Below are 72,089 nucleotides of genomic sequence, written 5' to 3' on the forward strand. Positions count from 1 at the left end.
AGCTGAAGATGATATTGAAGGTGAGGGGTCCAGCCACTTTGGTGAGTTATTCAGTTTTCCTGGGTCTCTCCCATGTGTACATGTTATTAAACTTTTGTTTGATTTTCTCCTGTTAATCTGTCTCATGTCAATTTCATTCATAAACCAGCCAGAAGAACCTACAAGGGTAGAGGAAAATTTCTACCACCCCAATAATAGAAAATTTTCAATTAAACATCATGTATTTTCATGAACCAGACCATAGCATACATCTAATAGAAGAAGTATTTAGGGAAGTTATTTTCACACTCTCTGTGGCTCAAATTCCATATATTAGAGGGAGTGAATCAGATGATCTTTTCTTTTACTTCAAAGTTGCTATGATTCTGTTGAGAAATAATAGTGAATTAAGGTTACAATTCTAGTGTCCCCTGAGAAAGAGCTTCAAAGAGAGGAAGATAAAAGTGGTAACATCCAAAAACAAGGAAAGACAAGACTCCATGTGGATAGCATCAGAAACCTCTCCACCTGCTTTGTTTATTATACGAGTTCCCATGGAGATAGGAGGAGTGGTCTTGAAGGAGACTGGTGAAAATAATATAGTCATGACTTAAAAAATAAATTTGTATTTAAGTGTCTCTCCCTGAGTCAGTCTTGTAACCAAACATTGCCCAGTTTCCTGGCATGGTGAACATCATTTTACTCAATAATAAAATAGCTCAAGTCTTTGCTGGTCTCTAACTTCTTTTAAGTAACCTTGGGACATTAAGGCCCAAACTGCCTGGAAAGTGGGTCTTGGTCACTGTAATAATACAGCTGTTTTCACTTAAAATCAACTTTGTGCCTTTTAAATACAATAAATCGTTCATTCTGATTCCCACATGTCAATCCTGGAACCCAGTAGGATGCTACGGAACTCACAAGAGAAAAGAATTTATTTCCTTCTGTTATTTCTAAAGTAAATAATAGCTCTCCCTGAGAAACATGTTGTAGATTCTAAAGAGCCATTGCTGTCCATCGTAACCCCTTATTCATTTCAGATTCCTTTGCTCTGGGTTTCTGGAGTCAGACCCCGGCTTCTCGCTCTCCCTTCACACACACAATAAGGAAGAAGATGCATTAAGGGCAGTGTGACCACTGTCCTGACAGTTTGACTGGGAAGAGGCAGTGATACCTTCCAGAACTTAAAAAAAAATTTTTCTGCAGAAGGGCAGTAATTTCTCCTCCATGTCCCAAACTCAATTGATAGTAAACCATAGGAGATGGATTAGTAGATCAAACACCTGTCTATAGCGTTCAGCCTTTCTAGAACCATGGGAGGTCATCACAGTGTTACCTATTTCTGAGGTAAATAAACCTAGCCCCCAGGAGTTTACAGTGAGGGCTCTTCCAGAGGAGACCACAAAAATCCAATCTTGCCTCCTCTAACTGAAAGGTACCTAACAAATATCCTACCTTAAGCCTTGAAGGAATATAGATTTATTATTGCTTGAATTCTATGGCCAAATCTTTAATCCCTCATCAGATAATTCCAGTTTCACAAATGATGTGGGTCCATTTTGTATACACTCAGAGATTTTGTGGCAGTGGCTCCAACTTCTTCCTGTTAAGGAGGACAGGGTGGTATTTTGTTGAACACTAAAGATGCTGCTTCTTTTCGTGTGTGTGTGTGTGTGCATGTGTGTAGTTGAGTTCATTTATTCATTCCACAGATGTTTGGAGACTTACTGTGTGCCAGGTATGTCTGGTATGTGGAAATGCACTGGTGACCATGTCAGTTACCTGCTAAAGTCCCTGTACTTGTGGAGCTTACAGATGAAGGTAGAAGAGACAAGTAAATATTTCAACAGGCAACTCAATAATCAGTGAGGAAAGGAATGGGAAAAGTTAAGTCCAAGGAGTCCTGAGGACAAAGAGAGGTACAGCTAACTCAGGTTTAGGAAGGTAAGAAAGGCTTTCCAAAGAAGGTGGCCTCTGAGCAAAAAACTGAAGGATGGGAACAGGAGATGATGGCAGAAAAGAGTTTTACAAAGCAAATAGCATATGCAAAGGCCCAGGGGATGGGAAACTACAAGTAGCTCAGTTTGGGTAAGGCAAGGAATGAGAGACTGGGGTATAGTGAGAAATGTGGCTTGAGAAGCAAAATAGGACTCATCACAATAAGCCTTTGGGGAACATTAAGGATATGATTTTGTTTTTAAGAAAAACCTCTTCCCAATCTCCATTAAGAATGAAGAAAATACATCTGGTTCAGTTAATACACATCTTATCCATCCAGTCAGTAAACTAAGGGCATTGTGCTAAGAATCCGTACAATATCTTTTAGAAACAGAAGATACGAGGAGAGGACCAGATAGCAGAGTCTTCACATGCTTTTTCCCAAGGGTGAGATGAACCAAGAGTTGGAATCTACTCACTCAGCGCTGTGGTGTTGGCAGAGTGGACACTGCATGTGCCCCACCCTTGGTTCCTTAGTCATGAGCTCCCACCCTCATCCCACCTCTGCCTCATACAATAAAGGCCATGTGCAAGTGAAATCAACAGGAATAAGGGACCGGGCAGAACGAGGCTCAACTTACTTCATCTCAAGTGAGGCTCTCTCTTTAAGAGTTTGGAAGGAGATTGATGGAGCAGCAGAAAAAGAATGAGATAATAAGTAGGACAGGGCTTCCCTGGTGGCGCACTGGTTGAGAGTCCGCCTGCCGATGCAGGGGACACGGGTTCGTGCCCCGGTGCGGGAAGATCCCACAGGCCGCAGAGCGGCTGGGCCCGTGAGCCATGGCCGCTGAGCCTGCGCATCCGGAGCCTGTGCTCCGCAATGGGAGAGGCCACAGCAATGAGAGGCCCGCATACCAAAAAAAAAAAAAAAAAAAGTAGAATGGAGCTGAGAATGACCTTCTCATGTTCTGCAGACCTGTGGTCTTTTCTAGTGGTCTTGGCCATGCCATAGTTCATAAACCAATGTTTCAGCCTCCACACTGCCTCCTCTGTCCTAATGCTTCATGGAAGGGAACCCCAGAGGAATCAGGTGAGTCAGTGTACAGTAGGTAATCTGATGGTCTCAGTTTTACAGATGAGTAAACCTGGGCTCAGAGAGATGACTTAACTTGTCCAAGTTATGCAGCTAACAAACAAGTTCTGGAGTCAGGATTCCAACCCCAAGATGTTTGACTGCCAAGTACATGCTCTTAACTATTATGTGGTATCATGGAAAAATTTTTTCCACGAAACTCAAAACAAAGTACACGTGATTTGTACCAGTGTCACCTCTTTGAGAGCATGTGTAAGCAAGCTGCAGTTGATTACCCTGGAAGCATAGCTTTTACTATGCTAATCGAGATACTACATAGACCACATCAGATATGCCTCTCTCCTCTACAACCTAGAATAAACTCACTCCCTACAATAGCCTGCCATATGCTCTGTAGCAGCCGGCCCCACTTTCCTCTCCAGCCTCATCCGTGAACCCAGCCACACTAGCCTCCTCCTGGAGCTTTTTAGGGTTTCATACATTCAGGACACTCTACCTGGAGAGAATTTTCTGCTCCCCAGCAGGCTCTCTCCTCTCCCCTCCTCCTTCCAGGGCAATGCAAAAAGATCATCCCTCAGAACAGCTTTGGGTAAAAACCCATTCTAAATGGTTCCTGATCCCCATTCCGCATCCACCATTATTCTTGATCACGTCCCCACTAGCTTCATAATATTCACCATAACTGTATATTGCTTTATTCTTGTATTATTTGTCTAAGTCCCATACCGAAATACAGGCTTCAGAAAGGTAGCATCCACTGCTTTCTATCTATGCCTTGAACAGTGTTTGGAACATATACCGGGCTGAATAAATATTTGCTGAATGGATAAATGAATTTTCAAGTGAAAGGGACTCCTATGATAGTTTTTTCTTAAATCCTCGCATCTTTACATATCTCTTATGTAATTGCAAAATCCAGTATCCAAATTTTCCCAGGCTTCTCTTGTCCCCAGAATAGTAACTTCTCTGTACACAGCACAGACGAATCTCTGCTGGAATCACCTGACCTTACTGACCTCGGGCTCAGGGCTGAGTCAGCAAATGTTGCCTAGATTATGCAACTTTATCGTGGGGCTGCAGGAAGGCAGGAAACCCCCGTGCTCCCACACCTACTTGCCAATAAACACGATAAAGATGGACTCTCCCAGAGCTCTGGGAGATGATGTTCTAAACTCCTGCTATTTGTCTTGGCTACAGGTAACCCCATGAAAGAAACTGATGCTGGTATGGTCTCTGAGGTCGCTACAATAAACATTATCTGTGTGCAATGATGGGAATATTGACAGAAAGGGATGAGTGTTTTGTTGAGAGTGCAATTGAGTCTCTAAGAAATAAACAGTTATTGGCAGAGAGCCTACTGGTTTATTTGAAAAGAATTTTACAAAATTATTTTTAACAAAGAGTCCTACTTTCTTAGGGTGAATGTGACTGAATGTGGTGGAAAATGGTAGAAAACCTTAATATGGGTTTAAGCCAAAACCAAGACAGGTATTCTCAGTCAAGAAGTAGGTTTAACTTAAGCTTGGGGTTCTCTGTCTCTCTAGAGGTAGGTTAGTCTTTTCAAATATAAAGAGTTTCAAGCTGTAGGTCATAGGTGAGAGGGAAACTTGTTGCCACCCCTGGATGCATTGATGGAATTGGGGCATGAAGGCTCAGTACACGAGGAATTCAGTGCAGCCTAAACCACTAGCCCCCAACTCAGGATCTGGAATTCACTTTGCCCCCAAAGTCTGGGACAGGACCTACAGGCATAAAAGCTAAGTCTCTTGAGAATAAGGACTTCTCCTTAGTCATCCCTTGGGCTAGGCACATTTTCTCAGACATGGGAGAGGCCAGAAAAGTGTGCAATGGGGAGGGTGAATAAATGTGTTGTGACGTATAACTTTAAATCCTGGGGATACAGAGACAGAAAATCGGTGCTGTTTTTCTTCCTGTGTAAAGGATTTCCTGGATTTGAAAAAGTACCACCAGAACTATGTGCAAGGCACACTATAGAAGGAAAGATAGGGATATCACAGTCTACAGAGCATTTTTAAAGAGCCACCGGGAGGCTAGGACTGAATAGGTCTCTTGGGTTACCTTTGAGTTGGATGAATGGGGCAGGTGACAGAGGACAAGGGAGGAGAGCTGTCATTCTCTCCCACTGAGAACCAGTTAGAAGGCTTTCATCTGGAGACGACCACTGGAGAGCCTTAAAAGACTCTTTTCAGTTGAAATTTATAAATAGAAGTAATACTACTTTGTATTCAAAGCATGTTTACACATTTCGTTTTCTTTTAAGTTCATAAAGCTATTCCGCATCTGTAAAATGAGATGGGAATTCACACCTTATAGGACAGTGTTGAAGAGAAAGCAGGATAATGTTTGTACAAGACTTGGCATTTTGTGTGGTCTATAGGAAGCATGCAATACACGGCCACTGCTATTATCATGGCTGGTACTATTACTATTGCTCTTCCAGCCTGGGTTTTCTGGGACAGAGATTAGCATGCAAGGCCTTTATTGAGGAGCCCTCTTATAATCAACACCCGTGCAAGGGAGGAAAAGGAAGCAGGATGGGTAGAGGTAGAAGTTGACTGACTAGTCCCCACAAAGGTCTCTCTCAGTCCCACAGAGAGCTCTGGACCACACTGGCTCTTGAGAATTGTCACTCACTGGGGTGAGGAGGCTGGGCCTTTACACCACCACAGTGATGAGTCATTATTGGAGGCTGCCCTAGAAGGAGGCAGGCTTTAGACAAGCCTGAGGTTTTCCTCAGCTGAGGCCATCTCCAGAGAGGGCTCCAAGCTGAGGGCATATTCTAGGAGCACTTCCAGAAGTTGACAGAGTAAATCATTGAGCCCTCAGGGGATATCCGGGTGTGTCACAGAGTTTAGCCCAATGAGTAAATAAGAAGAGTGCTTCAGAGGGCTTCCAACAACTTGTCCAAGGCCACAGTAAGTAAATAGCAGTGCTAGGAATGAAAGCTAAGTCTTCTGACTCTAATCTGTCCTCTTCAGAGGCTCAGGACCCCTTTGGTAACATTTGGCATTTCTCTCCTTTATTGTGTCAGCAATTGCTCTGCCTCCTCTGAGCCTACACAGATCAAGCAACATCTGCTTAATGTAATTCCCATGTCTTTTCCTTAGGATCAGGTAGCTAAGTTTACTCAAAAAAAAAAACAAGGGAAAAAGAATTACGGAAAAGGGAATTTTTTTCCAATTATGTTTACCCTTATAAGTATCATTTTCTCACCCTGCTCCCCCTCATTTGAAACACATGCATGTGCACACACAAAAGAGACCCCCCCCCCAAAGGGTCTGTTTAAGGAAAGATTTTGGCCATAGATCTACCAAATTAGAATCTCCAGAGACGGAACCCTGAATTCTACTTTTTTCTCAAGCACCTCAGATGAGGTTCAAGCACACTAAAGTCTGCAAACTATCACTATGAATCCACCATATCACCGGTCCAAAGTTATGCTCACATTTTTTAGTTTGTGCCTAAAACTGGTTCCAAAAGCAATTCACAGAATCAAAGCATTCTCAGGTTGAAGGGTATCTTGGAGTTTATTACATCTCCATTTTTGAGAAGAAAAAACCAGGGCCTGAGAGGAAGGGTGACTTGCCTAGGGTAAAAGAAGAGGTTAATGAGCAGAGTCGGGCTCCCACTTTTGGGATCAGGCCTTCTTATAACTCTAACAAGCTTCAAAGAGGAGTTTCAATCCAGTTTCCAGCAATGAAAGCAAAAATTAAAAGAAAAAAAGAGTTCCAGGACTATTGTCAACAACATTGTAATGGAAAACATCTCAATCATTCAGACCTGTTATCAAGTCCACCCTCCCCCACTATTTGCTATAACTACTCCCAACTTAAGTATCTTGTGACTAGAGACATGGTCTCTTATTCGAACTTGGTTTACGCAATGGGAAGGGAAGACCCCAAAGCCATCAATGCCAAAAGGAATAGTATTTCCTTCTACAGTTTTATAATTTATTCTTATTCAGAAGTGAGGTTGGGTTTCCAAATCTGTTCTTAGAGAAGGAGTAGGGAGAACGGGAAGGGCATTGCACTACAGAGTATGATTATATTTCAGATTATTTTTTTTATGTCTGAAATCTCTCAAGCTTTGATTAATAGCAATTATATTCACAAAAATGATGATGATGATGACAGAAAATCAACCTATGGTTTCTTCTTTATTAGTCCCCACACTCAGTGACTCAAATAAGCATAAAATGTAAAAGATGTGGCTGCTTCTATTGGCATCTGTGGTTCTCCAGGTCCCCAAATGGCCTGTTGTTAATTTCATTTATAGCAAATTGGGGACATAAATAAACTTGTAATTTGGGTGCCTATGAAAATATGGCAGGCTGGCATGCCAGCACAGCCAAAAATCTGATTTAACTGGTGTTCCTCTCTATCAATTCCATTAAAAGTTGCTAAACTCAGAGCCCAGCTTAGAGTCAGATATAGAGAGGTCCTGAGCCTGTTCAGAGAGGCAATCTGGGATGGTGGGTATCCCCAGCCAAGAAGTCAGGAGGCAAAAAGGCTCCACTACTGGCTTCTACCAACATATCATCTATATTTAGAAAACACTTTCTCTCTCATAGTTCCTCAAACATTGTATCCTTCTGGATGATTTTCGTAACTGAGCCTTGTTACCTGGAGTCATTCATAGCATCTAAGACTAGAGGAATTTCAGAACATCACCTGGACCATAACTCTGTCTCAAGTTTGCCTGACTTCTCATCATCCTGGGGGTGGGGGGGGGGACCCATTTCAATTAAAAAAATAAATAAATAAAAAGACCACAGATACAGTCTCAGCAGCGATGTAACTACAGACATGACCTCAGAATACAGAGATCAAGAGATTGGTCATCTCTGACACTCACTAGTCAATTATTGGTCACAAGTTCTAGTTGCTCCCAGGATCAGTCTAGACTAGAGTCAGCTGAATATTGTGATTCAACATGAAGTGCCTCAATAACAACACTAACCAGAAATGTCTTCTCTCTTGCCACCAAAATATTTCCATTTAGAAATATATTAGAATCAAAATAGAAGCTTCTGGAGAAGTAGGAAATGACTAGCGGGCATCATACTTCAGCTTAGATTTCAGAGTACCAATTGCATCAGTTAGAGTTCTTTGTGTGCCATATATAGGAATTAACCCTGACTAAACTTAAGGGAGGAAGTGGAATTTAACCAGAGGATCTGTGGTAACTCATAGATTTGAAGGAAAAGCCAACTGAAGAACTCTTGCAGAGGGGCTACTCAAAGTTTCCAATCCCCAGGAGAAAGAATCTGAGTGATCAGTGCTGGCCCATTGGCTGTCCACAACCCACTGCCCACACCTACCCTGGTCCAGGGTCAGGGACCATGTTCAGCAGCCTTGGTAGAACTGCAAGGAGCTGTGAACATGGTCATTCCCCAAAGGAAAGAATGCTGGACAGGCAGACACAAAACGCCCCCACCCATGCAAGCATCAGTAAATATGTTTGTTTACTCATGGGAATTCTTCTGACTACAAAAGTCATGCATTTTTAGAATATAAAATTTGCTAGAGAGAGAGATTTCATTTCACGTTGTGGAAGCGAGAATTAAAGAAGATGCAAGCAGCACATCCAGTAGCAAAGTCCCCTAGAAACAAACAGGAAATTTTCAGACTTTTAGGAAAAGGAGAGGAATGTCCATTCTAGCTACTTATAAATGTCTTTAGCTCTCACAATTACTTCATGACTTGCTTAGAAAATGAAATAGGTATTATTAACTGGACTGTTTCTTGCTAGATGATAAATGACATAATCTAATCAGACATTAGACTTACCAAAGCAACAGCATCTCTCATATACCAAGGCAAAAAACCTTGAGAAAAGATACAACGCATATGAAAGAGGTTTTAAAGCTATAAGCCAGGGACTTCTCTGGCAGTCCAGTGGTTAAGACTGCACCTGCCAATGCAGGGGGTGCGGGATCGATCCCTGATTGGGCAGCTAAGATCCCACATGCCTCATGACCAAAAACTAAAACATAAAACAGAAGCAATATTGTAACAAATTCAATAGAGACTTTAAAAATGGTCCACATCAAAAAAATCTTTAAAAAAAAGTTGTAAGCCAGTATTACAACTGTAAGATCATTTTCTTCTCTTCTGTATATTGTTGGGAGTAATGCAAGGAAAGAGTACATAGTAGTTCTCAAAGCAGTAACTGAGAGAATCCACAAACCCTTGGCTATACACACTCTCCTGCTGGTGGGGTACTCACAGACAGTATAGAAGTTAGAGCTCTGAGAGCACTCTTCTGATAACTAATGTGACAAAGAGAGGAGCTATAGCCATCCCACATTTGTATATGAGCATCTAAAAGTATTAGTAGAATAAAACAGAATTGATAGAAAGACTGAAATAAAGACATAAATTACACAACAATTATTTAGTGAGTGCCTACTTTGTTTCAGTAAATAATAGCTCTTTCATTATATTGGGGGGCCTGAGGTTAACTATGAGATATTTTATATGGTCCTTCCCCTAAGGGAAATTTTAATAATACACTTGGAGATCAATCATGAATTCATTAGTCAGGGCAAGACACCAGACATTCACTGGTAGATGAAAAAGCATGGTCCTGGTCCACTATACCGTTTACAGTCTGGTGGGGATGATGATGTCAGACTATAGAAGAAACATTAAATAAAGGTGCTGCCATGACACACTGACATGAAACAGTCCAGTTAGGGGAATGCCACCACAAAACTGTAACTAACACAAAGAGACAAAAATTTGTTTAAGACAGCAGTTCAAGGTTATCTCTGTAACTATGCATCCTGATAGGTTTTCCTGAATACAAGAGAAAGATGCAGACTTACGCAAAGTCCCTGACCAGGAGTCTTGCAAAACTCTAGGTTTTATACACACATACATAAATAACATTTCATTGTTACTGTATGTGTTTATGTGTGTAAAGCACACTTTGCAAATTATGTCACTTAATCTTACTCTCATAGCAACACAGTTAAGTGGGGTGTTGTTTGTTTGTTTGTTTGTTTTACCAGATAGAAAAACAGAGCTGGGAGACATTAAGCAATTTGTCTGGGGTTTTATAGCTACTAAGTGAGGCAGTCAAAAGTTGAACCCAGGTCCGCCCAACACCAGAGTGTGCCCTCTCAACCACTCTACCACGTTGTCATGTGAATTTCATCCATCACTTGTAACATGGTGGAAATCATCAAGAACACCTGCTGTCAGAACTCAGTGACTCCTGAGAAGAAATGCAATGAGCCCCATTTGGATATACCCTATTTGACTGTAGACCTCCGTATCTCTGGACCTTGACTAAAGAGTTTCACGTATACCAGGGGCAGCTGACTTCCTGGGGCATGCTGTCACGGCTGTGAAAAACCAGGGTCCAAAATCCAAGGGACTTCAGCGTCTTCTAGGGAGGGGTAGAGGACTTTCCTGCTGACATGAGTAGAGATCAGCCACAGTGGCCACTGGTCCAAAAAGAGTGAATTTCAGGGTGTGTGTAGAATTCATGGAGAAGAGACTAGCTGAAAAGGTACAGGCCAGAGCTGCTATAGCCATCTCATCACCAGGGGAAAGCTGGTATGAGAACAGAGGCAAGAGAGAAAATGGGCTAAGAGACCAGAAGGAGAAATCGTGTCCTGGTCAATTGTTTACACTCCTGCGACCAAGTAGGCTGAAAGCACATTCTGCCATCACTACCTAGTTATAGGAGCCAATTAAGACCCCTTTAACCTAAAAAACGGTCAAAAATCTTCGTAATTTCTAATCAAAAGAATGCTAACTTTCTCAATGTATAAAAGTGATTCCCAAAGAGGCCGAGGGTCTTGCCCAAGGTCATGAAGACTTTCAGTGGATGAGGGGGTTCATGAACAGAGATCCCCCAATTCCCAGCTCAGAGTAGGAATGCATTCCATGCATCTTACCTGATGGCATCAATAAAAAATGTATTTCTCCCTTTCAAACAGGAGGGGTTTAAATACCTTCTGACCTGGAATCTCCAATGCAGTGGCCCAGACCCTAATTCATGGTGTTCTCATCTGCTCAGGACAAGAGAGCCACTAGGCATAATTTCAAAATGTGCAGATTCACAGTGTCTTTAATTATCTCTCTGTCATGCACGAACAGCCCTTGGAGCAAGAGCTTTACACCCGACTGTCCTCCTCAGCATGGTTTCCATGGCATGGCCACAGATGGCTTCTAAATTTAAACTCGCACTGCCTTTTAATTGGGTGGTTACGTGTTGTTTCCTGCCCACTCTTGCTACAAGTTAGCCTGAGGCTACTAATTACCAGCAGGACCGGTCAGTTGTCATGTCTGCACCAATTCCATCATTTCTGACATCCTCACACAATGACAGACTCACCCTTTTCCCTTTAGCAAATCTGGGTTAGCCAGGGTTTGGCTTCATTCTCACAAAAGCAGGACGCCAGTATTCCTAGCTGTGACTTCAATTATTTTAGTTGAAGTTTTCTGCAGCTAAAATGCGTCTGTTCACTCAACAAATATTTATTTATTCAGGTCTTTGTGCCTGACTCTCTACCAGGCCCTGAGTATACAGAAGAGAGATAAATAGACATGGTTTTTCCCTCAGAGAGCTTATTGTCCAGTAGGAGAGATGGACAATGACCTAGTGAAAAGTCAAATAAGGACAAGTTGTGTTCAGGGCCAAAAAAGAGGAAGAAAAAATGCTCTGAAGGAAAATAGGAGAACCTAATTTAGATGGAAGAGAGAAGGCAAGGAACACCTCTCCAAGGAAATGATAATCAACCTGAGACTTGAAGGAAGAGAAGGTGCCTTTTAGGTAAGGGTGACGAGCAGGGAATTCCAGACAGAAGGAAGAGCAGCAGAGAAGCCCAGAGGCAGGAAGGCTGTTGATGGACTCAAAGAAATGAGAGAAGTCTGGACCATGGCAAGAGGGGGAGAGCAAGCTTAAGATGAAGGGTAGGAAGGGCCTTAAAAGCCATCTTAAGGAAGGTGGATTTTACTCTACCTGTGACAGAAGCCAGTGAAGAGTTTATTCATACATTTATTCTGTCAATCAGTCAGTAGTTGACTGAACATCTACCCTGGGTCAGGTACCATTCTAGGCACCGAGAATACATCAGCACAAAAAAGCCCCATCAAATCCCCATCTTCCTGGAGCTTACATTCTAGATGATGACTCTAACACAGAGAGGTTTTATTTGTTCCACATTTATAAAAAGAGCACTTCGGTTCTCTATGAAGAATGGAAGAAGGGAGGTGAGGCAGCTCCAATGGTTTCTGCAGGAGAGAGAGAGAAGCATGAAAGCTTCCTGTGCTTCACACTGCAGCGCAGGACTCCTGATGTCCCATTAGAAAGGCATCTTGTGCCACTTTTTGGCTAGAGTGGTAATGACTTTGCGTGGCTCCGTTATTTTATCTCCTCAGGGGTCAAAAGCAATATTTTTAAAAGGGCTGGGGAAAGTTGAATTGCAGTCTATGGCCCAGAAATGACCAGATCTGGGCAGCACCTTTGAGACTCATTGAAGCAAGAAGCCATGCACACCTAGGCTGCATGGTGAATACAGCTCTTGGGCTAAAAGAAAAAATATATGGCTGATTCCTCAGTCTACCCCAGTAAGACATTCCTTTCTCCTGATGACCTAATTATCTCTCCATGGTTTTCCTTCTTTTTCCATCCCTTCTCCTTAGGCACACACATACACACAGTCTTTTAAGGCAAAATGAATGCAAATTTGGCCCAACAGAGAATGAATTCAGAACAATGACCACATAACTGGGACAAGCCAATCCAGCTTTCCTGAAGGTATAATCCAGTGACCACCTGTATCTGTATCAGGAGCATTAAAGAGTAAACACATGTCCACATGTCTCTGTATCTAACTCCTTCTCCTGCCCCAGGACCTTCAGAATCTAAATCTCCAGGGAGTGAAGCCCAGGAATCCTCATTTTTTCACATATTATCCAGGGATTTTTTTTTTTTTTGCTTCAATTTTCTCACCATTAGAATTAACTTATTCAACTAAAGGCAAACCAGACAATTTAATTGTCTGTTCTTCTCTCCATGACTAGGGTAATGTTACAGGATCTCTAAAAACCCTTCCTTCACTGAGATATAATGAGATGCAGGATGTCATAGAGGTTAAGAGGTGAGCCAGATCTAGGTTCAAATGCTAGCTACAGTAATAACTACTTACGTAACCAAGACAAGTTATGTAATCTCTTTAAACCTTAATTTTCCTCACCTGGAAAATGGAGATGATATCACATCATATATTTATTGTGAGGATTAAATGAAGCAACAAGGTGAAATCCTCAGGTTAGATCTGGCACATGCTACATCCTTCATATACAGCGATCATGATTGTTCTCTAATTTTCTTCTTCTTTTTCACCTTTGCTATTAGGACCTGGAGAGGGTATGAGAGTAGCAAAAGATGGAAGGAGAATATAGATAACAGATACTTGTTCTTTCTTCTCTAAAAAAGAAATTTTTTTTCACCTTCATCAGCATTCTAGGAACAATTCTTCAGCTGAAGACACACAGAATGGCAGCCTGAATCCCTTATGTAAATATAGAAATAGTTATTCCCACAAGGAATAGAAGCAAAACTCCCACACCCTAGTTCTCCTAGGCTTGCTCAAGGTTGCAAAAGCTGGGCTTGTCAGAAAACACCTCCTTGATCCATCCCTAGAGCTTTTTCTAACCTAAAGTTAATTCGATGGCACTGGGGAAGGGAGAAAAGGGAGAGCTGGCATCTAATGCCAGCACCAAAATTTACTTCTGTTTTTAACTTGAAACATAAAAAGGCAATTTCATCCAGAGAAAAAAATTCCCAAATGGCAGGAAGAAGGGAAACTTGAGGCTTAGAGAAGTTAAATATACTTTTCAGGATTAGTAGTGATGATAAACCAAAAGAGGACTCTCTCACAACTTCTCCCTATTCTAATGGCTGCATTCTTGCATTAACTCATCTTTATCCTCTTTGGATATGATCCTCCTAACTAAATTTTAGTTATTCTGAGTTTGGAAACCAGAGGGGTTCAATAAAATGTGGACTGTCTGGATGAAGGAAGGGAAGAAAAGACATGGAAATGAAGATACACTTCCCAAACAGGCCCTCAATCCATGAAGGCAAAAATGATGTATATAGAAACATTAAAAACGTCAACATGAACATCTGTTAATGAATGACACCATTTCCAGTAGAGAATAATGACACATGATAGTGCTTTTCTTTTGAATTCTTGAGCATACTTAGATCTGGGGAGATTATGTTTCTGGTCGTGGTGGCTGCTGTTTTTGCCCAGGACTTCCATTCCAGTTCCCTTCACACCATCTTGTTCGGGCAAGGGACCCTAAAACTCTGATGGAATATAATCCCAATGATGCCTATCATTATACTGCAATGCCTTGGCCAGTCTTTGGTCCAGGGTTAGATATGTGACCCTAGCCAATATCAGGGCACTTTCCAGGAATCATCTAAAGGGGCTGGCCAAGAAAAATCTCTTTTCCTCTCTATTCATGAGGCTGCCAGGATACAGCCCTGGAGATGCAAAGTGCCATATCCCTCAACACAGAAGATCATGAGGAAATGAAGCTTGGAGAAAGTTTGAGAAGATTTGGAGATGCCTTGGAGAAAATTTGAGAAGCTAAGGGAGAGTGAATCTAAATGCCATCATGTCCTGAGCTCCAGGTTCTGATCTGCAGCTCTTTGTTTTGTTCAGTGAGGTATCATCTTTCTCTTAATCCGAAGGAACTTTGGTCACTACCACTTGGAATCCCATGAATCCTAATAGTTATACTGCGGCCTGAAATTACAAGACCCAGTAGAGCAGGTTATGAGCGAATTAGCCTTCCAAGCTCATGGAAAATGTAGATGTCTCTTCTTTAAAACTTTATTCATTAAAAAACAATACCATTTACAATAGCAGCAAAAGAATGCTAACTACTTATACACTGAAAAGCTACAAAACCTTGCTAAGAGAAATTTAGAAGCTAATGAATGGAGAGATATACAGTGTTTATGAATGGAAACACTCAATATTATTAAGGTATCGATTCTTTTCCATTTGCTACATATAGATTTAACTCAATATCAAACAAAACCTCAGCAGGACTTTTAGGGAAACTAATAAGCTGATTCCATAATTTATATGCAGATGCAAAGGACCTAAAGTAGCCCAAACAACTTGGGTTGAATAATTTTTTTGTTGTAGGGGGGCTATTCTGTGTATGTTGAGCAATATTCCTGACTTCTACCAATTATATACAAGCAGTATCCCACCCCCATTATGACAAGCAACAGTGTTTCCAGACATTGCCAAATGCCTCTGGGGAATAAAATCACCCCAAATTCAAAGCCACTGAGCTATAGTAATCAAGTGATGTATTTGCATAGGGATAGACAAACCAGTGGAACAGAGCAGAGAGTAAAGAAATAGACCCAAGAATATATGGTCTACTGATTTTTGACAAAGGTCCAAAGACAATTCAACTGAATAAAAGTAATTTTTTCAACAAATAGCATTGGAACAATTAGATATCAATAAGCAAAAAGAAGAAATGAGAAGGAAACTCAAGTTATACCTCACACCATATATAAAAATTAATTCAAAATGAATTCATACTCAAATGTAACCTAAAAATTCAACATCTAGGTTCTAGAAAACATCTGGAAGAAAATTTAGGTGAAAGTGTTTGTGACCTTGGTTTAGGCAAAGATTTTTAGTTAAGGCACTAAAGTCAGGACCTAAAAATGAACAAATTGATAACTTTGATGTAATCAAAATCAAAAACCTCTGTTCTTCAAATGCTATGAAAGGATAAGAAATAAAGAGAAAATATTTTGAAATCACATATCTGATAAAGGACTTGCATGTAGAAAATAAAAAGAGCTCTCAAAGGCAATGGTACGAAAAGAGCCCAATTATAATTGGTAACGGATTTGAACAAATATTTTATCAAAGAAGATGTATAGATAGCAATAAGCTCGTGAAAAAAATTCTCAACATCATTAGTTATTAGGGAAATGCAAATTAAAACCCCAATTAAATATCACTATATACCTATTAGAAAGGCTAAACTTAGAAACCGACCATGCCAAGTGTTGGTGAGCACATGGAAGAAAGAGAACTCTTTTTTTTTTTGCAGTATGCAGGCCTCTCACTGCTGTAGCCTCTCCCGTTGCGGAGCACAGGCTCCAGACGCGCTGGGTCAGCGGCCATGGCTCACGGGCTCAGCCGCTCCGCGGCATGTGGGATCCTCCCAGACCGGGGCACGAACCCGTGTCCCCTGCATCGGCAGGCGGACTCTCAACCACTGCGCCACTAGGGAAGCCCAGAATTAGAACTCTTAAACACTGCTGCTGGGAATATAAAATGGTATAGTCATTTTGGAACACAATTGGGCAGTTCCTTAAAAATTTAAACAAACATACTGTATTAGATTGTTATGGTTACCATAACAAAGTACCCCAAATTGGGTGTCTTAAAGAACAGAAATTTATTGTCTCATAATTTTGGATAGAAGTTCAAGATCAAGGCAGTGTTGGTTTCTTCTGAGGGCTGTGAGGGAGAATCTGTCCCATGCCTTTCTCCTAGCTTCTGGTGGTTTGCTGGCAGTCTTTGGCATTCCTTGGCTTGTAGAAGCATCACCCCTACCTTTGCCTTCATCTTTACATGGCATCCTTCCTTTGTGCATATCTCTATGCCCAAATTTTCCCATTTTTATAAGGACAACAGTTATATTAGATGAAGGCCCCCCTAATGACCTCATTTTAACTCGATTACCTGTATAAAGACTCTGTCTCCAAGTAAGGTCACATTCTGAGGTACAGGGGGTTAGAACATCAACATATCTTTTTCAGGGGACATAATTCAACCCATAACTCCTACCATATGATCCAGAAATTCCATTCCTAGGTGCTTATCCAAAATAAATGAAAGCATATATATGTATATTCACAGCAGCTCTATTCATAATACCCTTTAATTTCATAAAACTAGAAACAAACCAAATCTCAATCAACAAATGAATGGCTAAACAAATTGTGGTATACCTATAAAATACAATACTACCCAGCAATAAAATGAATTAACTATGGACTTACACAATTATACAAATGAACCCCAAAATAATTATGCTGAGTGATGTAAGACAAAGGAATACATCTTTTGTGATTTCATTTATATAAACTCAAGAAAATGCATAATAATTATAATGACAGGAAGCAGATCAGTCATTGCCTAGTGATGGGGAAAGGGGTAGGGAGAGATTATAAAGGGAACACGGAAATTTGGGGGGGGGTAGTGATTTGTTCACTAGCTTGATTGTGATGATAGTCTCACAGTTTTATATGTATATACATGTCAAAACTTATTAAATTGTATGCTTTATATATGTACAGATTATTGTATGTCAATTATACCTCAACAAAACTGTTAAAAACAAAACAAAACAGCTTGTGCATAAAGCAGTGCACCTGGTAATATTGAAGAAGGTGTCATGCTAAACTAGTGATGATTGTATAAGACAGTCGGGACATCTTTAAGAAATGGCACTCCATTTAAAGTCTTAGAACACCATCTAAGATGCCATGATAAGAAATGTTACCATCTAAAAGAGGTATGGTGCTTTAGGCTGGAGGAAGACTACTTACAAACACTGACTATCCAACATAACTGAAAGGGAAATGAGAAATGCTGTCGAAAGAGAAAGGGCTATCAGCCCGATTTGTCCTGCCAATGCCAAATCAACTCATTTATTCAACACAGATTTACTAAGCTCAAACAAGGGCATCAAGCTTTGCACGCAGTGATGAATTGGATGTGCTCCTTGTCCAGTCTGGTGGGACAAGGGCAGAGGCTGCACGTTATCAGCTCACCAGAACTCTGTTTGCTTAGGGCTCTGTGAATGTCCTTGCTAAGTGCTAGGGGAGCTGAAGGGGGCGGGGGATGGTCCATCAAGTCTAACCGATTCTCTACAACTCATCAGAGCATAAATCCATCACAAGTATATAAACTTCCAGTCTAGATCAGACTTAGACCCCCCCCCCAGATGAACATTTTGTATCTGGCAGTGATTTGTACCAAGTGTATGGGGAAGAAACACAACTAACTATCTTCCTTGGTGCTAGCATGAAAGTTTGGGGCTATTCCTAGGGTTCTTATATTCTATGTCTGAAATGTTACATTTAGTTAAGTTACTTCAATTCTAGAATACAGTGTGAGAAAGGATATAATCAGAGTCTAAAGAATCAACAGCAGTCTGGATAAGATTAATTTGAACTTGATATATCAATTCAGTGAAATCTATCAGTCCAACCAGTGTTTGACAACTGGCAGGCAAAGCAACCAATTGATTTGCCATCATTTTCTTTCTATAATTGGCTGCTGCTTGACGTAGTACAGTGGAAGAAGATCTGGATATTTACTCAAAATACCTAAGAGGCAGCAAGGAGTAAATGAAAGGCAAGGTCAAACTGTGTGACATTAAGTTAATGAACCTCTCTGAAACTTAAATCCTGCCTTGACAAAAAGGTGGATAGTAAGAATACCTACATTGAAGAGTTGATCTGAGGATTTAATGAACCAGGTGTGTGTGGTCCCTGGTTCATGGTATTTTAATAATAATAAGTAGTAGTAGTAGTATTGATAGTAATAGTAGTAGCAGTATTGTCACTGCTGTAATTTACGTTCTAAATCTGTTACTTGTTTTCTAGGTATGTCTCCATTGATAGGACCTTTCACTTTTTTTGACTTTTCATTCACTTAATCTGTAAGACAGCAGTTATGAGAGCTGCCTTACATAACCCACAAATTAATTCAAGAAGTAGTTCTACTTGATAGGTGTATGCCAGTCACTAAGGCTATAGAGATGAACAAGACATGATTCTTGCCCTCAAGGAGTTTCAGTCTAGTGAGGAAGGTAGACAAGCAAACAGACAGTGGTAAAATAGGATGAAGGCTCCATAATAGGCAATATACAGGCTGAGTGTGGATGTCCACAGAAGGACCAGCAGGGTTCAGGGCAGGCTTCCTGAATGGGAGTTAGCCACAAAAGTGTTTTTGGCAGAGGGAATAGATATCCAAAGGCTGAAAAGGCAAGAAACAGGTGGTGATTTAGCAAATAATAGTTTAGTTTGGTGAGAGGATAGAATCCAAGGAAAAGAGAGATTAAATAAATTCTGGGAAGGTCCATTAGGGCCAGACCAGTAGAGTCTCTTAAACCATATGAAAGAGTTTGGACACTACCTTGAAGTATCCTGAATACAAAGCTGGTATTAGAAACAAATGTTAAAATCTAAGTACTCTTTAATTCTAAAATTCTATTCAAATATTGTCACTATCATCAGGTACACATGGATTCAATGTCAGCTGTTGTGCACAAGGATACTGCTATGAACTTCAGGTTTGTGTGTCCCAAAATTCATGTGTTGAAATCTTAACCTCCAACGTGATGGGTTTTGGAGGAGGGGTCTTTGGGAGGTGATTAAGTCATGAGGATGGTACCCCCATATGGGATTAGTGCCCTTATTAAAGAGACCCCAGAGAGCTCCCTCGCCCCTTCTACCATGTGAGAACACAGACAGAAGACGGCCACCTATAAACCAAGAAGCAAGCTCTCACTAAATACCAAATCTGCCAATGCCTTGATCTTGGACTTCCCAGCCTCCAGAACTGTGAGAAATAAACTTCTGTTGTTTATAAGCCAACAAGTCTATAGTATTCTGTCACAGCAGCCTGAAGAGACTAAGACTGGAGTTCATCTCATTTTCTCCAGCTCTCTAACACACACAAACACACTCACACACACACACACATACCGCAAAGAAAAAAATAATAAACTATCACACGACTGCTTGCAATTTTAAGTGTGAAGTCCTATGCCTGCTCACTACCTGAAAGAAACTCAGGAGGCCAATGAAATGAACTATCATTGCTTTGTGGCAATAGCTGCTGTCCATGGTTCTACTCTTACTAATTTTATGTCATCAGAATGCAAGAGCTCCCAGAGAGGCTGGTCTCCTGTCCCCAGGTTTGCTTTCCCTTGCAGTGAAGCAGTGTTGCCCAGAGAACGGAATGTGAGGAAATGGAACCACTGAAGCTCCTAGATGAAAGTTAATGGTGTCATTTTTTTTCAATGTAAGCCTAACCCTAGAACTTTTGTTGTCAACCATTCATAAATGCTGCTGTCAAATGGGCATGCAGCCTCAAAGCCCTAGTGAGGCACCAACTAATGGTTTATATTGCCACTAATATATTACAAAAGGCTTGAATATTTCATTAAAAGTAAAAATGGAGAATTTGGGGGTGGTGCCAGAGAGGCAAATTGGGAAGAAGTCCATGGCAGAAGAAAGGAGTCTTTGATGCATGCTGGGGTACAATATATGTGTACCACTTTTAATTGTTCTTTGGGTTGAAAACTGCAGTTTCTGCATCTGAGCCCTTTCAGAAGAATTACTCAAAGGAAATCTGTAAAGTTTTCCCCTATGTAATAAAACATGCCTCCACAAAGCTTCACAGAGGAAATTATTATAAGATGGTCAGCCCGTATGTGAGATAACACCTGTGCTTTCTGTTCTGGAGAAAGAGCTGGAGAACTTGCCTAGTTAATCTTGGAAAAGAGACTGATTTTGTCTTCTGAAACCTTTTGTATTGTAAGTTAGTTCTCTAGACTTTGATAATCACAGTTACTTGGCTGATTTATTTGAAAATGCCGATATTCCTGGTGTTCCTAAGGCTATATAATAGTAGAAATTAATGACAATTTTTACAAATTTATTGAAACTAATTTTTAGTTTTTAGACTCATTGGAATAATTATTAGACTAATTTACTGAAATTATACCAGGTACTATAAATAAGACAAGCAAATAACGAATCTGAGACTATAAAAATCAAACTGAAATATGCTACATCATATTCTGGAGCTATACCACACATCCACAGGAACACAAGTCTAAGAAAACTAGATGTAAATACATGAATTCTTATAGAAATGCGCTTCCAGTTAAAAAGGGTAGTCTTAAGGGAATGGCAGGGTAGTGGTAAGGGGTTTTTAGAGAAATGTCCCTGCCAAAAATTCCTACCAAATGCCTTGGCATTATTTCAAATTATTGAGTTTCTGCCTTAGAAACCTTAATGTCTGATTTATAAATCCTTTCTATAGAATCTTTTCAGGGGTATGAAAACATTCACTGGTTTATACAAAGCTACGTTTAAAGACCTATTCAGTGCATCATTTTTCTCACATTGGTCACATACATACAAGCTAAACAGATTGGTAAGAGGAGAGATAAAATGAATAAACTTATTCCAATAAGTTAGGGAAAAGGATCTCCAAGTATTCAGCCAAATGCAATATTGGAATAGCTGCTTCAGAGTGAATCCTGGAGGATGGAATATATAATCAAAGGTGTTATACCAAATTCCAACTGTCAAAGTAAAACTGACTGCACTATACTGACATGATACACATAGTAGTTCAAGTGGTCAAATTAGAGCAACACAACAAGTTTCTATTCATTACCATGCAGATGACAAGTCCTGAACTAAATGTTGTGAAAAATAAAAACTTACAAGACATGGTGTTGTCCTTAAGAAGATTTCTATCTCCCTGGTGAAATAAGATTTAAATACAAAACCTAAGTCAAATGAACATAATCTATCACATAATGAAGGACAAAATTTTCATCAATCATTAATTTATTCTACATTTGTTGAATGCTTATGGGACAAGCAATATACAAGCCACTGAGTATAAACAATGAATCACACTTAATCCCTACCTTCAAGAAACTCACAGTAAGAAGTATTATTTTCCAAATTGTTTTCCATGGACAGTGAAATTTCTCGAACCACTTTGACAATGAAAGACTTTTTTCCAGAGTCTGAGGAGTATTCTTCAGAGCTATGTAGGAAATGTTGGTTTCAATCCAGGAATGGTATAAAAATTTAAGCAAGGAAAAATTTCTAGGTTATACTCTAAGAAATCTTTATGGATTTTAATCAAAACACTGGATGATGGATAGACCTTGGAATGATAGGTAGATTTAAGGCAAGGAGAGCTCATAATATGTGCAAGGTATACGGTAGATGATACTTAAAATGACTGAACCACCTAAAAATGGTAGACAATACTTAAAATGACTGGACCACTCTTCCTTTTCCGGTAAGTGGCCTGAGGTGACCTCTAAAAATGGTTCGCTATTCACTTGACCCAGAAAACCCCACAAAATCATGCAAGTCAAGAGGTTCAAATCTTCACGTTCACTTTAAGAACACTCGCGAAACTGCCCAGGCCTTTAAGGGTATGCATATCCAAAAAGCCACCAAGTATCTGAAGGATGTCATTATAAAGAAGCAATGTGTGCCATTCCGTCGTTACAATGGTGGAGTTGGTAGGTGTGCCCAGGCCAAACAGTGGGGCTGGACACAGGGTCGGTGGCCCAAAAAGAGTGCTGAATTTTTACTGCACATGCTCAAAAATGCAGAGAGTAATGCTGAACTTAAGGGCTTAGATGTAGATTCTCTGGTCACTGAGCATATCCAGGTGAACAAAGCCCCCAAGATGTGGCACAGGACTTACAGAGCTCATGGTCAGATCAACCCATACGTGAGCTCTCCCTGCCACACTGAGATGATCCTTACTGAAAAAGAACAGATTGTTCCTAAACCAGAAGAGGAGGCTGCCCAGAAGAAAAAGATATCCCAGAAGAAACTGAAGAAACAAAGATTTATGGCCTGGGAATAAATGCCTCAAAAAATAAATGCAAATAAAAGTTAAAAAAAAAAAAAAAAGACTGGATCATCACAGGTCCTCAGGCAAAGTGGTGAGAAATAAAATTTGATAGGTGAATTGAGACCAAGAGTGGAGGATCTAAAAACCCGAACTGAAAACTTCATTCTTTATTAAGAAAGTGACATGGAAAAAGCCCTATTTTTAAGAAGCAACGTAGCCATGATAGTTCAGTGTAACCTGCACATAAAGAAAAGTCTGGAATAAACTCAGAAGATAACAGGACCCGAACTCTCCCTGAAGAATGGATCAACATGACTGTAATGACAAAAGTTCAAGAAATGATACTTTACGTAAGAAATCATGCTAAAATTAGATAGAAATAAGGCAAAAGATGTAGAACATTTTAATTTGCTTTTCAACAGCAGAATCAGTTTGGGGCACTGGAAAGGAGACCATCAATCATAAGGGCCAGAAAGCAGTGGACTTTAAACTTTGAGGTCCATTGAAGGCAACATGATATAGCTACAAAACTTCTTGGGCTGTACACTTGTGCTGACTGGGTTCAACCTCATTGCTGTCATTTACTACTGTTTTATTCCTATCTAAAATATTTCTTTCGGCTATATACAATCACTTACATTCAAGAAGGTTCTACAATGCATGAGCTTTAAGAAATTTTATATCTTCACTTTTTACACTTTATATAGTCTTTCAACAAATATTTTCTAAGTATCGATTATACATCAAGGACCGAGCTAGGCACTGGAGGTTCAGCATTGAACAAGACAGACATGACTGCTGTCCCGGTGGAGCTCACATTAACTACACAAAAACTTTTTTTATTAATGCACAGAAAACTAAGAATACATCCCTTGCACCATTTTCATAGAACAGCTCACCATGGCAGATCTAATGTCTTCCATGGTGTGATGCATAGATGTCAGAAACAAGAAGGACGCATTAATTTACTGTAGATAATAACTAGACTTTAAAAGAAAGTATGAAATCATTGATCTATAGTAAAACCAGCAACTGACTTTTCTTGCTATTCAGAGGACGTGATAATCATCACTAGCACTTAGAAACAGAATGCCAGAGTTGGAAAGGTTCAGAAAGATCAAATCATTCTACTTTGCATTTTTACCGATACAGGAACTAAATCCAAAAGAGCATAAATGATTTGTCTAAGGCTCCATAGTTATTCAGAAACAGAGAAGGAGCCAGAAGCAAGATGCCCTTTACATCAGCCCAATGCTCTTTCCAATACACTAGAAAGGACACCATTTGTTAAAACAGTGAGAAAGTTGGAGATTTTAGAGCAGACCTGTGGTATTTATCTGTATCATCCTTCCATTTGGAGAATTACACCTCCCTTTTCATTGTCTTCTAACTCAGCTCACATGATTTGGCTGAGGCTCATCCAGACTCTCCAGTCTTCCAAGTCACAGGGAGGTCACATTACACAGGCCTTGCCAATAAGAATGCTTCATCTTCTTTAGACACACTAATGGGTTCAGGGATGGGTACATGCCCCAAGCTAGGTCAGGTGATGTCCTCCTTAGGATTTGTGCCCAATTATCAGGAAAGGTATTTCCCTTCCTCTAGAACCATAAACTATATGGATTCTGAAAGTCTGGAACTCTTGGAGCAATGTTCTCTGCCACAGGGATAGAGTCTACTAGGAAAAAAAGCAAGTAAAGCAGAACCAAGAGATGAAAGGATCAAGCAAGAAATGTCACGAGTAAGTCACCTGGATCCAGCCTGGCCTGAAACAAGACCTCCCCCAGACTTTTCTGTAAAATGAGCCAATCAATTCCATTTCTTAATCTAGTTTAAATTTTTTCACTTACAACTTTTTAAAAAAGGCCCCCCAAATACATGTACTAAACATCTACTTTCAGAATACACCCAGTACTATGATCTCCAACTTGAAATGTCTTTATAGCACTATCAAAAAAGACCATAAATTTGATGGCCAAACCAAGAGTTTCTAAGATGCCTAACAGGAAGTGTTAAGGATGATTTATTAGTAGTTACTTTTTTCTCATTAATAATTTTTATATTTATTATATGTTGAAAAGATCACAGTTTTGATATATCAGTTTAAACAAAATTCTTTATTAAAATTATTTTATTATTTCATTTTTACTTATTTTAATGTGGCTTCCAAAAAGGTTAAATTACATATGTGGTTTAACTAGATTTACACTGGACACTGGTAATGCATAGGTACATACACTGTGCCACAACTAGGGTGAACTGCCCCTCACCCAAAGGCTCCCAGATTTCTCCCTTCCAGTGTTCTGAGTCTGCAGTCCTCTGTGTAAAATGGACAGGTCCTGTCTCCCCAGTCTGACCCCATTTCTTATTTCTCCGTTTTTTAAAAAATGGGTATACCATAATTCTTTTATCTTCAAGTTTAAATTTTCATCAAAATTAGATTTGGACATAATTTACAGGGTCACACAATTCTTTGAGACTTATTATGAAAAAACAGCATTCTCCTATACTCCTCCCACCTCATCTCTTTCTCAGAAGCAACCATTCTCAATTATTTTAGCTGTTTCTTTTGTCACTCACCTCCATATATCTAAATAACATGCTTCTATTTCCTACTTCTTGAATTTTCAGGTTTAGGTATTTATTATCTATAGAAGATGAGAAATTTTGGAGGAAGGCAGCATGCTATGGTGGGTAAGATCATAGCTTTGGAAACATACAGATTTGGGTTACATGTCAAATACTGGTTCTGCAAACACATGAAAGAATGCTCAACCTCATTAATCATTAGAGAAATGCAAATCAAAACTACAATGAGATATCATCTCACACCGGTCAGATTGGCCATCATCAAAAACTCTGGAAACAATAAATGCTGGAGAGGGTGTGGAGAAAAGGGAACCCTCTTGCACTGCTGGTGGGAATGTAAATTGATACAGCCGCTATGGAGAACAGTATGGAGGTTCCTTAAAAAACTACAAATAGAACTACCATACGACCCAGCAATCCCACTACTGGGCATATACCCTGAGAAAACCATAATTCAGAAAGACTCATGTACCAAAATGTTCATTGCAGCTCTATTTACAATAGCCAGGACATGGAAGCAACCTAAGTGTCCATCAACAGATGAATGGATAAAGAAGATGTGGCACATATATACAATGGAATATTACTCAGCCATAAAAAGAAATGAAACTGAGTCATTTATAATGAGGTGGATGGACCTGGAGTCTGTCATACAGAGTGAAGTAAGTCAGAAGGAGAAAAACAAATACCGTATGCTAACACATATATATGGACTCTAAGGGAAAAAAATGTCATGAAGAGATTAGTGGTAGGATGGGAATAAAACACAGACTTACTCGAGCATGGTCTTGAGGATATGGGGAGGGGGAAGGGTGGGCTGTGATGAAGTGAGAGAGTGGCAGGGACATATATACACTATCAAATGTAAATTAGATAGCTAGTGGGAAGCTGCCGCATAGCACAGGGAGATCACCTCTGTGCTTTGTGACCACCTAGAGGGGTGGGATAGGGAGGGTGGGAGAGAGGGTGATGCAAGAGGGAAGAGATATGGGAACATATGTATATGTATAACTGATTCAGTTTGTTGTAAAGGAAAAACTAACACACTATTGTAAAACAATTATACTCCAATAAAGATGTTAAAAAAAAAAAAATACTGGTTCTGCCAGTTATGGTCTGTGTGACCTTAGGCATGTTGCTCAATCTCTCTGTTTCTCCTCTCTCCTCTCTCCTCCTTATTTAGGCCTCTCCTCTCTCATGAGGCCAAAATAAGATCATGTATATGGAGTACCTTGCACAATGCCCAGCACATGTGTAAGCACTAAATACATAGTAACTATTACTGTTACTACCACTGTTAGTGGTAGTGGTGGTAGGTACTAACTGCAATTACTGTGCTAAACATTCAGGATGCAAAATGGAATAAGGTACAAATCTTGCCCTTCAAGGTGCTAACAACAACCGTTCAGAATAATGATAGGTGTCAAATAAAGGATACCAAGGGAGGGTGACGCAAGAGGGAAGAGATATGGGAACATATGTATATGTATAACTGATTCACTTTGTTGTAAAGGAGAAACTAACACACTATTGTAAAACAGTTATACTCAAATAAAGATGTTAAAAAGTAAATAAATAAAAAATAAAGGATACCAGCCACAAACACTCTGGATTCCAAGGATGAGAGAGAGAACCATGAACTTAAATGCATGGGGAAGATTCTATTGCCTGAAAATTATAGTAAGTAAAATGTATTACTGCTCCTATTTCTGCCAGCAAACATTCATGGTAGCAGATCTAAAAATAGGTAAGAAGTAGAAGAAACCTAAATGATGAGCCAGCCAAATTCCCCATTTTACAGATGGAGAAACTGAAGCCCCTTTAGAGAAGAAACCTTCCCAGATCACACAACTAGCCACTCAAAAAGTGAGGGTGAGAAAGCTGTTTGAAGTTTTTGAAGTTTGAGGCTTCTCTGTGTCAATTCTGAACAGAGTAGCTAACCCATTTCTGCACATAATTTACTACAGAGTAAACTCCATCTCACCTCCTGTCAGTTTTAGGATTGTATCATTTCCTGTGATCTCTGTTGCTGTCATTAGTCAATTCCTTAAACTGACCTGAATTCAACATCTTCACTGTAGTCATTTATTTTAAAAGTTTCAATTGGCAGTGTTGAAAGACGTATCCTTTTTCTCATGACACTATCACTCTTGATCTAAATTGTTCTCCTCATAAGCAGGATCAGAAACAGGAAGTGGAATTATTCTCTTCTTTTGACATTGATCTTGCTTCCTTTGGTGAGGATCTGCTCCAGGCATACAAGTCCAGCCCCCTTGGACCTAATATTCCAATTCCTGCTGCCTAGACAGCTCCATGGACTTGAACCAGAATTCCTACTATTAGATTAGCATCTCTGCCTAGGGGATAGCCATGCTCTCATTTAACCCAACTTTTTTCTGATGTTTTAAAACCCTTTAATTTGAAAATTTTAAATGCTTATGCCACTTATTTCCATAGTTTCCATAGAAGAATAAACATGCAATCTATTACTTTTCTGGCCTCTCAGCCAGTGATACAGTCAAAAACATCAAGGTCTGAATGTTTTTCAAGACATCCCAGGGACTTCCCCGGTAGTCCAGTGGGTAAGACTCTACACTCCCAATGCAGTGGGCCTGAGTTCGATCCTGGTCAGGGAAATAGATCCCACATGCATGCCACACCTAAGAGTTTGCATGCCACAACTAAGGAGCCTGAGTGCCGCAACTAAGAAGTCTATGTGCCTCAGTGAAGATCCCGTGTGCCGCAGCTAAGAGCTGGAGCAGCGTAAATTTAAAAAAAAAAAAAAAAAAAAAAAGATATCCCACATCCCCAAGCCAATCCCACTGCACATTTATAAAAATTTGTTCTCGAAAGTCGCACTATCCAGCCACGGATTTAAATTTATTCTCTGAGACGTCTGAGATTCTCCATTCTCACTGACAAATCACAGGGAATTTTACATTTCCCCACTCTGAGAGCCTCATGGCTCTCTGTTGTTCTCTCACCAGCTGGATTATCATCCACGACCTGGTGGGTTCCAAAGAGACAGAAGGCTGTTTTCAATCCATTTGTTATTTTAATGACAAAGAATCACCCCATAAGCCTTGTTAAAACCTCATTTAGGGCTTCCCTGGTGGCGCAGTGGTTGAGAGTTCGCCTGCCGGTGCAGGGGACACGGGTTCGTGCCCGGTCCGGGAAGATCCCACGTGCCGCGGAGCGGCTGGGCCCGTGAGCCATGGCCGCTGAGCCTGCGCGTCCGGAGCCTGTGCTCCACAACAGGGGAGGCCACAACAGTGAGAGGCCCGCGTACCGGAAAAAAAAAAAAAAAAAAAAAAAAACTCATTTAATCTAGAAAAAATAGAGGCACAAAGATTCTTAAGCAGGAACAAGGTAATATCACCATCCATCAAACCTGAAATAATGGAGTGGAAGGAGGCCTAGAAAGGCTGTCCTGGGAGGCATGTGGTTATCCCAAAATGAGTCAGCAAGAGCTTTTAGCATTAGCTACCACATCGTTTAACCCTCATTTTATCAGGAATGAAAACCTTGCATACTTATTCTCAGACTTTAGTTAGAAAAATCTTGTGTGCAGTCAAAACACCAGGAAAAATAAAGTAATAGAACAATAACTCATGCACGGATCTTGAAGATCATCTGTTGCACTTTAAAAGTGTGTAAACTAAAACCTGGAGTGGAGAAAGGACTGAACCTCTCCCCAAGACTCTTTTTAAATGGCCTTAATGTCATCTGAAATGTGATTTGCCAATACTCATTCTTCTAGTCTTGGCTCTGTCACTTATTAGCTGCATAATACTGGACAATTTGCTGAACCTCTCCAAGCCTCAGCTCCCTCATCTGTAAAGTAGCTATAACAACAGTGCCTACCTTATGATGTTGTTATAAGGATTAATTAATATATGTACATGAAGTGATAATCACATAGTAAATATCTGATAAGTGATAGACATCAATACTATTATTTATGATGTGAAATTTTAGTATGAGGCACCTATGGAGAAATGTTGATCTAAATTCCACCCCTTAATCCTCTGTGTCCCAATCTCTTTCTCACTCTCTCTCTTTCACGGATGTGTTCTATAAGCACAGAATGTAGAGTCAGGAAATCTGGACTTCAGGGTCAGCTTTGCCATACTATATGTTGGGTGACCTTGGGCAAGTCGGTTTACCAATCTAGGCCTTAGTCTCCTCACTTTTAAGATGGGGAAGTGAGATCAGGTGAGATCTATGGTCCTAAACATCTCCACTATTAAATGAATTCTAGAATCTATACCATTGACTGGCTGCCCAGGTCATTTTCCTAGATTTCCAGTCAAAGGGAAAAGCATCTAGCAATACTCAGTCCCACAGATAATCTCTCTCAAGGACTGGGAGAAAGTGGAGCTCTAAGCTCAGCTCCCCATCATAAAATCACAATCCAAGATTTACTCTGAAAACCACCAAACAACTCCCCATGGGTGATAAAGCCTGGACCTGCTGAAAGACCCCACCTGTCTCAAGAAAGTCCCCATCTCCTCTACCAGCCTGTCATGGACGTTTGCAATTTCCATCACTCTTCCCAACACTATGGCAGCTTCTGTCTTACTTTCAGAGAAGCTTAGTTATTGAGGAAGGGGGCAATGTTGCTGAAGAGGCCCACTGCTGTCCAATCAGAACATTTGCACTTTTAAGGGCCTTGTTTTTCAATAAATGAATGTCACCAAAAGAGACAGAGAGAAGTTTAGGAATAGAGTTCAGAGTAGCCATCTCTGTAAGATGGTCTCTGAAGCCCTACTTAATTTTAATTTTTGAAAGTGTATGGAGTGTTTCTTATAAGCTAGGTGTTGTTCTAAGAGCTTCACCTATATTATCTCATTGAATCTTCACCACAATCTTGGGAGGTAGGTACTTTGTTATCACTATGCTATAAACAAGGAAACTGAAGCACAACCCTACCATGATCAAGTCTGTAAATTTCCAACATATATTACCTACCTGTCCACTGAAACTACGATTTATTCTGCTAGTCATATTTATCTTGTGGTTTTGATATAGATTTTTTTTTCCCTTTTTAGGCTTGCTTACTCTGTTATGGGTTTTAATTGAGCCTTCTTCATGTCTGTGTGGCAGATATGTAAAATCATTAAGTGCTATTGAAAACTCTCAACAGGAATGTTGATTTTTTTCCTACAGTTCTTCCCTGAGATGGTTATTACTGACAATTTAGACTTACGTATGTTAAAATAAATTGACCTGGCATGCGCCACTAAATACAATCCGAGTGATCTTTGGTTGCCCAATTTTAAATCCTCAGATGAAATGATACAGTTTTGGGGGTGAGAAACAGGGAAATATCTGTCATTTTAGCCAACAACTTGAAACTGTATGAATACAAAGGTTTTTTTCTTTTTTTTCTTGAAAGCCTTTTAAAAAATAAATTACCCTTTAAATTTAAGTGCTTTGGTTCCTGTATAGGTCAGGTTTTCCATAGGAACAAAACTAATAGGATATATATATATATATATATATACACACACATATATAATTTTATTATATATAAAATATTATACATAATATACATTATATAATAATTATATAATACATATAATTGTATATATTATATATATAATTTTTTTTTCTAGTCTGAGTCCAAAGGCCTGAGAACCAGAAATGCTGATGGTGTAATTTCCAGTTCAAGGGTAAGAGGAGACCAACGTCCCAGCTTATGTAGTCAGGAAGAGAGAGCAAATTCTCCCTTCCTTCCCTTTTTTGTTCTTTTTAGCCCTCAAGGAACTAGACAAGGTCCACCTGTAATGGGGAAGGCAATCTGCTTTACACAGTCTGTTGACTGATAAGCTAATCTCATCCAGAAACACCCTCACAGACACACCAGAAATAATGTTTAATCAACTATCTGGGCATCCTATGACCCAGTCAAGTTGACACAGAAAATTAACCATCACAGTTTCACTGTTCCTCTAAGTTAAATGACACTATAGAAGTCAAATTGTACATTAGGAAGTGGTTAAAAAAAAAACTGGAATTTTTTTCTTTTATATAATTCAGGAAAGATGGACTACCTTTCAGATCACAGAAAGTTCCATACATTTGTCTTTCTTCTAGTCATCAGTAAAACTCCTTAATGCCAGAAATCACATTATGCAAACTTGTGTTCCCCTCAAAACGTAAACGGTTCTTAGAACATAGGAGGCACAGTAAAATGAATGCAGGGAAATATGCAGTCATTGAATACGTGAAAGGAATTATGAGATTGGCTCATTTACACTGACATGTAACTCATAAGCCAAAGCACTTTTGAGTAGAGGACCCACTATGTGCAAGATTGGTATTTAATGGCTAAATGATCAACTGGAATGAGTATCACCTTCCCAAAGTTATTCACATGGATCTTCAGTTCTGACCAAATTTATAGAAACTGTGGCCAACGTCTTAATTTTTCCCTTGCTAAATTACTATGGAGATGAATTTTAGCAACTTAATCCACCCTGCTTAAACTAATTATTCATTAAAGCGTAACTTTCTCCCATAGGGAAACTTCTAAAGCCACCAGATATAAGCATGAACACCTCTGGTTTGTTTTAATTCTTTTTCTTAAGTGAGAAGCTGAGCACATTTTGCCAAGGATTAAATCTCCTCAGGTCTCACAAATTTGGTATTTTCAAACTAAATTCATGGTCTCACACTGCAATTCTTTTGCAGCTGGAGGAAAACCACTTCACGCTGCTATGGGACAAGTATTTAAATGACACAGAAAGATGGCAAAGGGCTTAGGTAAGTCCATACCTCCTAACATTTCTGCTAAATTCAATATTAATATCCTAAAAAGCCGTGGATTACATTTCTCCTTATATTGCCTAATAGGCTTTCAAATGAGCAAGAACTTATTTTTTTTTTAAGTTAAAACACTCAAAAGGATGTTAAGACAAGCCAGACTGGGAGGAAATATATGCAAAAGACATTTCTGATAAAAGGTTATTAACCAAGGTACACAAAGAACTCTTAAAACTCAACAATAATGAAATGAACAACTGATTTTTAAATGGGTCAAAGATCTGAACAGACACCTCATGAAAGAAGATATACAGATGGTAAACAGGCATATAAAAAGATGGAGAGCATCACATATCATTAAAGAATTGAAAATTAAATATGAGATACCACTATACATCTATTAGAATGGCCAAAATCCAAAACACTGACAACACCAAATGCTGGCTAGGATGTGGAGCAATAAGAACTCTCATTGCTGGTAGGAACACAGAATGGTACAGCCATTTTGAAAGACAGTTCAACAGTTTCTGGCAAAACTAAACACACTCTTACCATATGGTCCAGCAATTATGTTTCTTGGTATTTACCAAAAGGAGTTGAAAACATGTCTATACAAAAACCTGCACATGATGTTTACAGAAGCTTTATTTAGAATTGCTAAAACTTGGAAGCAACCAACCTGTTCTTCAGTAGGTGTCTGGATAAATAAGCTGTGGTACATCCAGACAATGGAATATTCAGTGCTAAAAAGAAATGAGCTACCAAGCCACAAAAAGACATGGAGGAATGTTAATGCACATTACAAAGTGAAAGAAGACAATCTGAAAAGGCTACATACTGTATGATCACAACTACATGACATTCTGAAAAGGCAAATCTATGGAAATAGTCAAAAGATCAAGCATTGACAGGAGTTAGGGAGGAAGAAGGGATGAATACATAGGTGGGGGACATCTTAGGCACACCCAAAGAGCCAATCCAACAGGAAGGATCTTGTGAATGGTGGCAAGAGAAATAGTGTCTTCATACGTCTGAGACTCAACATATGCATCCAATCTAAAAAAGCAATCCTTTTCTTCAAAGCTCAGAAACAAGGTTTGGACTGCATTTCCCATTAAATTTCTGAAAAGCCACATCAACCATGTTAGAATGCAGACACTCTGTCTTTTTTTTTTTTTTAACAGTGTGAAAGATTTCCGCATGATTTGATGAGCGTTTTTTGATTTGCTTTGAGAGTTCAGCTAATGCTATTAGAATCCTTATAGGCAGATGATATTGGGGTAAGGGCAGTTTCTTGGAACCATGCTGTTCCATTATCGTCTGGTCACCAATCTAGATTAAATGGCAAAGACAGAATTAGAACAAACTTTGAATATACCTGGAGTCCACCCCAGGCTTATCTTTTCAGACTCTTATGTGAGAGCATGCACAAGAATACCATTTATACAAATTCAATTTCTATCAGCTCAGAGTAGGTACCTAAAAATCAAGTGTATCTAGAGCATAAGCTTTGAAGGAGCATTTGATGCCCTTTTACCCTTCAGAAAAAAATAAGTCTGATGTACTTGGACAAAATCAAACTCAGGGGATTCTTTATTTTCTATACAAAACAGTGGTTCTCAATTAGGGGCATTTTCTCACTCATCCCTAGGGGACATTTAACAATGGCTACAGACATCTTTAGTTGTCACAACTGAGGGAAGAGACTGCAACTGGCATCTAGTGGACAGAGACCAGAGAAATGGCTAAACGTTCCATAATACACAAGATAGTCCCCCACGACAAAGAATTACCTGATCCAAAATGTCAATAATGCCAAGGTTCAGAATATTATTATTATTCCAAGGTAACATTTTTGTAATTTTTCCTTCCACTGTACAAGTCAACTTCTTAGAAGCATTGCCCATAGTCTTTATCTTTGCCTCTTCACCTCGCAGGAACACCACATCCAACCCCAGTCTGGACCCAGCTCCCTTCATTCCAACAAAACAGTTGTCCCTGTAGTCATCCATGAGCTCCTACCACCAAATCCGGTGTACACTTCTCATCCTGCTTGACCTCTTTATGAAAGATTCTCTCCTCTTGCTTCCAGAACCCTAAATTCTCCTGGTTCTCCTCTTCTCTTTCTTCCCTGTCTCATTAGTAAGTTTCTCTTCTTCATATCACCATTATGTAATAGAGTTCCATGATTCAGTGCTAGGCCCTCTCTCTCTTTAATTTTTCTCAAGGTAACTGGATTAGTTTCCTATCGCTGCTGTAATTACCCCAAACTTGGTGGCTTAAAACAGCACAGTTTTATCATCTTACAGTTCTGGAGATCAGGATTCCAAAATGGGTCTCACTGTACTAAAATCCAAGTCTAATCAGGGCTATGTTCCCTTCTGAAGACTCTAGGGGAAAATCTATCTCTGGTCTTTTCCAGCTTCTAGGGCTGCCCCTATTCCTTGACTAGAGGCTCCTTCCATTATAAGCTGATTCACTTTGTTATACAGCAGAAACTAACGCACCATTATAAAGCAATTATACTCCAATAAAGATGTTAAAATAAATAAATAAATAAAATGCCATAAATAAATAAATAAATAAAGTAGTTTGGCAAACTGGTAGATATAACAAATGATAATTTAAAAAATAAAATGTTATTAATAAACCACAAAACAAAAGAAAAAAAAGCCATCAATGACAGGACAAGGCTTTCTCACGTCACATCCCTCTGAAACCGACTCTTCCACTGCTGCCTTCCCCATTTAAGGACCCTTGTGATTATACTGGGTCCACCTAGATAATCCAGGATAATCTCTATTGCACAGTCAGCTGAATAACAACCTTAATTCCATATGCTATCTTAATTTCCCTTTGCCATGTAAGATAACATATTCACAGGCTCTGGAAATTATGACATGGACATCTTGGAGAGGCCGTTATTCTGTCTACCACAGTAATTTACTTTCAATTACCACCCATTTGTGCACAGATGACTCCCAATTTCATATTTTGTATCTATAACCCAGACTTCTCTTCTCAAAGCTAGATCCAAATATTCAAGTGTTCAAGAGAAAACTCCAGACCCAAAACAAACTCATAACCTTCCTCCCTGAATATGGTCCTTTGCCAGTGTTCTCAGGTTCAGTGAATGGCATCATCAGCCATTCAGTTACTACAAACTTGGGTGTTGGTCATCCTTAACGTTTCCTTTTTCTTTACCTCCATTTTCAATCTAGTACCAAGTCCTTTTACTTTCTAATTATCACATGAATTCACCTACATCTTACCATCTCCATCCCTCTCCCCAACTACTGTCATTCAAGAGACCTTTAGCTCATCAGAACTCTTGGAAGACCATCCTAACTAGTCTACCCTTACTAGTTAGCTAGCTTTGACCCCTTCCAATCCCCATTCCTCATATGGCAGAATTATCTTGAATCACTGAAATCTTGAATATGGCACAGAAGGCTCTTCCAAGCCTAGCCCTGTATCTCTCTCCAGCTTCACAGGGAAACAGAACACACTGCTTTTCTCCCAGAATGAGATGTACCCACCTCTCGCACCTCACAGGACCTTGGCACACACTGCTCTCTTCCAAGAATATTTCTTCCATTTCTCTCTTGCTGTATCTGACTCAAAACTTAACTATCACACCTCCTCAGGGCAGCCTTCCCTGACATCCCTTGCTCAGTCCTTAAAGCACCAAGCCTCTCTCTTTTGTAACACTCAGCATAATTGCAGTTTGGGGGACTTCCCTGGTGATCCAGTGGTTAAGACTTTGCCTTCCAATGAAGCAGGTGCGGGTTCGATCCCTGATCAAGGAGCTAAGATCCCACATGCCTCGCAGCCAAAACAAAACAAAAAACCCCCACAAAACAGAAGCAGTATGGTAACAAATTCAATAAAGACTTTAAAATTGGTCCACATCAAATAAAATCTTTAAAAACTAACAATGATTAAAAAAATAGCCGCAGTTTTAAATTTCTCTGTGAGATTATTTAATTAATAGTTCTCTTCCCCATTTGATTGTCTGTCCAATGAAAGCAGGACAGTATCTGTGCTCATCACTGAATCCCTAGTGCCTAGCTCAGGATTAGGCACAATGTCAGCACTCAATAACTATTTGTTAAATGGGTAAATAAATGACAATTGTATGCGGAATTTTTTTTAAATGACGCAAATGAACTTACTTACAAAACAGAAACAGACTCACAGACTTAGAAAAAAAACTTATGGTTACCAAAGGGGAAAGGTGCATGGGAGAGATAGATAGGGAGTTTGGGATTGTCATGTATACACTACATGTTTAAAATATATAAACAACAAGGACCTACTGTACAGCACAGGGAATTCTGCTCAATATTCTTTTTTTAACATCTTTATTGGAGTACAATAGCTTTACAATGTTGTGTCAGATTCTGCTGTATAACAAGGTGAATCAGCTATACGTATACATAGATCCCCATATCCCCTCCCTCTTGCCTCTCCAACACACCCTCCTTATCCCACCCTTCTAGGTGGTAGCAAAGCACCAAGCTGATCTCCCTGTGCTATGCAGCTGCTTCCCACTAGCTACCTATTTTACATTTGGAACTGTATGTATGAAAATGCTACTCTAGCACTTCATCCCAGATTACCCTTCCCCCTCCCCATGTCCTCAAGTCCATTCTCTACGTCTGTGTCTTTATTCCACTCCTGCCCCTAGGTTCATCAGAACCAGTTTATTTTTAGATTCCATATATATGTGTTAGCATACAGTATTTGTTTTTCGTTTTCTGACTTACTTCACTCTGTATGACAGATTCTAGGTCCATCTACCTCACTACAAATAACTCAATTTTGTTTCTTTTTATGGCTGAGTAATATTCCATTGTATATATGTGCCACATCTTCTTTATCCATTCACCTGTCGATGGACACTTAGATTGCTTCCATGTCCTGGCTATTGTAAAGAGAGCTGCAGTGAACATTGTGGTACATGACTCTTTTTGAATTATGGTTTTCTCAGGGTATATGCCCAGTAGTGGGATTGCTGGATCGTATGGTAGCTCTAGTTTTAGTTATTGAGGAACCTCCATACTGTTCTCCATAGGGGCTGTATCAATTTACACTCCCACCAACAGTGCAAGAAGTTCCCTTTTCTCCATACCCTCTCCAGAATTTATTGTTTGTAGATTTTTTGATGATGGCCATTCTGACTGGTGTGAGGTGATATCTCATTGTAGTTTTGATTTGCATTTCTCTAATGATTAGTGATGTTGAGCATTCTTTCATGTGTTTGTTGGCAATCTGTATATCTTCTTTGGAGAAATGTCTATTTAGGCCTTCTGCCCATTTTTGGATTGGGTTGTTTGTTTTTTTGATATTGAGCTGCATGATCTGCTTGTATATTTTGGAGATTACTCCTTTGTCAGTTGCTTCATTTGCAACTATTTTCTCCCATTCTGAGTTGTCTTTTCGTCTTGTTTATGGTTTCCTTTGCTGTGCAAAAGCTTTTATGTTTCATTAGGTCCCATTTGTTTATTTTTGTTTTGATTTCCATTTCTCTATGAGGCGGGTCAAAAAGGATCTTGCTGTGATTTATGTCATAGAGCATCTGCCTATGCTTTCCTCTAAGGGTTTTGTAGTGTCTGGCCTTACATTTAGGTCTTTAATCCATTTTGAGTGTATTTTTGTGTTTGGTGATAGGGAGTGTTCTAATTTCATTCTTTTCCATGTAGCTGTCCAGTTTTCCCAACACGACTTATTGAAGAGGCTGTGTTTTCTCCACTGTATATTCTTGCCTCCTTTATCAAAGATAAGGTGACCATATGTGTGTGGGTTTATCTCTGGGCATTCTATCCTGTTCCATTGATCTATATTTCTGTTTTTGTGCCAGTAAAATACCATCTTGATTACTGTAACTTTGTAGTATAGTCTGAAGTCAGGGAGCTTGATTCCTCCAGCTCTGTTTTTCTTTCTCAAGGTTGCTTTGGCTATTCGGCATCTTTGTGTTTCCATACAAATTGTGCAATTATTTGTTCTAGTTCTCTGAAAAATACCATTGGTAGTTTGATAGGGATTGCATTGATCTGTAGATGGCTTTGGGTAGTATAGTCATTTTCAGAATGTTGATTCTTCCAATCCAAGAACATGGTATATCTCTCCATCTGTTTGTATCATCTTTAATTTCTTTCATCAGTGTCATAGTTTTCTGCATACAGGTCTTTTGTCTCCTTAGGTAGGTTTATTCCTAGGTATATTTTTGTTGTTGTTGCAATGGTAAATGGAACTGTTTCCTTAATTTCTCTTTCAGATTTTTCATCATTAGTGTACAGAAATGCAAGAGATTTCTGTGCATTAATTTTGTATCCTTCTACTTTACCAAATTCCTTGATTAGCTCTACCATGTTTCTGGTAGCAACTTTAGGATTCTCTATGTATAGTATCATGTCATCTGCAAACAGTGACTGTTTTACTTCTTCTTTTCTGATTTGGATTCATTTTATTTCTTTTCCTTCTGATTGCTGTGGCTAAACTTCCAAAACTATGTTGAATAATAGTGGTGAGAATGGGCAAACTTGTCTTGTTCCTGATTTAGTGGAAATGGTTTCAGTTTTTCACCACTGAGAATGATATATTGCCTTTATTATGTTGAGGTAGGTTCCCTCTATGCCCACTTTCTGGAGAGTTTTTATCATAAATGGGTGTTGAATTTTGTCAAAAGCTTTTCCTGCATATGTTGAGATTACCACATGGTTTTTATCCATCGATTTGTTAATATGGTGTATCACATTGATTGATTTGTGTATATTGAAGAATCCTTGCATTCCTAGGATAAACCCCACTTGATCATGGTGTATGATCCTTTTAATGTGCTGTTGGATTCTGTTTGCTAGTATTTTGTTGAGGATTTTTGCATCTATGATCATCAGAGATATTGGCCTGTAGTTTTCTTTCTTTGTGACATCTTTGTCTGGTTTTGGTATCAGGGTGATGGTGGCCTCATAGAATGAGTTTGGGAGTGTTCCACCCAGCAGGCTCCCCGGTGCCGAAGTGGACAGGGAAAGTACTGGCCGCATTCCCTTCCATTCCTTCACGCCCCACCCCCACCATCTCCCCCAGAGTCTCCCCTGTGGTGCTGGACCCCTAGCCATGGTTGAGTCCCACTGGGTGCAGGAACTGCTCCTCTCCCCCAGCCACCCCTCAGGGGTGCAGGTCCTGTCTCACCTCCACTTCTCCTCCCCCTTCACTATGCCCACACCGCACGTCCTTCACGGTCGCTGGGGGTTCCTCCCCTCTCCTTATGTATCCATGGTCCCCCACCGGTGGCTGATAGGTGCCCTAGCTGTGAGGAGACACGAATTCCATGTCCTCCTAGTATGCCATCTTGATTCCACCCTCCCATTATTCTGTAATAACCTAAATGGGAAAAGAATTTGAAGAAGAATAGATATAGGTATATATACACCTGAATCACTCTGCTGTACACCTGAAACTAACACAACATTGCTAATCAACTAAAGTCCAATATAACATAAAAATTTAAATAAATAAATAAATGACAATCAATGAGTAAGATGTCTATTACTATACATAGTCATACCAATGATTTGCTAGTCATCTTGCTGTTCGTTCACTCAATAATGTTTTACTGAATGTACTTTTTTTCAAATACCAGTAAGCTATCCTATTTTATTTTATTTTATTTGCTAGTTAGAATCACCAATTGTATGAACCCAAGTTTAACAACTGTACTGTAAGATCAAGAGGAAAGAAAATGCTCTTTTTGCATCCCTTGATTTCTCCTCTTAGGTATCATTGTCTTCCCCTGAGATACATTTGGACCACTCTACAGCAAAGTGGCTTGACCCTCTGTCCTCAGTATCACTGGCAACAATTCTCAAAGCTGCTAGTGGCAGTTGTGGACACTCATTGGAAATGACAGCAGCCTTCAACATGGTATTGACTTGCATGAAGTTTCTCTAATGCTTAAGGAGTTTGGTCATGTGTCAGAGCTGCTCACATTAAATGATCTATTAGGTGCCATGATCTCCAGAAAGTTCATCTGTCACACAGTAGGCCAGAAGTGTCACCTCTGTTTAATGTGATATGAAGCCAAACTCCCAAACTAACTAGAGAGAAATTGGCATATGTCACTGCTGACGATCAGAAAACTGAGGCTCTCAGTTCATACCCACGATTGTGCAAATGAAAGTTCCCCACTTCAACCAGTACATAAGCTAAATGTTTAATAGCTTAAGAGTCTATGACTTAATGGCCATTGAATTTTAATAGTTACAGTATTATTAGCTTAAAATAATATTATAATGAATATAAAGTAATGCCTATAATGAGTATAGTTATGACTAACATGAGTGAAAGCCTTTTTTTTTGCGGGGGTGGCTACAAAATGAAACTTTTGTGAGTAGTAAGTGAAAATATTAAACTGAATTTACCAAACAAGAAAGATTTTTAACTGTGAAAGAAGTCCAAGATTCATTTTCAGGTATTTGTAATATTTGTGAGGATCTGGGGTGATTCCTAAGTTGATCAAAGACATCATGCATGGCAAGATCTAGCTGAAAAGAAAAATGACAGTATCAATAAAATGGAAATCAAGTTTAGTGAAGTGTCCCTGAAGATATGGTATATAGACTCTTCAGAAGCACCCCCAAGTGGTTATCACTAGGTTAACAAGGACTGGCAATTGTAAGAATTAATTATAAGGGAAAAAAATACAATTTAAATATTTGTGCTAAAAAGTATGTACTTGCATTATATCTGACATATTTTTGATATCACAAAAGGTATCAATTGGGTTCACTCAGCCTTTGTCTCAAGATACATAAAAGTAAAAGAGGAAGTGTGCACTTTAGGCTGACATTTCATCATTCATTTGTATACTCTGTATATGTTTCCCATTTTGTATGTTTTCCTTTATTAGAGTCCAGGTAATTTTACCAATAGTCTAGAAGACTGTTAAGATGATTCCTACAGCTGAGATATAAGTTGCATCTCTTAGAGAACTCACAAGTGTGTAAAATTTTTAAATAGACTAGGGTCATGCAGAGACTTAAATCTCCTTGCCCTTTAGACAAGTGCTTGGAAAGATAAAGCAGGTGAGTTATTTCTCCAAAACACAGTTTTGGAGTTGCAGCAAGGGCATGCTGAGACTGCAGTCTGCACACTGTTCTGTGTCTTTCCAACATGTGATGACACCTCCCACAGTACTAAATTCTTTCAGATATGATTAGTCTTTACAGTCTTCCTCAAGCAGCATGACTGCCTCCTTACCCTTCAAAGAGACATTAAGAGGCCCTAAGAGTGCAAACCATAAAAAAGAATTGATAAATTGATAATGCTATCATTTGGAAGTTTGTCACCAAAAAAAGATACTATAAACTAAGATAATGTACAAATGAGAAACCATTAGCATTGGACATAACTGAAAAAGGACTAGTCTCCTGAATATATAAAGAGTTCCTTGAACTCAAAGGGAAAATGATAACAGAAAAATAAATGGACAAAGTATGAAGAAGCAATTCATTGACCAAGAAACCCAAATGAAAAATAGATGAATAAAAAGATGCTCAGCCACACTGGAAATTAGGAAGATGTAAATTAAAACAACAATGAGATAGCATTAAATTGACAGAAAAAAAAGTCTGACACTACTAAGTACAAGTAATGTTGCAGAGCTATGGGACCTGTCACATACTGCTGCTAAGAGTTTAAATTGGTACAATGACTTTGGACAACTACTGACAATATCTAGTAAAGTTTTTAAAAGCTCATACCCTATAAGTCAGCAACTTTCCCCTAAATCTGTGTTTCTCAACAAGGAGAGGAGTAGTTCACCTATCCAGGGGGTATTTGGCAATGTCTGGACACATTTTTAGTTGTCACATCTGGGGTTGCAAAGGCAAGGGAGGAGGGAGGGGATACTACTGCAATCTAGTCCATAGAGGCTAGAGATACTGTTTAACTTCCTACAAAGCACAGATTATCCCTATGCCCAAAGAATTACCTGGTTCAAAATTTCCGCAGGGCTGAGGTTGGGAATGATGGCCCTCAAAAGACTTGTCTACCTGGAATCTGTGAATATGACTTTATTTGGGAAAAGGGTCTTTGCATGTGAAGTTAAGGAAGTCAAAATGAGATATTGGATTATCTAGATGGATCCAAAATCCAATGACAAGTGTCCTTATAAGAAGACAAGGCACAGGTCTCTTGGGCCCTATGTGGGGAGTGGGAGGTAATCCGTGGTAATCCACGGCCGGGTGATATCTGGGGACCCCAGGCCTGGATGGAAAGTTCCAGCCGCGCTCTCTGCGCCTCGTCACTATGCCTCACAAAATTGAGGAAATCAAGGACTTTCTGCTCACAGGCAGGCGAAAGGACGCCAAGTCGGTCAAGATAAAGAAAAATAAGGATAATATGAAGTTTGAAGTTTGATGCAGCAGATACGTTTACACCTTGGTCATCACAGACAAAGAGAAGGCAGAGAAGCTGAAGAAATCCCTGCCCCCAGGTTTGGCAGTGAAGGAGCTGAAATGAATCACGCATACTGACTTGAACTGTATTAAAATTTTAAAAATTCTCAAAAAAAGAAAAAAAAGAAGAGGAGGCACAGACAGAAGAGGAGAAATACAGAGGAGATAGCCACGTGAAGACAGAGGCAGAGATTGGAGTAAGCATCCCCAGGCCAAGTGCCAACAGTCAACAATGGAACAGGCGAGAAACGAAATCTCCCCTAGAACTTCTGGAGGAAGTGACTGACACCTTGATATGGGGCTTCTGCCCTGCAAAAATGTAAGAGGAAAACATCTGTTATTTTAAGCCACCCAGTTTTTACTAATTTGCTGTGGTAGCCTGGAGACTAGATATGCACTCAAGGGAAACACTTGCATACATTTGGGAGAAGAAAGGTACAAGGTTGTAATTGAAGTTCATTATAGCAAAAAAAAAAAAAAAAAAAATTGAAACAAGCTAAATTTTTATCAAGAGGAAAATTGAAAAATGTGTTGAAGTATATTCCCTTAATGTTCTACAGCAGTTAAAAAAAAAGAACAAATTGGAACCGCATGTATCAGAATGTGTTAATTTCACAATATAATACTGAGAGAATAAAAGCCAGTTTAGAAGGATATATAAGGTATGATACCATTTATATAAAGTTTTTAAATCTACAAAGCAATATTCTATAATATTTATGGCTATCTAAATCTGTGGCAAAAGTATAATAATATGGGTGATAAACACTGGTCCCCCAGTAGTTAGTACTCCTGCTATGGATATGGAGGAAAAAGAGAGAGAAGGGGTGTACAGGAAGCTCCTCTTTGCATCTGAAATATTTAACATCTTTACTTAAAAGAAATAGTCTGATGAAGATCTGGCAGGATATTAAGATCTGATAAAGCTGGGTTTTGCCATCTTATACTAGTGTCCATTCTTCTCTATTTTAAATCATTTATGAGAAAATTAACTAGTCAAGGTTTATAAGACATGGAAATGTATGGCATGTAAAATAAATCAGAATGATGTTTACAGGTGTCAGCATAGTAACGAAGAGACAGTGAAGTGATGAGGAAACAGGATACAGGTGGGGCGTTGGATTCAACACAGAGATGGAGCCCTAATGAGCTGGGCAATCAGAGCACAGATGCATCCCTTTTTAAAGCTTTCTTCAGGAAGTCGCCTCTTTTCTTCCCCACCTGTCTCTCTTCTAGTTCTTTCTTTGTTTGATTTCAGTTGAGAACATCCTCCCTACTTTTTCCTTGGTTCAAAATTACATCTAGGATAGTGGTAAATGAGAGGGGGAAATGAGGATGGAGAGACTTCGGTCTTTGTTATTTTGATCATCAAGAGCCAACCAGGAGATTTGCATCAGTGAGTTATACTGTCCTAACCATACATTTCAGATTTGGAGGAACTGCAGCTGTGATGTCTTCCAAGGGACTTCTGAGCACAACAGCAGAACTGTCTTATTAGTGCTTCTGGGTCCTGGCTCTGGGGTTCCTCGAGGAAGGCAGGGCCAGCTGAGCAACACAGATGAATTTTGTGAGCCTAGTTGAGCTTGTGAATATGTGCAAAGTCCAACTCCAGTTTGTGATTATGAACTTAGTCGAAGTACACCAAATCAAGAGTTAGGGAAGGTATCTGAGAGGAAAAAACTAATAATAAAACACAATGCTGCTGGCATGTGGGGACCACTAGTAGTTTGGAGATGTTCTGGGAAGAAGAAAATATCCTGATTGTTTAACAGTCTGAAATGCCTAGGCTCCTTCCTTTCATGTTGTCCCTCATGACAAAGACTGGATTTTGATAACAATGACTGGCTTGAAATAATTAGGAAGAAAGCACTATATTCTTTGGACCAAAAAAAAAAAATTTATAAACTGAACCTCTTCACTCATGAATTTTTATATTAGATGAGGCACTTCCAAATGTAAGATGGAAATACACTGCTATTCTAAGAAATAAAAAACAAAACACCCTGTATTTCCAATTTTGCAGCTCATTATCTTTCATTGTCCACTACATATATATAATCTGCTCCAAAACTTCAAATTAGGAACTTATTTATAGCATTATTCTTGCTAACCTTGATATTAACCCCAAAGCTTCTGAACAAGCGCTACTTTTGGGCTTTGCACATAATCTGTCCTTTCCCCAAGATGTACTCACTAGGATACAAATATTTATTTATGCAATTATCTGTTTACTGTGTTCCCATCTCGCTAGACTGCAAGCTCTATGAGGGGAGAGAGAGTGACTGTCTCGTTCAGCACTTCATGTCAGTGACTATCATAGAGTTTGCCCCATAGTAAGTGCTTATAATGGACTGCATTATGTTCCCCCAAATTCATATGTTGAAACTAACTTCCAATGTGACCGTATTTGGTGATAGGGCATTTAAGGAGGTAATTAAGGTTAAATGAAGTCCTGATCTGATAGGTCTGGTGTCCTTGTAAGAAGAGGAATAGATATCAGAGCTCACCCTCTGTGTGTTCACAGAATAGAGGCCATGTGAGGACACAGCAAGAAGCCAGGTGCCTATAACTCAGCTCACCAGAAACCAACCCTGATGGCACCTCGATCTTGGGCTTCTAGCCTCCAAAACTGTGAGTAAATAAATTTCTGTTGTTTAAGACACCCAGCCTGTGGTATTCTGACCTAATATATTGTTCAATAAATTCTTATGAAATAAATGGTGCTGTGTTGATGATGATGATTATAAGAAAGTACAGGCTGATAGAACATAAATTCTAAGTATGTAAAGCTATAAGCCATTAAACCAATTTTAAATAATTCAGATTTAGTGCTTCCCAAATACACAAAAATAATTCTATCCACAGATCAAATATGTTTAAATTACACTTCACAAGAATAGATGTAGAAAACCATATTTCATTCTTGACTGGGTTTTTTTTAAGTAAGTGGAAGTATTCATTTCAATTTTTAAAACTTAACTTGACCTTCTTAATCCATTTTGGTAATTTCCATGATTATTAAATAAGAATTCAAAATGCTCATACAATCCTACAAATGTTAAGTAACTCTATGTCCAAAGTACCTTGATTGACTGAGGCCTTTTTTCACTTGAACGTGGAATTGAAGAGGGATTAATTAATGTTTCTTTAGGACATGAGAAATTTATTTTTGTCCAAATATACATGTTTTTCCTACCCCACCTTCATCAATATTGTTTCTCTTATCTTCTCCCCAGTGCCCAAATCATTTGCTTCATTGAACTATCACAATTAGAAATTACAGATTTATTTGTATAATTCTTAATCTGATTCTCAGCAAACAGTAAGCTCCATGAGGAAAGAAATTATGTCCAATTTTACCTTAGCACAGTATTCTCTGTACCAAGCACCATGACCACCATATAGTTAGCCCTTAATAAATATTTGTTGAATAAATTAATGCATTTTAGAGGAATAATTAAATTTTTACCCTTTTCACTGAACTCCAAGGCAAGGTAACTCTTGCCTTCATTTTAACATCTAAAACCAACCCAATTAAATCAGCTACTTTCAAAGGACCATTTGGAATTATATGCACACCTCAGAGTTCCGCACTACAACCACAGGCAACACAGAAATATTTTCTCTTGCCAGAGCTGAATGAATCCATCAAAGGAAATAAATGTTGCCAATGACTTCTAAACACTCTTCTGGGTGATTGGCAAAAGAGAGCATAAAACTGGCCTTGCCAAGTGGACAGACCAGTCATTCTCTCTGAATCAGCACTCATCATGATTGACTTAGCACCCAGGAACTGTCCTCCAAAAGTCCAGAAAACAAATACGCTTGCTAGATGAATGTGAATGTGAATGCGTTTGCTTTTGCAATTTGCTCTGACTCACAGTGACTGATGTGTGATACTATGGGTCATAAAGAGGAAGCACAAAAATCTAATCATTGGTACCTATAATGAGCTTTCCTTAGCTAAACCCCCTGAAATTGTATCTGAGCAAAGATCTTTCCAACATGCTCTGGTGACCTAGGTCATTATCCAATCATTTATATTTTTGGAAAGGCCTTTGAGCAATAAGCTGAGAGTGTCTCATAGTCTTTAAAATCAAGTCTGTCAGAGAACACATTGCAGAAAAGCAAAAGTTCATGACATAAATCTTAATGTTGGTTTAAAGTTTAATAACTCTTTCTACATTCTCATCTTCTAGTCATTTACTGTGTGTATATAAGGAAGTGCATTATACTCAGGGGGCCTACTAATCAGTGGGGAAGAAATTGGGGAGGTGCATTAAGCCTTTTAGGCCATTAGGATATCATTTAGTTCATTGGAGAAGGTCATTTACTTACAGCAAGGAGCCAAGGTCCTTCCCAAAGATGAGCCATTTAACCCCAGCTCACCCACATGATCCTGCCCAATGTGCATTTTCCTAGTTTAAATTCCTCTGTAGGTTTTCTGTGATTTGTCCTATTTTATTTCCCACTTTATAGTCACGTTGTCCAATTTAAACTTAATTAAAACTTGCAATTAGAAAAAAAAAGGATAGTTCTAGATACCTCCCAAGAAACACTTCATTAATGGGAACTACTTAATAAGCAAAATATCTCACTGTGCAGACTAGAGCCAAAGCTAGGGCTTCAAAGATCTGACATGTTTTTTCCAAAGTCTGGGTCGCGATGGCCAGGGATGACTAAATGCCTCAAGGCTAGGGAGTTTGGAGCCTAACTAAGATCAGCATCTTTGGCTTGAGGTATTGAGTTCAATTGATGACTGTGATTGACTCAGGAGTGAAGCATGATCTAAATGAAAGCAAACAAAGCCAGACCAATGAAGTGACTTTTTCTGGAACTATTGGGGAAGATGCTCTATCTTCTCTGCACTTTTCAAGCTGATAAACTGTAATTCTGGAACTTCTAGAAGCATGGTATGCCAACAAAGAGGTAAGTAGAGCCTAAAAGTCTAAGTGACAAATTATTGGAAATGTAGTTTAAACACTTGATCCAGCTGTGCTTGAAGCAGTACTTACTACTGCATTTTCCAAGTACACAGACATCCCTTCCCCAAGAAAGCCCCTCTCCACATTTTTTCCCTTAGACCTCAGACCTACTGAATCAGAATCTCCATTTCAACAAGATCTCTAGGTGATTTGTATGCCCATTAAAGTATTAGAAGCACTAGCTTTAGCCCTCTTGAGTTGCACTTTTTTTACTTACAGCTGAAATATTCTTAATAAATATTGGTAGGTTCTATTATTATTTGTTTTTACAAAATAGGATACTAAGAAAAGTTCAGTTGTTCAGGATCATGCATGTAGTAAGTGGCAGAACTGGGCTCAAAACTCTGCCTGCCTGTCTCCAAAGCACATGTCCTTACCACATGGGCCAAACCACAAGGACTCTGCTAGACCCTGATTGACTCTGTTTTCAAGTGAATCCACATTGTGATAGGTGAGGTCAGCAGGTTGGAGATTCAAGGAAGAGTTGCAGTTCGAGTCCAGAGGTGGTCTGCTCACAGAAATCCTTCTTGCTTGGAGAAGATCAGTCTTTTAAAATTATTATTATTAGTTTTTATTGGAGTATAGTTGCTTTACAATGTTGTGTTAGTTTCTGATGTACAGCCAAGTGAATCAGCTGTACATATACATATATCCCCTCTTTTTTGGATTTCCTTCCCATTTAGGTCACCACAGAGCATTGAGTAGAGTTCCCTGTGTTATACAGTAGGTTCTCATTAGTTATGTATATATGTCAATCCCAATTTCCCAATTCATCCCAGCACCCCCTCCCCTGAGAAGGTCAGTCTTTGCTCTATTAAGGCCTTCAACTGATTGGATAAAGCCCACCCACATTATGAAGAGTAATTTGTTTTACTCAAAGCCCACCGATTTAAATGTTAAACTCATCCAAAGAAACCCAACCAAACAACAACAAAAACGACCACCTTCCCAGAAACATCCAGAACACTGTTTGACCAAATATCTGGACACTGGCCCAGCCAAGTTGACACATAAAATTAATTATCACCATTTTATGGATTGATGGAGGCAATACCTTTGCCTCCTTGTGTGGAACCTGGCAGATTCAACCATCTAAGAAAAGTGCAACAATAATTACTAATCTCTAGGATGAACGTAACTCTCTTGCCCTGGCACAAGGTCATTCTCCAAGGAGTTTTATATGCCACTATGGTTAGGCCTGGAAACTCAGCAGATGGCCACAGCTGCTCCCGCTTAGGGGCTTGCCAGGCAGTGGCAGAAGGTTCTTGTCAGTACAGGTAAAGGCTAAAAAGGTCACTGGTCATCAGAAACGTGAACGGCAGCCTAAGAGGACATGGCTGCCCAGGTGGGATTTCTGTCCTGGTTTTCTGTCCTAAAGGAATGTAGCCAACCAACCTAAGAAGAAAAGGAATGTCATATAAAGCTGGACTTTCAGAGAATACTTTATCAGAGACTCCTATCTCTTCCTGATTTGCCTTCTTTTTTAAATTGCATTGCTTGTTTTGTGGTTTGGATGTCACATATTTCATAGAAATATTTGGGTTTCTCTGGCTTAGACTTTAGCTTGTTACCTTGGTTTAATGCAAGTGAATATGTCTCCATGCTTTTAGGAAAAAGATCCACCATATTCTTATTTATACTCTCACCTTTAAGCTTTTTCTGTTTTTCTTTCTACAATATTTTTTTCTGTATTTGCCCTAATAGTGTTTCTATTTCCCAATTAGACACACCTTGGGATACCCATAGGTTACCCTATCCATAAGATATAATTCCCTGTGTAGAAGGCACCCCTGAACTACTGGGATGATGGTTGCTCCTGACTTATCACATCCACCTGCTGTTATATCAGCAGTCATGCGGTTTTAGACCCACTGTCTCTGACATAGAACAGAGCTCAGACAGCAACATGCCAGAGGGCACAGTGTTATATATAATTGTGTCTTCTAGGCCTTGGATACCATTTAGTCATATCCAATAGGAGCTGCAGGTGTGACGTCCATAAAGAACCAGAGGGAGCTGCTAAGCCCCCTGAAGGACACTCTGAGGGCACAGTATACAGGCCATGGTCAATTTCAAGTGACACCAAGTGGACAGTAAGTCCACTTAGTTACAAGTTGGCCTAAGTCCTTTCTTCCACATATTCAAGGGGAAATCCACTTGTGAAGAAGGATCAAGTAGAAACTCTCTAGATCAGGAGCTATCCTAGGGGAAAAAAGGGGGGGAGGGATAGGGGGTACTTCACTACAAGGTCAATGTCAGGATCCATGTTAGGCTCCCTGGACTTGGAATATTAGCACCACGGAGAAGGAGTGATGTACCTCACCTCAAGACCCAGCTAGAATACTCTTGGAAAGCAGAGAAGCAACTGAGTTTCTCCACCTCTTAGTACATCACCAGTGTACAGTCCTCAAGAAGTGACTTTAAACAATGTAAAATGAAAATCTCATCAAGTCATTCCCCTACCTTAAACCCTCAAAGATTTCTAACTGCCCCTACAATTAACAATAAAAAATAATAATACCAGGGCTTCCCTGGTGGCGCAGTGGTTGAGAATCCACCTGCCAATGTAGGGGACATGGGTTCGTGCCCCGGTCCGGGAAGACCCTACATGCCGTGGAGAGGCTCGGCCCATGAGCCATGGCCGCTGAGCCTGCGCGTCCGGAGCCTGTGCTCCGCAACGGGAGAGGCCACAACAGTGAGAGGCCCGCGTACCACACACACTCACACACGCACACACACACACACACACACACACACAAATAATAATAATAATACCAAAGGTTGGCATTGTTTCCTATTATTTCCACTGTGCCAGGCACTGGCATAAATGCTTTATGTTCACCTACCCTTTTCTCCCACCTCATACTCTGCCTGGCACCCATGCTGAACTTGTCCAATTCCTCAAAATGCCTGTGTGCCCTCCCTCTCCAGGTGTTCCAATATGTTGTTTCTTTTGCAAACACTCTTCCACAGCTATGGTCTTGGCAGATTCCTTTCCTATTCAGATCAGCTTAGATAGCGTGTCCACAGGGAAGCATCTCTGTTACCCCCTGCAAAGTTATTTCCTCTTTTTTTTTTTTTTTGGCCATGCTACGCCACATGTGGGATCTCAGTTCCCCAACCAGGGATGGAACCTGAACCCTTGCAGTGGAAGCTCAGAATCTTAACCACTGGACAGTCAGGGAAGTCCCAACTTCCTCTTCTTATATGCTTCCAACTTATACTCACTCCCTGTTTTGTAACACTTATCACACATACAATTTCCTGTTCAATGTCTGTCTCCCCCACCTGATTACAAGCCCTACAAGGGCAGAATGACATTTGTTTTTTCACCAATGTGCCCCCAGTACATCACCCATAGCTTTGTGCACAGTGTATTCTCAGGAATATTTGATGAATGAATATAAGAAAACACACCCCTCATGACATAGGACATAACATTATTTCTGAAATTTTCCCAGTTTATGCTACAAAATTTGTGGGACCTTTTGTAGGCCTTGCCCAAGAGGAAGTTTCTTTGCCTGTGATACCAACTGTTAATCACCAAGTGAACAAACTGAATGTACTTCCCACTCGACCTCAGGCAGTGACACCTTCCCATACTCCTGACCAAGGGCCTTAACTCATGCCCCCAGCACTACTCTCTCCAGTGACAATCCTCAAGAAGCCTCCTCATGTGTCTACAAGCTCATCAAACCCAATTTGTCAAAAGCCCTGGTGGTGCTCAATAATATATGAGATACATCTTAGTGCAACACTACCAGCATAACATCACTGGGACCTACTGTGTGCCAATATCATTAATGATGTAATGATTATGACAATACTGATAACAGTGACATCACAATTATTTCTTGAGCACCAGCTCATACTAACCCTAGGAGGACATTGCTCTCCTTTTACAGATAAGGAAAATGAGACTCAGAACTTGTGGAAGTTCACTCAGTATGGGCGGGCAGAGGGAGGATTTTAATCCAATCATCCGTGTGGTTCTAAATGTGGTCAGAGAACCACAAATGTCAGAATTACCTGTGTTTATTTAAAACACAGGTTTCTGATACATAGAAGACTGAAATTAGAATCTCTCACAGCATGGTCCATTGTTTCCCCTTAATGCACCTTAATATTTGGGAAGGGTCACACCAAACTGCAGTTTCTCCATAAACTGTTTCAAATTCACTGTCTCAACTTATTAAGTTAAGCTCTCTCCACTTACCATAACCTTAAAAATGGACCTGAGACCACTCTGAAAGGGATCATCTCCCCTCATTTTAGCTCCTAGAACCCATCTGTATCCCCAGTTGGTCTGATAAGGATAATGAACTGGGAAGAATAAAACAAACTGGTGGATTTTCACATACATGTGTGTGAATACTTATATATTCATAACTAAATATCCTCTTCAACTTTCTACTTTGAAATAATTATAGATTCACAGGAAGTTGGAAAGAAATGTACAGGGAGGATCAGTGCACATTTTACCCAGTCTGCCCCAGTGTTAACATCTTACATAACTATAGTTCTATATCAAAATCAGGTAATTGACCTTAATCAGATATAGGAACTCATTTGTGTGTGTGTGTGGGGGGGGTGTTGCATGTGTAGTACTATGCAATTTTGTCACATGTGTAGCTTCCTGTAACTACCACTACAATCAAGATATAATCACCCCAAAGCTCCCTTGTACTACCTCTTTGTAGCCATATCCTCTCCCATCCTTCACTCCTGGAAAGCACTAATTTTTTCTCTATAATTGTTATTTTAATAGTATTATATAAATGGAATCATACAGTATGTAGCCTTTTGTAATTGCCTTTTTTCACTCAGCATAATTCCCTTGAGGTTCATCCAAGGCATGTTGAGTTGTTGTATCTATATATCAGTAGTTCATTTCTTTTTATTTTTGAGTAGTATTTTGTGGTATAGATAAAATGTAGTTTGTTTAACCATTCATTCATTCATTGAAAGACATTTGGGTAGTTTTCAGTTTTTGGCTGAATAAAACTGCTATGAACATTCATGTACAATTTCCTTGTAAACATAGTTTTAATTTCTTGGGGATAAGTATTCACAAATATAATTGCTGAATCATATGGTAAGTCCATTTTTAGTTTTAAAGGAAACTGCCAAACTATTTTCTAGAGTGATGGTACCACTTTACATTCCCATCAGCAATGTATGAGTAATCCAGCTTCTCTGCCTCCCTGCCAGGATTCAGTGTTATAACAATTGTGTCATCTCCAAAAAGAGAAAGTTTTATTTTTTCCTTTCCAATCTATATGCCTTTTCTTTCTTTTTCTTGCTTTATTTCACTGGGTAGAACTTCCAGTATTATGTTCAAATAATCCACAGGAAAGTAAGAAAAGAGAAAAAGAGGAATAAGAAAGAGAAAACAAACAGAAAACAAAGTGGCAGACTTAAGCCCTAACATATCAATAATCACTTTATCTATAAATGGTTTGAATATACTAACTGAAAGACAGAGGTTTCCAAAATGAATAAAAAATTAGGACCCAATTAGTCTATCCACAAAAAACTCACTTCATACATAACAACATAGGTAGGTTAAAAGCAAAAGGACAAGAAAAAGATATATTATGCAAATATTAATTTTTTTAAAAAGCAGGAATGGGTATACTGATATACAACAAAGCAGACCTCAGGGCTCAGAAAATTACGAGAGATAGAGAGGATAAAAGGTTGAACCCATAAGAATACATAGCAATGCTAGGTGTGGATGTATCAAACAACAGAGTTGTAAAAAATGTGAAGCAAAAACTGATAGAACTAAAAGGAGAAATAGGTAAAATTTTAATTATTGTTGGAGACTTCTATACCCTACCTTCAGCAATTAATAGAAGTATTAGACAGAAAATCAGCAAGGATATAAAATTTAACAACACCATTACCAAAAGAATCTTATTGACATATACAGAATATTCCTCTTAACAATAGAATATCCACTCTTTTCAAGTGATCATGGAATATTCTCCAAGACAGATCATATCCGAGGTCATAAAACAAATCTTAAATTTCAGAGAATTCAAATCACACAGTGTATGTTCTTTGACCAAAATGGAATCAAACGAGAAATCAATAACAGAAAGACAACAGAAAAATCTTCAAACACATGAAAATTAAGGATCTTTTAAATCCTCCCCTAAAACTCTCTTTTCCCACATCACCTCAATAGATTGTTGATAATAAAAATTTGTCCTGTCCATCATCTATCCATGTATTTTTCTTTCAAGATCTGAGGAAAAGAAGTAAAATAAATAAAAGTACAGAAAAGTGAAATTACATCTCCAAACTGAAAAACTTCTTACAATCTCATTTTATGGAAAGTGGAGGCCACTGATGAACCCCCAGATCTCTAGCCTCTGCCTGAGCTATGCCTGCAATTCATAAGCAATGTAGGATTTTCTACTTATTCAGCTGAGATTTTAGGCATCAAAGGTAAACCTGCCCTTCTCCTTGGCTGCCTACTTCCTCCTGATGACACACAACCTTAAGACATATAAGCAAGGGAGGAATGGGTCCACTGGGCAGTAGTGTGATGATCTACAATCAGGGTTTTGCAATCAGATTTCAGCAGAAAATTGCATTCTGCCCTTTTTTAGAGTCAAGAAGTAATGCATGAATCCAGCAGAAATGGTTGACTCTTACCCCTTGAAGGACTGGGCCTGGTTAGTCAAGACTTCGATCTGTTCTGTTCAAAGAATAGGGCCTCTGAGTGACTTTAATCAAAACACTCATGGACAGAAAAAGAGCCCAGACAGCGATGCCCTTTTCATTCAGGTCTCAGAGCTGAAGGAGAGGAGTCACAGACAACAAGACTGCAGTGTTTACAGAGGTGACGCTGACAACTGCAGAGCAGGTGGGGCTTCGGTTGTTTGTTCCTGTACTGAGAGGGTCTAGAGGCAGTCAAAGAAAACACAGTGTACCTGGAAAGGGGAGAGCTCCCACTTTGTTTACAAGCACAGATGGTGCCTCTAACCTTGGCTTCTTTAATCAGGCCTCATGGCCCGTTGGCTCTCATGTGTAAAACAGTTACCTGGTTCTAGCTAATGGTTATGTTTTGATGGAAAAATAAGTGCTCTTCTGTTGTTTAAACCCTTTCAGTGACTCCCTGATACCCTTGGAATAAATTTGAAATTCTGTCCTGTGGCCTGCAGGCAGTCCCTCATGAACTGCCCCTCTGTACCGTGTACCTTCAGCTTCAACTCATGAACCTTCCCCTCTGTTCTACACTCAGAATGAGCTTCTGTCACTTCCTCTACTGCATCACATTCTCTCTCATTCCTGGGCCTTTGAATTTTCTGTTCCCTCTACATAACACACACTTCAGCCTCTCTGCCTGGCTGACTCTTATTCATACTTTGAGTCTCATTTAAATGTGACTTCTTTCCTGATTCCAACCTATGCCAAGTAGACACATATGTAGTACACTGTACTGCCCCTCTTTGAGCCGCTACTCACTTTGTGGTTGCTGCTAGCTTAATCATGTCTCCTCCTGGTACACTGGGAGCTCCACGTAGACAGGAACCACGTTTAGCTTGTTCATCATTTATCCCCTCATACAGCGCCTGGTATGTGATCGGCACTTAATAATTACTTGTCAGATAAACAAAGAAATTAATAATCAAAAGAAGAAAAGCAAGAAAGTGTTATTTTGGGGTGGTCAAGTTGCCTCCTTTATGAGCACAAGGCCCACTCAAAGGTACTATCAGTAGGCATTAACAATCAGGGCTTGGCCTCTGGTTCCCAACTATGAATTCACATTAGAACCATCTGTAGAACTTTTTCAAGATATCAATTTTTTCCACATGCTGGCTAGGTGCACTTCAATAAACATCTGATGAATTAATATGTAAACAAGCATCAGAGAAGGATAGTTTTCTCTTCCAAAAATCACTGCAGCCTCCTCTCTGCTTATTACTTCATCGCCCAACAATGACTCTTCTCTGCCTTTCCATTTATTTTGATAAGAAATAGAAAAGTAACTGAAACATGAGACAAAGGTTCTGGATTTTAAAAACAACTCCATGATAATAGACAACAACTCCAAGATAATAGGCAATAACGTGCTTGAATCTCAGTTTCTTTATCAAATCAAGGTGGTAGACCGTGCTCTGTACACCTCAAGATAAAGGAGCGTATGTAAAAATGCTTTTGTAAATCTTAAAGCACAAGAGAAGGTAAATTCATTTTATTATGCCAAAACTCAAACACAAGATCACAAATTCATATTCTTCATTTTCTCTGTATCAACCCAGTAGAGAGTTAAAGAAAAGTTCGGACATGAATATGACTAGAAAGGAACAGATCAAAGACTATTTCATTAAACAGATGCTTAAAATTCCATCCAGAATGCATAATGTTCTGTGAGGTTCCTGTCCTGGATTTCTCTATCATCTAGTATCTGTGTTTCTTTCAGTAATCAATAGCCGCGATTGGCAAACTTTTTCTGTAAAAGGTCAGGGAAAAAATATTTTAGATTTTGAGGCCATGCAGGCTCCGTAGCAACTACCCAACTGTGCCACTGTAGCAAGTAGGAAGCACAGACAACATGTAAACACATAACTGTGACAGTGTTCTAATAAAACTCTATTTATAAAAACAGGTAGTAAACCACATTATTTCTGTGGGCCAGAATTTGCTGATCCCTGTTCTAGAGAGATCCTGAAGAGCAATCTCCCTGTTATAGCTTGAGTTTCCTAGGAAGTAGACTCGGAGATAGAAATTAGCATGTAAGAGGTTTAGTAAGATGAGCTCTTGTGGCCAGCACCTTTGGAAGGGTAGGAAGCAAGACTGGACAAAGCAGGAAGCTGAGCATGATGCAGTCCCAATAAAAGTCTCAGTCAATGACTCTTCACAGTTGTACCAGGTTGTGTGTAGGGGGCCAAACCTGGGCATTATCCATATCCCATAGCAACTGGTCATTGGGTAGGGCCTGTCCCAAGAAGGGGACATGACTTTAGGCAAGGATGGGCTCTTCAACTGGGACAATTCCTGTAAAAACTGGCAGCCTGCAGAGCTCCCAATAGCTGGAGGAGGAAGCTCTTCATTCCTGAAGGAGAATCAGCGCCGTGCACCCTATCACCCACCATACTCTTCCTTGAGATTTAGCTCTCTGTTCATAAAACTACAATTTGTTTCAGGACAATGTTTCATCTACATATAATACTTATCTTAAGATAAGTAAGTATCTTAAGATACTTATCTTAAGATAAGTAAGTATCTAACATCACTGCAGCCAGATTTAGAAAATCTTAGCATATTCCCCTACTTTCTCTTTGAAAGAACATGGGAAAAAGTCACATCATTCTGGTTCATTGCTTTCTTACATTGCATCCCAAACTCCAATCTCTGGTGGACAAGAATGGCAATATGGCTAGGGGTCATAAAGGGGTTATACAGTCTTATCTAGAGTTAAATAAATGAACTAAGTAAAGTTTGTGGTCTGTAAAAATTCTATGCTAGCATGCAGATAAAGATGGAATCAAAACTACTTAAAGATAAATTATTAAGCCAGAAAATCTTCAGTGGTCAAAAAGAAACAATGCTTTGAAGTTACTTAAGCCCAGCACCATACTGGCTAAAAGCTTACTAGCCAATATCTAGAAACTCAATACCTCCTGCTTCAAATAATGTAGTTAGATCTACATGTCAGTCTGAGGTTTCTAACTGAGCATCAATCAATTTGCATTTCTACCACTGAGACACTGAGATATCTGTAGGTGTATCAGAGGAAAGAAGCCTGGATGGATTGTATAGATTAGCTCCACTTCTCCACATAAGGGTCCATGAGGGAATCATATATGATTGGTAACAGTGCTGCCTGGGATCACCTTAATCATCTCTTGACAAGCAAAAATAAAAATCACCTAAGAAATTAGCTATATTGAGAAAGAAAAAGAGAAAAGATGAGGGGGGGAAAGTATCAGAATACAGCCAGGATGCACATTACAGTCTGCCCTTTATTTTAATTGAATGGTTTGTGTCTTCAGGAAGTCTCATTATTCTCCCCAGAGCAGAAGTGCAGAATGAAGGCACAAACCTCATTAACTTTTGAATGTGGAAATCAATAATCAGCAATAAATCTAAGCTGATTTGTTGCCAATAAATCTCCCCAAATGCTGTGTTTTGTAGCTGGGGACATTGGAGGGTATGGTAGAACTTCCATGTCAACATCAAGCTGGCATCTGGGGTTTACCTTGTCGGTTTTTACGACCTTTTAACATGAAACAACTTATTGACATTTACATAGAACACGGTTTTCCGTGGGGTTAATTGTCTGTTTTTTCAGTTAAGAACATATTGGGACCTTTTCTCTTTCCATGACTCTTTTAATAAATGACATGAATAAAAAGAAACAGGCAGGCATCCACTTGGCAGTTCTTTCTCATGTACCTGCCCTGAAAAGGAAGCACAGAGCCCATACTGAGGGACTGGGAAAAGGTTCTTTGAGCCTAAAACTGGCTTTACTCATGACTAGCACATAGTAGGCACCTAAAAAAATTTGCTGAAAGAGTAAATGATGGCCATGACCTTTGAAAATCAACCTTTGCTAGCTAAGTATATATATTTACTATGTATTATAACACATGTGTTATACCTATATATGTACACGTGTATACACATGTATGTGTATACATACATAGATATGTACACTTCTATTACATATATATATATATAATGTCTGCACAAGGGTGGGATACTTGCCTATTTATCTTGCAAAAAAATGAAAAAAAGAAGGGGACAATAAAATATTAACCAGTTATGGAGAAATGATTGGGAAACAAGATGACAGGAAACCCAAAGGACAATGAGGCTGTGTTAAAATGAAAACCCCATGAAAGCAGCTTCTCTGTGGTGTTCACCACTAAGCCCTAGTGCCTGAAACAGTGCCTAGGATAAGGCAGGTACTTGGCAAGTGTTTGATGGTTGAATGGATGGATACATGGGTGGGTGGGTAAGTGGGTGAGGAAATATTTATCAGTAGTAGGAGAAGTAGGAGAGTCATTTGAGATTTCTGTGAATGGTCTACATGGAGAGCAGAGAATATCTGTAGACTAAAGCAACAGGATCACCCCTGGGTATACATAACAAGGGACCAGCATTCAAATTGCTCTGTCCCATGCGTTCGGATAGGAGAAGATGTTTGTGTTCCAGTGCAGTGCATCAAAACTACAAAATGTGAAAGAGCAGGTCCCTATCATGATGTCTTATCTCACTGACATCTTCTCTGGTAAGTCTAATGGAACCACTCCACATATAATAGGGAAGAATAAATCTGACTCCATATTGGATCTGTTTTTCTTACCTTTGTATTCTATTGCTTTTTCTATAAGTTAATCACTAAAAGAATGTTGCCTATAGCCTGAAATATACAGGATAGCCCATTCTCAAGGCTCTGACCTTTAAAGGTGTAACACTTTTCTATTCATGTAGAGATAAAAAGTTGCAGAACAAAGAATAATATTTGTCTTGTTGGAGGTTTATAGGAACACTATGGCCACACCTACATGGACAGCTGCAAGAACAAAGGATTCCAGCACCAAGAAGTTCACAACAACCAACCACACCCCTTTTAGCATAAAAGAAGCCTGAATTCTAACTCAGGGAAGAGCTCTAGTGTTCTTTGGGACACTAGTGTACCATATTCTTGGTCTGCTGGCTCTCCAAATAAAGACACTGTTCCTTGTCCCAACAACTCATCTCTCGATTTATTGGCCTGTTGTGCAGCAAGCAGTACAAGCTTGGACTCAGTAATATATAGATCTCAAAACACCATTGAGCCTTCTGACAATCAGACTCAGTATTGAAGTGCTCCCAAGAGGAAAAGCCACCCCATTGCTTTAGCATCAAAGGGAGGGCTAATTTCACCCTCAGATGCAGTGGCTCCAGTTCAGGTCTAGTCGCAGTCATTCAGCCAGATGCTGCTGACCCTGCTGGTTTCCCCCCCACCCACTAGAGGTCCTGTGCACTAGGCTTCGCTACTTAATGAGTTCAAATTCTTTCCCTAAGTAAGGGAAGAAGAAAAGGTAAAAGTTATTGTACAAGCTTCACACTTCCACCAAGTGACATGCCATTGCTCAAGTTGACCTGATTAATGAAGACCTTTTAAAAGGATACTTCTCAAAAGTATCATCCCCAGGCCAGCTGCACTGACGTCATCTGGATGGCAGTTAACAGTTCAGATTCCCAGGCCCTGCTACCAGTGATACAGGTCATAGGTCAGAGATAGGGCCAAGGAGTCTGCATTAACAAGCACCCTAGACAACTTACAAGCTCCCTGAAGTTAGACACCTGTGATTCACAAGTAAATGTCCATCCCTCCTCCTCTGTAAGAGTCTCACAAACACCTGGTTCTCACTGATACCGAAGTAGCTGGTACCATAGTCAAGAAAAAGTTCTGAGTCAGTACGCAAGTGCTGTGCATCTGCTGTGTGACAGGAGGTAGAGGCTGGTGGGTAAGCTGTGTCCCCTGGTGTGAGGCTGCCTGAGTTTGAACTCCAGCTCTGCCATTTACTTGCTGTAAGCAAGTTAATTAGCCTCCTCACAACTTAGTTTCCTATTTGCCAAACGAGGGTGATAACCACAGCTCCTCTCATTTGAGTGTTCAGACAGAACCAGGCCCAAGGTAAGTGCCCACTAAGATTTACTGTTATTATTCCTATGTCATAGGAACTGGGGATAATCTGTGAAAAAAGAGACAGATGCCTGCCTTCTTGATGCTTAAAAATAATAGGAAATGCAGGCATTAAACACAATCTCTTAACAGTGTATTAACTAAATACAAGTGTGAGAGTGCTTAAAGGGAGAATCGCTGGGGGTTATTGGCATGTAGGAGACCATGATCCTAACAGTGATCCATCAGGATTGAGCTACCTGAGTTAGGAATTGTTTGGCAAAAGCCATGGGTAGTAAGAGCCAGGTTCTGAGAGTCTCAATATTTTACACTCTGATCTTTAAAGATTTGGTAAAATTGCCCTCAGAAAAAATTATGTCTTGTGCATTTTACTGGGAAGTCCTTTTAAATTGTTTTCTATTTAAAAAAAAATTCGTTTACACTCAAAAACAAGAAAAGAATCCAGTCCCATTCCTGCCTCTAAATGAAAGTACAGGAGTCCAAGGCAAGTTCATCCTCTTTCCGAATCTCACTGCCCAACCTATAAAATAGGGGGCTTGGCTAAGGTGATTTCAAAGGCCCTTCCAGCTGTGGCAGAGCAGCAGGACAGACAAGAGGCAAGCTTTGCAGAGACTGGGGCACCAGAGCCAGGCTGTGAGAGCCAGAGGCTCCCTCCAGGAAGGGAGGTGAAAGGAAAGGATGGGGGGCGGGGATGGAGGGGTGGGGAGTGGGGACCAGGGGTCAAAACCAATCTTCCTCTTGCCAAAGTTCTCCTCAGCTTCTCCCTGCAGACATAGTGCTTTGGTCGAAGGCATTCTTCTCAGAAATCATACTTCTGAAGAAGAGTGACAGTAGAAAATATGGCCATGTGATATGTGGGGGAAATAGTATCCGGCTTATTGTTTGGGTCTGTGGAACAGAGAAATGCATATTTTCACGTCGCCATAAGTTAATGGAAAAGCAGTTTAGAAACAAAGGGACGGAGGGGAGAGAGGAAGGGGGAAGGAGGTCCAAAAACGGAGGGGAGGAGGGGGACAAGCAAGGAGGAGGGAAATACAAGAAGATGAATCAGCTCAAAGTTGGGGCAACGCCTTTGAAAGGCAGAGTTTGCAATTCCATAGCTTGCACACAGCTGCTCCTTCTCTCTGCCCCCCTCAACTAGACTTGATTCTAACTACATTACAGAACCTTTCAGTGTCTTCATCTCTCCTCATGTATTTCCTAAGTAGCGATAATAGATGAATGACAAGAACTACCAACCTACTCCCAAGGTAAAGACTGGAAACTGCCTTTATGTGAGAAAAAGTTTTAGATTAACCTGTCTGCCTACGTGAACACTTTTTTCTGTTATAAACATTACCTCGAGCTGGAAAGAGAAGACACAGAGTAGAAAGATGGAATGTTAAAAGCCCACCTCATTTTGCAGACAGAGAGAAAGGGGCCCCCAAAGAGCTGTGACCTGCCCAGGATCACTGAGCAAGGAGGTGGCAGGGCTGAGAGTTCCATACAAGTCACCTGTCAACTAGTCCTAGCGAGACACAGTCACAAGGACACGAGGGAACATTTTGTATTTTCACAGTTACATACATACTGCAATAGGTATTAGGAAAATTACCACATGGCATCCATGATTTGGGGGACATCATGGCTTAAGGCAAAGCTAAATTATGTTTAAAATGTGAATCAATTTAAGGGACAATATTGGGTCCAATGGAATTGTTGATACATGGGTAGCTAATAGCTCCTGACCAGGTCTCAGTTTATTGAGAGAGACCATGTTTCTAGTCCTTCAGTGAGAGGGAAAAAAAAATAAAAAAGAGAGAGACCCAAAAACGCATCTAGCCTGCGAACCTCCAGAGCATCCTCTGAAAAGTTTAACAGCTCACCTTGCAGAGTCTCCTGCCCTTCCTTGAGTAAGCCTGGGAAATGAAAGTTGGGTGTTCAAAGGAGTCAGACAAGCATAACATTATATATACACTCTACATTCATCTACTGTATGAAACCTCATTGTTCTTGCGTAACAAAAAGTAAAGATTTACCGTGAGCCAGGAGAGGTAGGGAATGATCAGCACTCGGGCCATCAATCACAGTGAGCCATGCTCCCATTTTAACAACCCAAGTAAGAGAGGGCAGGCAAGGATGGTGAAGACTGGCCGGGAGATAAGAGTTTGTCAGAGGAGTCAAATGGCTCCAAGTGGAGGAATATAAGGTGAGTTGTTCATGTGTGCCTCGTGTGAAGGGCCCTGAAGATGAGTTTATAAAGTTGAGGCAGAAAGGTGGAGTGGTGAAGAACACGGCCTCTGCAACTGGACCACCAGCTCCTCCACCTACCAGCTGTGGGAGCTTGGGCAAGACAATTCCAGCTACCTCTGTGACGTGGGGATAATAGCACGATCCACTTCATAGGGTTGCTATGAGGATTAGATGAGGCAATACAGGCAAAGTGTTTTTAACAGTAGTGGAGGCATAGAAAGTGCTCAATAAATATCTCTAGGAGAGCTGAAGACAATAGCCTCTCTTGGTTGAAAGAAGATGGCTTGAGGGTGGTACCCAATCTGTTAGCTGTCATGCACTCAGCTACCCAAGAATTCAATCAGCTGATTTAGAACTTGTGTAACTGTCTAAGCTCACACAGCCAGGAAGAAGCAGAGCTACGATTTAAGCCTAAGCAGTTTGGCTCCAGAGCCCATGGCCTTAATCTTTATTCCTCTTAAGAGTTCACATACATTTTTTTTCTTTTATTCTTTCTTTCCCTGCTAGTCAGCTTTCTCTCTTCCAGGTATAGGAATTGACTGATTCTCCATGGCAAAGGTAAAGTGCTCAAGTGAAAATAAAGGCAGGAAACAAGGGTCAGAAAGCTCATATTGTAGGCCCAAATGGAATAGTTGGAGGAATGGAAATGTTTATGCCTGGAGGTGGGAATATTTCAGCAGAGGATAAATCTGTGTGTGTTGAGGAGACCTAAGGTGAAGAAGGAAGACCAACCCATTCCTCAGGGCTCAAAACAGACTTAATTCCACCAAGCAAGAGGTTATGAGGAGAGAGATTCCAGTCCAACATCAGAAAGAACATTGCAGGGGCTATCCCATAGTAGCTGAGAACTTAAATTCAATCACACAAATCCCAGCTCCACCTCTGACTATTTCTGTGACCCTGGACAAGTTATATGACCGCTCTAACTAAGCCTCCGTTTCTTTGTCTATTACTGAGGAGGGCTTAGCAGTACCCATCTTCTAGGACCAATGCAAGGTTTAAATGTGATAAAGCATGTAAAAAGGTTAACATAGCTTATCATAAGCCATCAGCGCATGTTGGCTGTAAACTGGCCTAGATTATGAATGAATGTAAATATTGCTCTGAGTAGATATTTCTTTATATTTTCTTCTTCTCTAGAGACCTTTTTAATTTAATCTTTGTCCCTTTTTTAAAATGCATGGATTTTTATTAACCATTTTTATTACATGTATATTTTTATATATAATTATTTATTATAAGTATAGTTAATTTACAGTGTTGTGTTAGTTTCAGGTGTACAGCAAGGTGATTCAGTTATATATGCATGTGTATATATATATATATACATATATATATAGTTTTTCAGGTTCTTTTCCATTATAGGTTACTACAGGACATTGAATATAGATCCCTGTGCTATACAGTGATTTACCTGTTTTATACATAGTAGTGTGTGTTTGTTATTCCCAAATTCCTGATTTATCTCTCCCCCCCACTCCCCACTATCCCCTTTGATAACCATAAGTTTGTTTACTATGTCTATGCGTCTATTTCTGTTTTGTAAATAAGTTCATTTTTTTAGATTATACATATAAGTGATATTATATATTTGTCATTCTCTGTCTGACTTACTTCACTTAGTATGATCATCTCTAGGTCCATCCATGTTGCTGCAAATGGCATTATTTCATTCTTTTTTGTAGCTGAATAATACTCCATTGTATATATGTGCCACACCTTCTTTATCCATTCATCTGTCGATGGACACTTAGGTTGCTTCCATGTCTTGGCTATTGCAAATAGTGCTGCTATGAACATTGGGGTTCATGTATCTTTTTGAGTTAGAGCTTTCTCCAGATATATGTCCAGGAGTGGGATTACAAGATCATATGTTAACTTCTAGAGATTTTATATTTAAAGGGTCTTTGGAAGATCCTTTGTTCATCCTTTCATTTATTTAGCAGATGTTTCCTGAGCACTGACTGGTGTGAAGCTCTGAGGACTGAGCATGATGGGAAATAGTCCACTTAGATTCCAGTGAAGGAGCAAGTACGGAAGAATGGTCACCCGACAAACTATTAAATTGTAGTTATAATATGTGCCATGTAGGGTAAGTCTAGAGCTGCCATCAGAACATTCAACAAAGGGACTTATCTAGACTTAGACAAGGAGACCATGGGGACCTCCAAGGAAGTGAGTTTTGGGCTAAGTCACCTCAATGTGATTCTGTGATTTGTGGCCAAAGGCCTGTGTGAGCCCATAGAAGGGAGTTATCAATCTCAGAAGACCCAGGAAAGCTTCACAAATGAGGGCATCTGATGGAGCATTTCCCCAGGAAGAGAAAGGAAAGAAGAATTTTTGTGGTACAGGACTCTAAAGACTTGGAGAAAATCTCACAACAGGAGTTCAGATAATACTATTTTGTTACAAGTAAAAAGCTATTAGTAAAAATTAAAGGTAAATCTATTCTTTAAAGATTTTCACTGCAGTGTTATTTCTCAAGGAAAACTGGAAATACTCATGACAAATAATTGTCCAATTGTCCAGCTGAGGAATTTTAAGCAAAATTAAGTCCAACAGAACTTTTACATGATACTACAAAAGTATAAATATTGCAGCTTTTTGTATATCAATCATACCTCGGTAAAATTGCTTTTAAAATTCAACTAAAAAATACAAAATTGTAGTGAGAAACAGAAATGAAAATAAATATTTAAAAAATTCATATGAGGTTTTTTTCGGGATATAGAAAATTTGGTGGTTTTTCCCCTAACTTGTACATACTACGTTTTCTATAAGAAGAATGTATTACTAATTTTTGTTGATGATAGGAATAAATAGCTTCTCCTTTCTTTCCTTTTAGTTGATCTTCTGATCAACTTTACCCTGCCAATGTCATTTCCTCAGCTGAGGTGAAGCCTGGAAGACACCCATTATTCACTCCTTAACCCTGAAGGATTTCTTTAGAAGGAAAAAATTTACCTTTGAGGGATGACCAGTTAAACCACTCAATCTTGAAATGGTTTGTGATATCAGCTCTACAACAATGGCCCAACAATGAAAGACCAGAACAGAGGGCAGGCAGGTTCTGACAGAGAAGAGGAAGAAAGCTCATTTTGGAGAATAGGGGAAAGAAGAAATATGTAAAATGATCCAGGATAATAAACCTCTAGGAAAGAAAGATGACATCAATGAAGAATAAAAAGAAACAGAATATAAAATCCATTAGTTTGACTATCTTGGGTCAGATTCCCCAGCAATGCATAAATTCTTCAGCTCTTCTAATAGGTCTTCCTATCCATATGTTGGTCTGCCTGTCTCAGTGTCTGTCTCTCTTTGTTTGTGTGTCTGTGTGTGCCCCCTCTTTGTTTTCTCATATATCAAATGCAAATAGTGATTAAATTTTCTTAGTAAGGAACTGACTTACAAGCGGCAGTGTTTGGAAGGCTTTGCAATCACAAACGGCTCTGCTAGTCCGGGGTAAGACCAAGAAGGCTATCATGGAAGGCAACTGTCACGCAAGGTAGGAGGTCGAACAGTCACCAGCACAGACGTGTTGCTCATCACTGACCCTTTGGCCATCTTCTAAGCCAGGGCTCCAAGTCAAGCTCTGACCACAGTGAGGTTGACGGGATATGCTCACAAGCAAGGTCAATGAAATTCACTGGGAGTAAGACACCCCTACTAGGAGAAAGTCACCCCTTGAAAGACATGGACCTTGCCAGACTGATGGTTGGATCACAGGAATCAGTCAGACTCTTTGATATTGTTAAAGGATGGCAATCATGCCTTTTGTATCCACATGTGTATGAGCTTGACAAAGTCAACCTCAGTAGTACACACACAACCACCTGCGGGCCACTCTAGCACCACGTATCTCTATGGCCCACCCACCCTCTATTTCAGAATACCTATACGGTCTGCATAAATGCCTGCTTACCCCCTTTAAAGATACATATGTACGCGAGGCTGCATGGTTGTGTATTTCATTTCAACAAATTAAGTCAGCCAGCACCGCACTAGACATTGTGCAGGGTAAATTTTTAAAAATAGAAAAAAGAAAAAAGAAGGTCTCAATTCTCAGGGAACTCACCATCTATTAGGGAAGACAAATGTATACACCAAAAAAAAAAAAAAGGAAAAAATCTTCTATAAAAGGTAGCATATGATAATCATTATAAAGAGGTAAGAAGAAGTAATGCATGCTATTTTAAAGGTAGAAGAGAAATGTTTGAGGACCTGGTCCCTTAGAGAAGTATCCTGCTACAATGCAAATATACTCAGGGTAGGTATGTAGGCAAGGGGTGGGGGGGAGCAAGAGAAGTTACACATTTAACACTTTCAAGCATAATAGCTTTAATAAACAGGGGACATCTTGTTCAACAGAGCATATGCCACTGAAAGAATTAAACTGAACCCATCGAGTACCTACCACTCACAGGACAGATAAGTTTTGATGAGAAGGCTATAACAGGTGATCCTGTCAAGAGAGGAAGGGCAGATGAGGGCACTGCTAGTGGCAATATGAATGCCATGAGCCCTTAGGGCGAGAGAGAGAAGCATGATGAGAAAGAGTTTCTAGGAAGGTTGCACCAACCCTACTTCAGAGTTAGGAGGTGGTGGCTTAATATTATATCCCAAATATTGGATCAGATATTTCTTCAGTTCCAGAGCCTATACATCTAAGTGCTTTCTGGACATTTTCCTTTAGATTTCCCAAGAGTCAGACCCAGAGTCAACATGTCAAAAGTGGAACTTATCTTCCAACCAAATCTCCACCTCCATCCTTTACAATTCTGGGTCCTCTTTTGTGAAAGGCATCATTATTCATCCAGTCATCCAACCCAGAACCATGGCTATCTTCCACTGCTCCCTCTCTCTCATGCCCCACATCCCCCAAATTCAAAGTTCTGCCTATTCATATTTAATCCCTTTCTCTTCACCTCTACCGCTACTCCCAAAGCTCAGGACATCTTAGGTCAGATCTCATCAGTGGTCACCTGATAAGACTCCTAAGGTCCCATCAGTTTTCCACACAGAAGCCAAAATAATATTTCCACAATGCAAATTTCATTGTATCACTCTTTGCTCCTGTTCAAAGTGCTGTACTGGGTACCCATTGCACTCAGGATAACGGGCTAAGCCTGCGGTTCACGAGGATTTCATGAATCCTTTCTGCATCTTCTGCGTCATCTCAAAGTCCCCCATCCCCTTACTTTTCCAGCTACCTTGGGCATCTTTCAGATTTTAAATGCACAAAGCTTTCTCACACCTCAGGGTCGCTGCATATGCTGTTTCCTCTGCCTAGAAACTCCCTGCCTATACCTAGATAGGCAAGAATACCTCTAAAGGAAACCTTTCTCTGACCCCGGAGACCAGGTTAGACTTCCTTAATATGTACTCCCATAGCATCACTCCTGACTGCAAGTGCATGTTTAATTGTCTGTTTCCTTAATAGGCTAAAATTGAGTGCTTTGTTTACTGCTGTATCTTTAACGCATTAAAAAAAAAAAAAAAAGCAAGGACAGCACTAAGGAAATATCTGTTGAGTGAATGAATAAAAAGCTGCTTGATGCCACAAAGACCACCTAGTCACCATCCTACTAAATCCTTCATGAGACTGATGCTGACATTCCCTTATTGTTCCTAGTACCGATGGCCTCATCTGGCTTCTCTTTAATGGCTCTCCCATCATTTCACTAATTTCTTATCACCTCCACTTTCCAGTTTAGAGACTAAGTAATCAAGTTCAAAGCTTTCTGGGACAGCTCATCCTTCAGAAAATTATCACGGTCTAATCCAACTCTGAGCCCTCATCTTCATCCTCTATCCCCTGCTTATATAGGCACTTAACTGGATGAATTGTACTACATTAATGGATTGAAATCTTTTATTTCACTCTCAGATAATTAAACTTCCAAGCCTGAGCACAAAAACTTTATCAGAAAAGCAGCATCTCAGAAGAACTTTTCTCCAGCTAGACGGAATAGCAAAGCATATTCTACTCAAAAAATATACTGCCAACTAAGCTTGGCTTCTGGGTTTGGGGAGCACTCTGATGACAGACCAGCTACACCTTGGCCATGGAAAGGCTGGCTTGGAAGGACTCTGGATAGACAAGAACCTCTCCAGGTATGATCCGTGGACCCATCTACAGTGACATCAAAATAGAAACTCAGGATAAGCCCTTAGAAATATTTATAGCAAGTTAACATTGCTGAAATATTTTTATTGTATTTTATGAAAGCATCAGTCCATAACAACTGGAAATTAACTTTTAAAAATCTGGTCCTTCACTACAGGCAGTTTGGAAACACTGGGATAGACAAGTCTGAGAATGAATTCAGCATGAATGTCTTCCATTAGTTCTCCTCCCATCCTCTTGATTAATCTGTGTTCCACAGTTAGCTGAGCTCATCAGTAACAGCAGCTCTATAAGAACCCAATTTGGCAAATTCAATATAGTTCAAAGAATAAAAATACTGATGGCAAAAGAAGAACCAGTCTCTTTCATAATTGTAATTATCCAAGGCTGCTCTATCTAATGATCTAATGTCATGTAGTAATATCCATGATGGTTAATACCCATGAAGCACCACTATGTGCCAAGCCATTGAAGTTATTCATGTGTATTATTTAATCCTCAGAATTTCTTGGAGTAGGTATTATTGTAATCATTTTAAGGATGAGAAACTCAGAACTAGATAGTTTAATTAAATTGCCCAAGGTCACACATCTAGCAATTGGTAACATCTAGGCTGGAGATTTAATCCCAAATCTTTAATAACAGCCCAGACCCGGAGTCCTTAACCCTAAACCTACACTGCCCCCTCCCATCTGTATTCCTTATTTTAGTTCCTTTGATTGCGATCTATATAATCACCCTTTATCTTTCAAAAGAAACACCAAAGCAACTGAAGTATAGTACAACAGAAAGAACAGTGAATTGGGATCAGCATACTTGGACCCCAGACCTATACCTTTTACTAAATTACTGTATGATATTATGTTATCAAGTACAACATGGAGATAACCACGATGGTACCATTTACCTACTTCACAGAGTTTTTAAGAGGCTAAAACGAGATAAGGAACGGGAAAATTCATTGGAAACTCTCAAGAGCCATTATCTTGTAAATATCACCATTGTTCTTAATCTGGAAAACTGAGATTTGACTATGTGTATCCCACAGAAGATTCAGAATTATTGCATTATTACAGTCTTCTTGTGAAACAGACAGTAAACTGAACTATTTAAATGAACAATTCCAACCAATTACCTTTATCAGCCCAGATTTATGCAGTGATGTTTTAAGAGGCATAAAAAATATATTCCCTGCCCTCAAAGAGCTTATTGCCTTGTCCAAACAACACTACTTACATACACTGAAAATATAGACAGCAACACAAGATCATGCAGATGACCAAGGACTGGACGACACCGCACAGATTCAGAAAGAGAAAAAATCAGCAAGCGCTGGAATGATTAGGAATGGCTTCAAGAAGGAGCAAGCCTTGAGCCTGGATAGGATCCTATCATAACTGAATGCTGAAAGACAGCTTAGAAATCACTCCCACCTTATGCATATAGGGGAAGGGAAGCCCAGGTACAGAAAATGACCTGCCCGAGATCTCACATCATGTAGGTAGAGGTTGGGACCATGTGATTGCAGTGCTTCCTCTTCATCACCTCTGCAGTTCTGTTTTTCAAGTGAGATGTGTTTACCCACAGCAATGAGGTCCCAACGTGGGGACTTTTGGACAGGTTGGCAGATCGGTGGCAGATATATTTCTGGATAAAGAAAAGAAGGCTGGCTTACTTAGCAAGTATCTTCTCCTCCTATGCCAGAAGGCAGCCTGGCCTAAAGAACTGAACAGATAGTAATAAGAGTAAGAATAAGAAGTCCACACCAGGACTTCCCTGGTGGTGCAGTGGCTAGGACTCCGAGCTCCCAATGCAGGGAGCCCGGGTTCAACCCCTGGTCAGGGAACTAGATCTCACATGCATGCTGCAGCTGTGAGTTGGCACGCCACAACTAAGGAGCCCACATACCGTGGCTAAGGAGCCCGCCTGCCACAACTAAGACCTGGGGCAACCAAATAAATTTAAATAAATAGATAAATATAAGAATCCAAACTCGAAATGCCCTACCTGCTGAAACACTATCTTTCTGACAAACTGTGTCCCTTGGGAGTCTGTGGAGGCACAAAATATCTCCAGGGGATCCTGACAAAGAACACATGATAGGTACAATTTGCCTCTGCTCCAAACAGCATTCCACCCTCGCCCACCCACATCCAAGATCCAAATAGCAGCTCACTGCAAAAAAACAGGCTTTCAGGACAATTCTCTGAACTCTCTGAATCTGGATGTGAGGCCACACTTGCATAAAGAAGCTGGAGAAGTGTGGTCAAAACAAGGGCAGATGGTACCTACAGATACCATCACAGGTCACAGGCCTGTACGCTGCTTCTCAAGGTGAAGTTGAGACTACTTCAAGGCAGACTTGAGATTGCAGAGAGGCAGAAATGGGTATGTTCTGAACCCCAACGCATCCACTTTCCACATTGGTTTTCCAACAACTGAGCAGTTTAGGAATGGGGAAATAAATGGCTATAGGATGCCTTCCAGCCAGACTGTGGATCCTTGCCCATGGAATGCCCCTTGTTCCTCTGCCCAGGCCATTGGCAGGCAGGAAGGAGTCCAGAAAGGATGCACTCACCTCTACAGGCTGGCCAAATGGGCAAAGGGCCATTGACAAGTCAGAACCCTGGCTCTACAGGGCCTTCACCACGTCAGACACCTGCTGGTTATAAATATGTTCCCTCCAAATACAGCCAGGAGTGACTGTCATGCGGTGACCCTGCTTGTCCTAAAGTGCAGTGTTACTGTATCTAAACACGACACGCAGGGAGACAAATAAAAGAGTATAATCATTTTTCAGGGCTTCTGGCCACTGCAGCAAATTTTTTCCTAGTGATGACTGAAAATTTCTCTTTATACATTTCTCAATGAAAACGCAAACAAACAAGAATACTCAAGATGAAGATACAGTTAATTTTTACTAAATACTTGAGTGTCTTGGTGGCTTATCTCTGGATGGTTGAGAGCCCTGTCAACTAAGTTCAGAGGGTCCAAGATGACATTTTTGACATCAGTTTCATTTCCTCTGGTTGCACAGTGCAGTACTAGGCTGCCCACTTTGCTGGACCTCCACTGCTACTTCCTTGGATCTAGACCTTATTTATGACTTGGGTCCTAGATGATTAGGTCAGGGAAGCCAATTATATTCCCTTTCTCCTGCAAATTCCAGTCAATGGATATAACTTCCTTGAGTACACTCTGAAATACCTGGTTTCAACAGGAAAGAGTGCTGTGATGGATTAGTGATGGTTACCACTGTGGTGTAGGGTGCAGGGATGAAGGTATGCATGTGTAGGGAAGGGAAAAGCCTTTCTCCTCTACCCATCTCAGGTTCTCTGGCTGGGGTCCTATACATTATACTGACAAACAAGAGACAGATAAACTAAAGGAAAACAAACAGAAGGTTATTAACATGTGCATCACGTTTGCACTAAGAAGCACCCAGTGGTGAATAATTCAAAGGGGTAGGTAGAACTTGGGCTTATATAACATCTTAAGGAAAGAACAATACATTTTTAAAGATGTGACAAG

General features: G+C 39.8%; 1 protein-coding gene and 1 pseudogene across 1 annotated transcript; both read left to right on the forward strand.

The window, feature by feature from the left end:
• The first annotated feature begins 22,199 nt into the window (after positions 1 to 22,199).
• Positions 22,200 to 22,754, forward strand: LOC131756137 (large ribosomal subunit protein uL22-like). Its single transcript, XM_059062972.2, has one exon. It carries the CDS (start codon positions 22,200 to 22,202, stop codon positions 22,752 to 22,754), a length of 555 nt encoding a protein of 184 aa, XP_058918955.1.
• Positions 22,755 to 42,410: 19,656 nt separating this feature from the next.
• LOC131756140 (large ribosomal subunit protein eL38 pseudogene) lies at positions 42,411 to 42,625 on the forward strand (annotated as a pseudogene).
• Positions 42,626 to 72,089: the final 29,464 nt, after the last annotated feature.

This window comes from Kogia breviceps, chromosome 4, assembly GCF_026419965.1.
Source record: "Kogia breviceps isolate mKogBre1 chromosome 4, mKogBre1 haplotype 1, whole genome shotgun sequence".
Classification (NCBI taxonomy): Eukaryota; Metazoa; Chordata; class Mammalia; order Artiodactyla; family Physeteridae; genus Kogia; species Kogia breviceps.

Coding starts and splice junctions, on each gene's coding strand:
- LOC131756137 (XM_059062972.2), top strand. CDS start 22,200: ATGGTTCGCTATTCACTTGACCCAGAAAACCCCACAAAATCATGCAAG.